Source organism: Calliphora vicina, chromosome 3 (genome assembly GCF_958450345.1).
Source record: "Calliphora vicina chromosome 3, idCalVici1.1, whole genome shotgun sequence".
Classification (NCBI taxonomy): domain Eukaryota; kingdom Metazoa; phylum Arthropoda; class Insecta; order Diptera; family Calliphoridae; genus Calliphora; species Calliphora vicina.
In genome coordinates, this window is record NC_088782.1 from 66,240,069 (window position 1) to 66,312,157 (window position 72,089).

Consider the following 72,089-nt stretch of genomic DNA (forward strand, 5'->3'; position numbering starts at 1 on the left):
TGCTTATCCTTAACTGTAATTTTGAAAAATGAAAAAGTGTTCAAACGTTAAAAATTTCATTGTGATATGTTATCGAACAAATCTAAAACCCTATATTCTAATAGAGTGGTCATAAGTTTAATTTTGAAAGGGATTTGAAAGAATTTAACTGGGGTTTTAGGCCAAACATATGCTAGGAAACTATAGTTGGAGTGTCGTGACGGAGACAAGTGAACATATTTATAAAATATTTAATTTTTATTGTTTGTTCCAATTTGAATGTTATTTTTAGTATTTTTTTCTTATATATCAAACGTCCCTTGTAAAAGTTTTACCCAAAATTACACGGCCTAAAATTACACACCCATATATGTATGTATGTTTCACATCATAAACAAAAGCTTTGTAAACTATGAATCAAGTAATTTTTTTTTCCAAAAAACAAAAAATATTCTAAAACGAAAAAAAGAGTTTATTTTTTTTAAATGTTGACTTTTTATGTATTTTTAATTATTTACCTATTAATAAATACAAATTTGTAATACCTATTACGGTTTCCCAGAATGAATCACCATTTTATCTATGCGCCTGTTAAAATTTAGAAACAACTTTAAAATAAATCAAATATTAATTCTTATTATTAGATTCATTTCTTACAAAAGTCAAAAAATGAGCAGAAGCAAATTCTTTAAATTACAACTAAAATTTTAAATTCTATGGATTTAAAAATTCCCTTTCAACCGTTCAGTTTGTAAAAGTACATATTGTGAGGTCGATTGAAATGTTCATTCGATTCAAAATTAAATGATCTCTTCCTTTAAGTCTTTCGACTCCTGAACATTAGTAGGAGTCAAATGTTTTTAAGTGTTTTTTTTAAGCCTTATTTTTGTTGATTTTGGAAAAATGCATAATTGTTGTGGAAAACAGCATAAAGTTTAAAATAAGTTAAAAAAATGCCTACTTAATTAAGTTCTTTAACTTGCAAACAAAATTGCCAGCCTAAATATTTATTTGTTGTCTTAAATTTGAAAGTAAATAAAATTTTATTTTAGAATAAATAGAAAAACACAAACAAACACACACACACATTGTAACAGTGAATAAAAGAAATCCAATTAAAATTGAAGAATTAAAACAGAGAAAAATCAAATTAAAAACTGCAAGATCATCAAACTGAGTTATTTTTTACCTAGTATTTTACAAAAAAAAAAACAAATTCAAAATTTCATGATACCAAAAACTATGAAATAAAAAAAAACATTTACGAAATAAAACCTATACTAAACATTGAGAAATTACTTTAAAAAAATCCAATAGGAAGGCGTGTTTAAAACAAAAAAGATTACAAAATGAAACCACACCTGAATGTAACAAAAAAAATCTAGTCTTTTTTGCTTCTTTAACACACCAAAAATTTCGTAAAAAAAGAAACAAAAATCAAGGTGCTGTGTTAGTAAAAAAAAAGAAAACAACAAAAACCAGAAACTATTGAGAAGGGGGAAAATGCCAAGACAACAAATTTAACACACCTTATTAAACATTGTATAATGATGGCATGTAAGCTATGAAGCAACAACAAAAACTATGGCAAAAGCCATTAAGAGATTTCCAATGGAATAGTTCAAACCTCAAACCATTCACATACAAACACACTTGTGTTGCTTGTAAAGGGGAAATTATTAAGTGCAATGGGAATGTTAAGGGGTTTATTTGGTTGTTTACTCTCTCAAGAGATGTAACGAGTAGCAAGATTTGCTGCATTGTTTCATTTAGTTTTGTTATGGCAACAACAAAAAACAACCCCCCTTAAAATAAGAAGCAGCATTTAACTAACGAGTGTATTTTTTTTTTTTTTTTTTTTTTCATCATTTATTTATTGTATCTTCATTATTTAATGAACTAACAATAAGTGGTTCAAATCTTATATCTAATATTATTATTTAATCAGTCCAGCCAGTGCCGGACGAAAAAATGTTGTGTTCATGGTTGTTTTGGTTAAATTGGCATTCTTCCTTCTAGATTAGGTCTGCTGTGTCCCTCCTTCTTAATCGAGTGTGGCCACGGTTATCTAATATGTTGCGGGCCAGCGGGTTTGGGTGAACTTCAAGTTTTTTTAAATATTTTTGTACGTTTTTCGAGATTTCAGTTTTTACAATGGGCACGTTTAGATCTTTGTGTATATTCGCGTTTTTGATATACCAGGGGGCAACTGTGATCATTCTAAGAAACTTGTTTTGGCGTCTTTGGATCTTTTCTACATTTGACGCTGAGGCCGTGCCCCATAACTGTATGCCATAACACCATATCGGTTTTATGATCATGTTATAAAGTAGAAGTTTACAATCTAAACTAAGCGTGGAGTTTCTGCCAATAAGCCAATTAATTTGAATTGATTTCAATTTCATTTGAGTCAACTTTGCATCTATATGACTTTTCCATGTAAGGCGACGATCGAGATGTATTCCGAGGTATTTCACTTCCGATTGTTGAATTATTATTTGGTTATTGATATGAATAGGGGGGCATGATTCTCTACGCAATGTAAATGTAATGTGTGTACATTTTTGCTCGTTGACTTTAATTTTCCATTGTTTTAACCATTTTTCTAATTCAAATATGTGGTTTTGTAAGTGACGAGACGCTTCTTGAGGGTTTTCATGAATGCTTAGAATAGCAGTATCATCAGCAAATGTTGATGTATGAGTGCGATTGTTAGTTGGCATATCAGACGAATACATCAAATATAAAAAAGGTCCCAGGATACTGCCTTGGGGGACTCCAGCTTCAATGGGTTGTGCAGTACTTAAAAAGTTTCCCTCTTTAACCTTAAATGTTCGACCAGTTAAATAGCTTTCCAATAGCTTATGTGTGTTTGCCGGTAAATTTTGACTCAATTTGTATATTAATCCAGCATGCCATACCTTATCAAACGCTTGAGAGATGTCGATGAAGAGTGCAGAACAGTATTTCTTTTCTTCAAACGCTTTTCTCACCATATTTACAAGTCTATGGGTTTGTTCGATAGTACTGTGTTTTCTTCTAAATCCAAATTGATGATTCGGAATACAATTGTTTTCAGTTAACATCGGGTACAACTTGTTCATAAGTATCTTCTCAAATAGCTTTGATATATTAGACAATAGGCTGATGGGTCTGTATGATTCTACTTTTGTGTGATCTTTTCCCGGCTTGGGTATCATGGTAACCAGTGAAACCTTCCATTCTGGAGGATAATATTCAAGTCGTAATATAGCATTAAAAATAAAAAGAATTATTTTTATTGCTATCCGGGGTAGCTCCATAAGCATCTTGTTGCTGATCTTATCCATACCAGGCGCTTTCTTGGGATTTAAATCAGCAATAGCATTTTCGATCTCTCGAATCTCAAAACGTAGGGGTACGGCTGCTGCAAAATAGGGTGCAACAGGTGGCAACTCAATTGCTTCGTTTGCTGTGTTCGGTGTAAATACTTTTTTTAAATGATTAACAAACAGATTCCCTTTTTCAGTATCATTTCTTGCCCAACCACCACTTGAATTTCGCAAGGGGGACTTACATATAACGGGTCTTTTAAGATTTTTTGTTGCTCGCCATAATGAGTAATCCGATTGTGGGGTTGCGTCCAGGCTTTCTAAATATTTATTCAATGATTCCATTTTTCGAAATTCCAAAAGCTTTTTAAGTCTTTTTATACAATCTTTAAGCTTCGATTTTAGTTGGGGGGATCTGTGCAATTGCCACTCTCTTCGAAATCTTCTTTTTTCATTTAAGAGCCGTTCGACATCTGCAGAATTAATTCTATTATATCTGAATTTTCGGGGTGTTTGGGTAGCATGTTGAGCAGCCATTCTGAGATTTTTATCGAAATTGATAAGAGAGTGATCGATGTTTTCTGGTGTTCTTAGCGGTATGTTTTCCGAGCAATGTGTACTGAGGTATTTTTTATATTTGAGCCAATTTATTCTTGTGCCTGCCATCGCTAAATTACAAGTCGGGGATACAATTTCTAGGGGGCTCAATAAAGTAATAATAGTGGGTGAGTGATCTGAAGATAGTTCCAGCGAGGATTCAATTTGAATCATTTCTCTAGGGATATTTTTCATCACGCTAAAATCAATAACATCCGGTATTTTTCGTGGGTCAGTAGGCCAGTAAGTAGGTTGGCCGCTCGAAAGCACATGCAAACCCATTTTAGAAATTGAGTCGAACAAAACACGACCTTTAGGGGTAATCAGTCGTGATCCCCAGAATGTGTGCTTAGCATTATAATCGCCAGCAGCCAGGAAACGGGGGCCTAGTGATTTAAAAAATCTATTATATTGACTTTCTGTAATTGAGAATCTTGGGGGTGAGTATATCGATGAAATCACTAAGTTTCGATGAAAATCTTCAAGACAGATTGTAGTAGCTTGAAGATAATCTTCGCAAAAATCACACATTAAGTAGTGTTTTATTCGAGCTTTTATTAAAATTGCCGAGCCTCCGCATGCTCTACCTCTGGGATCTTTGGTGTCATATATTACATATCCATTTATTCGAAAGGAACTTCTGGACGTCAAATGAGTTTCAGAAACCAGCATTACATCGATTTGTTGGTTTCTTAAAAAATATTCGAGTTCGTTTTTGTGTTGGCGTATGCCGTTTGCATTCCAAAAACATATTCTTAGGCAGTTCATGGTCTGTTAAGCACAGCCTGCAATAACATTGATTGCATCTTAAGCATTTCTTGCATCATGTTACTCATTGAGTTTGTAAAGTTATTTACCGATTGCACAAGAGTTTCTATTGTAGATTCTAGTCGGGTAAAATTGAAAATTGGCGTTTGCTCTCTTACCTCTGGGTTCATATTTTCGTTTTGGGGTTGACGGACTTGCGGCTGAGTTTGGTTGTTTCTAAGTACATTTGCATATGTTACTTTGTTGTCATATGTCTGTTGCAACGGGGGGTAGTTCAAATTGATGTTATTTAATGGCTGAGCGGGGAAAATCTTTGGTTTCTGGTTTTGTGATTTTTTAACAATTGAGTAGACAGGACAACCCCTGTAGTTTGCTGTGTGGTTACCTCCGCAATTGCTGCATTTTTTTATTTTAGGATCATCTTTAGATTTGTAACATTGGGATGTGTTATGCAACTCCCCGCAAATGACACATACTGGTGGCAATTTGCAATATGCCTTGGTGTGTCCATATTCTTGGCAATTCATACATTGAACGGGGCCAAATCGTTTGTGTGGTTCTTCTACCGTAATTTTACGATGCAATAAGTACTTCAAGTTATATATGGGATGTGTTTCATTTTTTTTCAGGTTTATGTCACCGGGTTCAAGTTCAACACGGAAGAGTGGTTGGGGTATTTTTTCGCGATTTCTAATATTTATCACATTTTTTGTCTTATAGCCTTTATCTTCTAAGCTTTGCTTTATTTCGAGTGGTTCAACATTACAGTCAATACCCTTTATTACAACTTGTAGACCCTTGCTTCCTTTCAGCTGATAAGTGTAAAAACTTTTCTTTTGAGTTTCAAAATATGTTACAACCTTTCTATAATCGTTTTCACTATTGACCTGTATTTTAGTTTCATGAATCGTGCCTTTCTTGATTGGGATTACGTAAAAAGAGTTCTCTCCTATTAATGAGATCAGGCTCTGAACCAGTGGATTCGAATTATTTTCTCTCAAGTAAATGGGGGGTGGTTTTGTAGAATGGATTTTATTTACTGGTTCATTAGTTTCACATTCCAGAATAGAAAAACGATTTTCATTGTTTAGTCTATGAGGTTCACTATCCTTATATAATTTGGCCAAGGGTGCCGCTTTCGAGGACTTGGGACTTCGTGCCCGTTTTAAAACTGTAATATACCGGTCCATTCCAACCTGTATTTGGGATTTATTTTCATTATTTAATGGTTGACTAATCTTGGGTACAGCGCCGCTTAATGGGTTAATTTTATTTGTAGTTAGTGTGGTGGATTTCGTATCTGAAGCTGATATAGCTAGCATACTTTCAGGCATAGATAAAATATTTTTATTTTCTGATTGAGTTGAATTTTCTTTTGTTTGACAATCATTAGTTGTTGTCAATGCGGGGGAACAAGAACGAGCGCGGTTAACAGGTTTGGCTGTTAAAAACAAGTTGTCATCTATTCTTCTGTTTGTTTTGTTTATATTTTTTTCGTCTACATTAACTGTAACGTATGCATTTCTGCCGTTTACACTTAACCTTCGCTCACTGTTTTCGTTGAAGAGACTCATTTAAGAGTATTTGTAATTACTTTGATCTTTATTTACTCTTGATCTTTATTTAATAGTCAATGCACAAAAAAGGTTCAAAAAAAGAAAAAAAAAATACCTATAAAGAATTTTTTTTTTTACTTATTTGTCTTTTAGTTGTTGTTTTGATTTTTTTATTTAATAATATTATTTAAAAAAAAGCGTCCTTTCGCGTAAATAATAAACAGGTGATATTTATATTTATTTTCCGATAGATACATTAAAATAACGAGTTAACTCGGAGTAAAAATAAACACGTCCGAACTGAACTAGAACTGAACTAACGAGTGTATGAATTTTGTTTAGAATTTCCAAACAAACCAGCGAGTTGAGAGCATTTATGCGCTCTTGTGTTGTGAGTCTCTTTTATTTGAAGTATTTATTTTTGTTTGTTTATATTTTACTCCTGCTCCTCCTTTTTCCATTAAAAATTGTTGTTATTTTTAAGCAAGATAATGTTGTTTCACTCTAACTTGTGTTTTTTAAATGAAGAATATATTTTGTGTTTTTTTTAAGTGGTTGTTGTTGATTTTGGGTTCTTTTGCTGGCGAGTTGTATGAAACTAAAACAATAACAACAACAATTATGAAACATTTTTATTCAAACAACAAATTTTTGGGTAAAATCAGCCGTCTGCAACTAGTTTGTGTTCGAACGTGAATAAGTACGCATCGGTGTGTTACACAATTGTATTCTAAATAAAAAAAATATATAATTGTGTAGAATTTGAATAAGAAAAACGGGTATTTTTCGAAAATATATTTAACGTACTTTGAGAACAAACAAAAAAATAAATAAAACACCGGTGTTTAATAAAAGAAAACTAAACAATTATTTAATCAAGAATTACAAAAATTCTAAAAATCGTTAAAAAAAAGAATTGCAAATTATACCAAAACATTTATTAAAAAAGAACAAAATAGAAAAACAAATTCTAATTTCCCGCTGTCTTGTTTTATGTAACAACTTTGTATAAAACAATTGTTATTATTGTCTTAAAAGATTTGTTGTGACAATTTGTTATCATTATCGTTTGTTTTTTTGAAACCAACATTACACTTTGTTGGAGTGTCATCATCACCACCAGCCAGCATTATTGTTAACATCATCAAACACACAAACTCCAAAGCTCCACAGATCCCTACAAAATACGGAAACGTTAACAATTGTCGTTAACTTGATTTTTTGCTATTCTACAGTTTCCTTTTTTCAAGCTCTTTTTTTTTTCCTGATTGTAGTAGACATTGTTCCTTGCGTTTTATAACAACACATTGTGCTAAGCTCTCTATATGCTGCTGTGTTAAATTTCCGTTACCAGAAGAGCAACTGACAAAACAAACAAATAAAAAAAAGCGCAAACAAAAAAATAACAATCACATCCAGCTTCGAACAAACAGTAGCAAAAAAGAAAAAAGAAAAAAATTAAAAGGATACTTTTTCCACATAGTATTTGTGTTGAGTGTGTGTGTTTCTGTTACAGTGTGTCACTGAATGACAAAAAAAAAGACAAAACGCCACAAAGAACCCGAGAAAAAAAGAAAGGAAACAAAAAGTAAATCATAAATCCTAAAAGCTTTTGTTGACAATTATCACACATCTCTTTTTTTTGAGCAAAAAAGAAAAAACTTTTTTCCATTTGTTTGTGTGTGTGTGTGTAAGTGTATACGTTCAAGTATATGGCGTTGTGTGTGTAGTGGTAAATCGCACATAAAGGATTTAATTATTTTGGCTGTTGGTTTATTGTAACTGGTTTTATTTACAACCGATTCATCAAATATGGCTGCTTATACACAATTTGGATATGGCTCTTATCCGTCGGCTAATCAGGTAAGTTTCTGCTGTTAAGCAACTTGTTTTTAATTATTTATGGGTTTATAAATGAAGGAAATAATGTTCATATTTGAAAAATTTGGAATTATATATTTTTTTAAAGCGAAGCGTTTTGCTTGTCTGCAGATACACCCAGAGTCTGTGGTGGGAATCGAACCCGCAATTCTCAGAGTAATAGTTCAGCACACTATCGACTGGTCTATCTTAGAATTGCTATAATTAAAAGATATTAGATTTAAGAATTACTTAATGATTGAACGGTTTCATGGCCTGGTGTTCCTAGTAATTCTTATCTTTGAAGTGAAATTTAAAATAAAACTTTTATTTTTGTTGCCAATAGACTTCTCCCTAATACAAATTAAAAGAACACAATTTAAAATTACCTAGGTATAATATGTTATGCATATAAATTCAATTATTTTAATTTTTTTTATTGAATTACGAAGTAACCCCCCAATCTATCTGGAAGGGACAGGCCCACAGTAACACTTAACTGTCACCAGGTTATCTATTGTGGTGTAAATTGTATACTTTGGACTAGTGAAATGACTGTCACTATTGTCTCCTTATATTGTTTTATAAATTAGAATCATCTGCCGTTCTCACATCAGGCGCGGATATAGCTCAATAGTTTGGGAGGGGAAAATAGAATAATTTCTTCGATATTTGTTCTGTTTTGTATAAAAAATTGTATATTTTGTTTTAAAAATATTAGTTTTGGGAAGGGAAATTTCATGTTTTCCCTCTCCATGTATCCGCTCCTGTCTCCCATAGATGCACATGTTAGGGTATTGTAAATAACTTTATAACACCTAAACGGCTCAACTGTTTTTATTGAAATTTTGTATCATAAATAGATTTTTGTTTGGAAACATTATTTATTATTTCCAAACTTAAGTGACACGATAGACTAAATAATAGTGTGGAGGATTATCAATCTTGTTAATCCAAAAAAGTATTTTTTAATAAAAATTTGCAATGTAACCAAGTTGGAAGAAAATAATAAACTATTGGTCTTGCTTCATTCATTGATATAGTTTTGTACAAATTTATTCGATTATTCGATTAATCGACAATTATGGGTCGAATACTTTTTTATTCTAAATTAAAATTTTTTTTAATTTGAATAAAAAATATATTTTTTCTTCGACTATTAGAATAATTTTTATTCAAATCACAACTCTAACTTCGTGTGGTAACACAAATATGTATTTGAAAGTAAATATTTTTTTCGTAAAATGTTGACTTGAGTGCAAATATGTATAATTATGTTCTAAACTTGAAAAATATTTGAAAAAATTAAAAAAGAAAGAATCATATGGCTTGATTTTTTTTCTTTTTACTGGAAAATGCTAATACAACTATAATTCAATTGCTTGACTATAATTCAAGGCTTGAATTGCACTTGCTTTCAACTTGAATTCTAGTAAAAATACTTATTGGGAAATGATAAATTTATGTTTCTTCAGAATAATCAAACCACATATTAAATTAATTGGCCAATAATTTAAAAGGAACCATTAAAAAGGTTCCTTAAATAAAAAATTGTTAGGAATTAGTCAGTTACTTTTAAAAAAATATTTAATTGGTTGAAACAGATTTTGTCAAAAAAAAAACTCTACAAATTCTTTCGAAATTGTTCTCTGACATTTCTTAATTTTAGTTTATTATGGGAAAATAACAGAACTTTTATTAAATAAAACGCAAAAACTTTCGATATTTTTTTCCAATTAAGGCTGAAACCATAGAGACGAGACACTCCAATTTGTCAAACAAAAATACAAATAATCATATATCTCATACAGCAACAAAATACATTGACTAGCATATATTTTATTGTTGCAAGAGTTAGGTATTTGACAATGACGTCTCGTCTCTATGTTACCCTAGGGCCTAGGCTTAAACGTTTTGTCCAAAATTTTTTTTTTTGTTCAAAATGTTGTATATAATTTTTTCTATTTTATATAGAAAGAAATTGCGAATGAAATTTACAAATATTTCTTTCATAACAAGAATAATCTTATTCAGTTTTCTGAGATCAACTTGGATAAATAATTTTTATATTTTTTTTTTTATGAAAAACACTTAAAAAATCAATGATTAGGAATATTTGGAAATTGTTTACATTTTTCTGAATCAGGATCTTAAACTTAACATTGAAATATTTTAAAATAACCCTACAAGAACCTTTAAAAATCCTCAGCTTTCGAGTCAAATTCCCAAGTCTGACAAGCTTAACACAAAGTCACTAAACTTAAGAGTTGAAATCGATATAAGAAATTTCTAATTTCTTAAACATTTTAAAATTATGAAATAGCCATGGAGAGAATAGAATCGATAAATAGTGTTTAGGAATAATACTTCAGATTTCAATAGAACCTTATTGTTTAAACAATAACTTGGATTACTAATGACCAGGGAAACCGGAAATATGCTCTAAAAAAAGCGTTTTAAGCGCTTTAAATATGCAGTAAAAACTTTAAAATATGCTCTTAAAATTTAAAGAATATGCTCTTAAAAAACAAATTTTACATAATTTTTAACCAACAAATATACTTTTGTTTAAAAAACATCAATACAATTCATTTTTAAAAATGTAAAGTAACATAAAATAAAAAAAATTACATTAACTAAAACAAATATAACAAAATATAAATACAACATAAAAACAGTATGAACTTAAGCTATGAAAAGGCCTCGAGAGGTATTTTTTGATGATATTTTATATAAATATAAAGTCACTTCTTCAATTAATGTTAATATTGCAATAATTTACAAAATATTGGGTTAAATTTTCAAATAAAAATCGTTGTCTAATGGATCCGAAAACATTTTTATACTTTGAAAATGTGCTTTCGACATCAACTGATGTTATAGGAGCAAATTTAAAAGACAATATTTCTTTAACACTTAGAACGATTAAGTTTGAATTAGAACTAAAATTTGATATTTAGATGGCGCTATTATTAAAATAGTGCTTATTTTATTTTAAAAAAGCCATCTATTTTTCAATTTTGAATTTCAAACAAAGGAATAATTTCAAACAACAGCGAAAAAAAAGTAAGACAAAATTTGTTTTTGAAAAGTCAAAATATGCTATTAAACAGTAAAATATGCTCTAAAAACGCAAAAATATGACATAAATATGCTCTTAAAACAAATATATGCAAAAATATGCATTTAAGGGTAAAATATGCACTAACAAATCAATGCCAAAATTCTTAAATAGTTCTAAAACGTGTAAATATGTTATCCATGTGCTCATTAGACTCACCAGAAAAAACATGCATTTGCATATTTTGGTTTCCCTGCTAATGACAGTTAACTGGAAGATAATGAAAATAACAGCACACAGAAATGTTTGAAAAACGTGGTTTTAAATTACAACTAAGTATTTAATTAATAAACATTATTTTAATTTCAACATAATCCCCATATTTATAAACAATGTTTATCAAAGTTTTATTAAACTAATTTTGTTTGAAAACCTTATTTAGATACAAAAATTGTTTATGAATATAACTAATGTTGTGTGAAACCTTTAATAAACTAAAAATTTCAGTATGAATAACAAACTTTATTATATCAATTTCTTATTACATATTTAGCAAAAAAAATATTAAGTTTTCGGCAAAAACAAGGAAATATTAAAATCATCATAAACTATAAGTAAAATGTAATAAAGTTACAAAAAAAAATATTAACAAAATTGTTTGTAATATTTAGCTATTTATGACTTTCAAAATGTCTAAAAATTTTTGTAATTTTCATAATAAATTTAACTTTAAACAGCTTTAAGTTATAACTGCTAACAGCTCTATTATAATTGTGTGTATATGCATGTATAGCAAATGAAAGGCCCTGCAGGTCTCTTAGTAAAATTATATTTCCTTTAAGCAGTTGGAAACACAGAAACACTTGCACAGACAACAGAAACAGTGGTAACTAACAATAAAGGACAGCTATAAAGATATGTAGGTATATCTTTATAGCTGTTATTTTAAATTAATACAAAATTTCTTTGGTAAAACAAGAACATTTAAAGCAAAGTCCTTGGAGCAAGAATTCACTGTTGTAATGAGCATTATGTCTATGGATTTGTGTATGTGTAAATGTATTAGTTTATGCATTTTATATGTATGTATGAACTTATAAATTGCAATATTAGACATTAAATTTTGCGACGTTCTAAAGGGGAGATATAGCCTACTAAACATCTAAATTATAATTTAACAAAAAGGCTACTTAGAAATTTTGATAAATGCTTTTGTAAATATTCATACACATGCATACATTGTATACACATACATTTGTGTATATGTAAACATGTATCTATGTAAATACACTTATACATATATGTATGTGTAATAAATATAAATGTTATACTGTTTAAAACGTCTTTTGTTGCTAAAATAATAGTTTTGAACGTTTGCCTAGCCATACAACGTTGCCTTAAAGGAGTATGAATGAATTGTGAAAACAGAGTTTAAAAGTATGTAATATTGAAGATATTCAATTCCAATAAAAATTACTTGAAATCACATTTTTAACTTGATTAACCATTTAAAAAAAGTTTGACAGAAAACCTGTCATAACCAACTAATTAGTTAAAATGCTAACATTCTGACACTTCAGATGATATTTTTCCTCGAATTCCCAGGAATATTTTTTTGTAATTTAGAAAATTAGTTGACATAGAAAAATTATTATTTAACTAACAAAATTTTTTTTTGCTTCGAAAATGTCGAATATTGTGCCAACAAAGGGTCATATGCCGGAAGTTTTGCTTTACTCCTTCAATAAGAAAAAAGGGCTGCTGAAGCATACCGATTGCTCAGCAAAGCTTGTCGGTGTCAATGTGAGAGAGTTGGTTTGTTCGGTTCAGAAGTGGTGATTTTGACATGGAATACAAAGATATTTTGGAGACCATGAATTGGAGGCATTACTTCATGAAGATTATTGTCAAAATCAACTTGCTAATTCATTGGGAGCTACTCAAGCAGCAATTTAAAAACATCCAAAAGTAGGGAAATTGGAAACCATACGAATTGAAGCCGAGAGACCTCGAAAGACGATTTAGCATGTCCAAAATGATGCTTGAACTCTATAAAAGAAAATCATTTTTGGAGCGAATCATTACTTGCGATGAAAAATGGATCCATGACGATAACCCGAAGTGAAAGAGATCGTCTATGAAGCACGGTCAACCAACCGAATCGACACCAAAGCCAAATAGCCATGGCGCTAAGGCAATGCTTTGTATTTGGTGAGAGCAAAAGGTTTTACAGAGAATTTGTACAGAAGGCAACTGATTTGTTAAAAAGCTATGATTGGCTGAAAACGCCCAGAATATGCGGCCAGACATGAAACCGTAACATTCCATCATGACAACGCTCGGCCATATGTTGTAATTCCTGTTAAAAACTATTTAGAATGAAGTGGTTGGAAAGTTTTGCCTCACCCGCCTTATAGTCCAGACCTTATTCCGTCCGACTACTATTTGTTTTGATTGATGCATAACGTTTCACTTTGGAGTATCCGATATTGAGTTGATTCGTTCTTGGTCTCAAAAGATGAGCAATTCTTTTGATTTGCGAGAGAGATGGGAATAATAAAAGCTAAAAATTTTAACAAATCCCTCATTTTTTGAGAATTGTTGAATTTGCAATCAAAAATCTCAAACCTTTTTCCAATACAACATTTTCAACTGAAAAATTTCATTAAGAAATCATGAAAGAAAGTATGGACGGTCAAGCCCGACCATATAATACCCTACACTAAGTAAAAGAGAAAAAACATTTTGCTTTTAAAATTTCAATAATTTATATTTGTAAGTGATTTTCGGAAGTGGGTCTTATATGGGAGCTATGACCAATTATGGACCGATCACCATGAAGTTAGGTCGTGTAATTTATATCTAAATTAAAGTTAACTGTGTTTAATTTTGTGTGTATACCAACATTTCTAAGCGATTTATGCACGTTAAAGTGATTTTCGGAAGCGGGTCTATTGGGAGCTATGACTAATTATGGACCGATCGTAACAAAATTTGGTGACATGAATTTTGTATATATAAAACTTATTTGGAGCGGAATTTGTGGAGATACATATATAAATTAAACATTTAAGACCGATAAAGTCAAATTTCGGAAGGACATTTGTATGGGGGCTAGGTGAAATAATGGACCGATTTCAGCCAGTTTCAATAGGCATGGTCTTTGGGCCGAAAAAATAATATATACCAAATTTGATCGAAATATCTTCAAAATTGCGACCTGTACTCTGCGCACAAAGTTTACATGGACAGCCAGCTAGCCAGCTAGACGGACGGATGGACATCCTTCAATCGACTCAGAAAGTGATTCCAAGTCGATCGGTATACTTTAAGGTGGGTGTTAGACTAATATTTTTGGGCGTTACAAACATCTGCACAAACGAGTTATACCCTCCCCACTATGGTGGTGTAGGGTATAAATATATAAAGTTTTCATTTGCACAAAATTTCAACTGAAAACATTTTTGCTTTGTTTTTGCAAAATATATTCCATGATTTTTTTAAGTTATTAAAAATGTTATGAATTCTTGAAAAGAGGACACAATTTCCAGTACATTATCTTTTCTATTAGTTAAATTAATCTATCAACATCATGCAATAATGTAAAAATGTACTGGAAAATTCTCCATCCTCGTCCATCAAATTCTCTATGAATGTCTAATTTTATGAGGAATCAAGAATAAAACTCTGTTCTTCTCGGCTCTACTCGTATTTATGTTCGTATTTTACTATCTATCACGCTAACTAACCAGCTACTCTTATTTTCAAATCTAGTTTGACTAAATCAAATTTGGTACATTATTAGACTCTATTTGGACTCTTCTAAAACAGAAAGCTTATAAAAATATTCTCAGAGCAGTTGAATATTCACCACCATGTGATTCGAGCATCCTTATGATTCCTAAATTTCTTATAGAGGATCTAAAGCAGTGATCGTCACTCATAGCCACCACATGATTTAAATGTAAACAACATGAATGCCAACGAAGTTCATGAAAATTAACAAATAATTTAACTAACAAAACTATATTAAAATCATCATATAAAGTACATAAAATGTTATTACAATCGATATTCCATGTTCTCTTTATGCCAACCACTGATTTTAAAAAAAACTCAGCCTAATATTTAGTATTTGGTAGTTGATATAATACCTTAAAAACTCTGCATTTGCTTGGTCTTACCATAAGTTTTCTGGCTGGGTTATACCCAAGTGTAATTATACTTAAAATCAGTTTAAAACGCAGACATTTTAGAAAACATGGTCACCAAAGGATATTGTTAGAATAAACTTAAACTAAACACACAAAGACTTACTCATACAAATAGGAAATGCATATGGCTAAACATTCATATGTTTGTATATTATAATAGGAACCATAATAAAATACATTTTGTATTGTTTAAGTCTACGAAACATTCCCTTCTTTTCATTACCTTATTGGCAAAATTAAGTTTTTTTTTTTTCTTTATTTTGTTCCTTTATACATACTTAATAACCTAAATTAAGCAACATTTCCTTTTATATGCATAATTTATAGATTAAAATGTTTTCTGAAGTTTGTTATAGATTTTTATATAAAATATTGAATATTCAAGCCTAAGGCTTGCAAGTTATTATAGAAGCCACTTGTTTTTATGGAACAACATTATAATAATATACAGGCTTATTATAAAATTCTTAAATTACAAATAAATTGTGATTGTATTTTTTAAGTTAAGCTAACTTTCAAGTTATTCTAGATCGGTGATCGTTATTCTTAACATCCCGGGGGTGATCGACTATTCAGATGTATAAAACACAAACGAGATACAATTCGTTATGTGAACCTTTGCAGTACTGCTTACACTACTATTGTGTCATGTTCTGTTTGAGCCGACCACTGTTTTAGTTTCTAAATTTCTGCACTTTTGGCTGTTTATCTAATTAATGAGAGAGCAGAATGAAAGTGTAACATACTGGATTTGTGCATCGAAAACACAGTTGGAAAATTCCTTAAGTGAATCTTTACAATACAGCTACTATTGTGGCATGTTCTGTTTGAGGCGACCACTTTTCTAGGTTCTAAATTTCAGCACTTTTAGCTGTTTATCTAATTAAAGAGAGAACCGGCTTGGTTTTTCATATTTTATTGATCTGGCATTTGATCACGAGTTGCCATAAAATAACCAGAAGAGATTAAGTTTTCTAAACCTGGTTCAGTTATATTGTTACAGACTTTCCTCGTAACTTTATTATGTAGTTTGGCTAATGATGCCTAACAATATCTAAATGTAGTCAATCGTACTGACATCACAGTACGATATTATTGTCGTTCAGCATTAAGCATTGACGATCTGCTGATTTTGTATTGATGACATTTATGCAAAATATGTGAAAGTCAGTTAATGTCAATTGTGAGGAAATTTGTGCTCAATTTAAAACTCTGTCAGTTTTCTTAAATTTCCTTTAAAATTTTACCCATTTTTTCAAACAATTTATTTCACTTTCCCTTTCCAAAAGATCAAATAAATCTAAATTAGCATTTCATAGTTTAATGTATCTAATTTTGGTTCCTTAACTGGCAAACAAGTTTTCCAGCTAAATAAATGAAACCAATCAACTAATTCTAGGAATTTTTGGCGTAAATCTATGTTTAAATATTGCCATTAAGTAAGGCATTTATTGGACACAGCATGTATGTATTTATTTATTGTATTTTCACTAGGAATATTGTTTAAGCGCTAAAAGATCAAAAGCCAATTAGTACAAAACACTTTGCAAATTATAACATTAACGGAAATTGCCCCACTATAAGTAAATATTTATGAAGCAAAACAAAATTTAATGGGAAAACGATCTTAACTACAACTAAATGTTATTGTATGTCTAAAAAACTATTACTAAATTTATTAAACAAAAGTAAGTACAACAAACAATGAGAATACCCCCAACTAAAATGATATTTACACAAATTAAAGCCCTGCCCAGGTTTTTTTGTCTTGTATATGAAGTGAAATATACAAACCCAGTTGGAAAATTCTTGTAGAATTCTAAGCAGACTACTAGTACTAGACAGCTATTCAGCAGACCAAATAATATGTGTGATAATTAATGCAAATATTATGATAACAATATTTTATTGTCAATAAAACTGATCTTGTAACTACATATACAACCTTTCATATTCTCATAAGTTTGATCACATTTGATGACATTTCAGCAAGACATAAACAGCAGATTGTCAATAATACTTCATAATAAGTCATAAGTTTGTCAAAGCAGTTGTCTGATAATGTCAGGGTGTTTCTATTTCTGCTGTTTAAAATGCAGCTTATGCACACAAATCGCTGAAATGTCATTAAAACTTGCTTAAAATAGCTCATAATGTCATTAATTCCATCTAAAAGCATTTAATATAAAATTCCTCAGTCCAGCAAATTTCCAGCTGGGCAAGCATATGTTTATCTGTGTATTTGTTGGCAGGTTATGAAAACCAATTATTGTTTAACAATTCTTAAGATGTTTATCAAACTGCTCTGCAGAAATTATCATCGCTGATGATCATCAGTGATTTTCTGTTTCTGTTGGTGCAGTGAAATCTTTTCTTCTTCTTTATTTTTTGCCCCTTTTATCAGATTATCAAAACATTATGATTTCTGCGCTCGCCCGCTCTCTGAAGAATTGCAATTGCTAAGAGTTCTTTTTTGCGCTGCATATATAAAAATGCACAATTGTGTGTGTTTGTGTTGCTGTTAACTTTAAGCAACTGCTGCCGCAACAACAATAATAACAACAACAACACGTAAGCAACAAAAACTCCTGAAGCTGTCACTTTACGGTTATTAATTTTATGATTTATGTTGCAGAGCACGAAATCGCGCGCACAAAAACCCAGCACCAAAAATAAAAAACATTTTATTAAAGTATTGTTGCTTGGCTTTTTATAGTTGTTGTTGTTGTTGTTTTTGTTTTTTTTATTGTTCCCGCAACAACAATGAGATCTAAAGAAAGCAAATAAAGGTGACCAGTTTGCAAAATATTCGCTAGCTCAGAACTATAATTGACAAGGTCTCGAAACTGGTTTACTTGGAAAATTTATTTAAAACAGTGACCGACAAATCTCATGGTCGTTGGCGTTTGTCTTACGTAAGCTCATACATTGAACTAAACCAGTGATCAGCCCACATTACCACTAGTTTCCGAACACGAATGTCAATGAAGAAATTAGATGAGTCCTGCAGTCCCTTTCAAGGATCCCTTTAGGGGTTTATAGACTATTTTACCAGTAGATCTTCAAATTATACCATGTAAGGAGGGTATATTGCGTTTGTGTTGATGTTTGTATCGCACAAAAATATTAGTCTAACACCCACCTTAAAGTACAATACATCGATCGATGGACACGAGATTCATAACACAGTGCAAAAAACACGCGGTCATGACAGTATAGATTTGACTCTATTACCAAAGGGTAGTAAAACCCTATACTTAGTTTGGCGATTTTGCTGACCAATTTTCATTTATGAACCTCCAAAAATTCTCAAAATCATTGGGCCTTCAAAAAAAGATGTCATCAGTTTTTGGCCAACAGTTAATTCAGACTTAATGATACAGCTTAACTTTATATGGCAATAATATAGCTAAGAGTCTGCCAAACAAATTTTGTTTTAATTATTTTTCCAAAAAATAGCTTTTTCGTGTACTTTTTTTGAAAAAAATATTGTAAGAACATTTTTTTTCACTTTTTTTAGAATAACTTACAGGGACAGGGACTTACAGGGAATTTTTCACTATCAATATTTAGCAAAGTTGTAGTTTCGCTAAAGCCGAACAACTCTTGTGAACATATCAATGCAATATGAACTCGAAATAGCTCAAAGATATCACTCTGTACCTTAAAATTTTTCGTTTTTTACGCCAAACTGAATTTTCATTTGTTGCACAAACAACCGATCAAATTTATCCCCTGGGGACTAAGAGTGCCGACCACTACTTTAGACAGACATATAAAGGTTCAATCTCGGTTTCCTCTAAAATATTTTGTGAAAATCAGGTCACCTTTTCACTTGGCAAAACAATAGCAGAAGCCTATAATGTAAAGTTAGCGAGTTATTGGTAAAACACCGGCGTAGTAAAATGTGTTGGCTGAACTTTTTACTTCTTACTTTTCTGCTGCAACGACAGACCATCCTTGCACTGAATCAAAAATTTAATGACATAAATATTAAACGACTTTAAGGGGAGTCTGGGTAATGACAAACAAACAAGAAAAAAGCAACAAAAACCAAAACAGTGCAGCAATAATAATAAAAATTCAATAAAAACCTAACAAAAATTGTCAAATTTTCTGTTAGTTTTTGTTTGCATGCGTAAAAATTCTTGCCGAAATCCCCACCAAAAATATAATAATAAAAAAAGAAAGAACAGTAGTATGGAAGTGGCATTATTATTATGAATAACACACATATTCTCACATTGATAACTGAACTCCAGTGCACCATAAGAATGCAGAACAATACCAACATCAAAGTCTTTGAATGGTAGACAAGACTGGAGAGTTGGTGGTGTATAGCTAGTGCTGCTGCTACATACAGCTACAGCAGCAGGAGCATTTTAGGCAGCATTAACAGAAGTTGCAAGTTGGTTTTTTTTTTGCCATACATGTCATTGTTTATAATTGTTGTATGGGGCATTGTTTTTGCTCAAATAATGTACTGCACGTTCAAAATGTTTGTATGATGCGTTCTGGTGCAGACTGCCAGACATTTAACCAGCCATCCAGCCAGCCAACTTACTCAATAATAATAATAATAATGGTGGAACAAAAAATTTTACCAAGTTTTGCATTAAAAATTCATAAATCAATTATGGAATGTGTGCATGAAAATATTATTAGTTTTGTTTGGTATGTTTTAATATTTTTTTCTTCCATTTTTGTTGCATTTCTTGGCTTTTTTTGCTGACATTTCTCTGTGAGAGTGTGTCTGTCCATTTGTTGGCTTGATCCTACTTATATGGCATTTTGTGTTTTATTGTCTAGATGAGAGTGTGTGTTCTTAGGCTTGCCTCAACTAAATTGTGTTGGAGCTTTTTATAGAGTTGGCGTCATTTTTACACAGCAAAAGGATTTTTAATAAGGAAAATGTTGCAACAACTAAACCAACTTGCCTCATTTATTGGTGGCTCTGGCGTCTGGCCTTGTTAAAATTGCAAAAAATACTCATCGAGCATCTTTTTTTTTTTGCTTTTTATTTTATTGTTGTCATAATGTCTGTTTGTTTTTCAGGCGGGGATGGAAAATTGTGTAAAATGGTACTTTTCACATTATCTCTTTGTCACTACAGCACATATCTAGTACTTTTTCTTTAATAACACATGAATAAGGTACATTAATGCTACTTTTAGTTTAAATATGTAATATTTGCTAAACTAGTACTTTTGGGAAAAATAGAACCTCTTTATGTACTTTTTAAATTTCTGAAATGGTAAATTTTCTGCAATATTTTATAAAATATTCGTTGTTTTTATCATATTATTTTCATTTTGATACTTTAACTTCTCTATTTCTTTAGAAACACAGATTTGTTACTTTAGTAATACGAAAATTGTAGCTTTTGGCTATTTTAAGTACAGAGATGTAATGCTGGGTAAACTGGTACTTTTGAGATAAATAGAACCTCCACATTCTTATTAAAATCCTATTGATTTTAAACTTTTATTGTTACTTTTTCAATTTACAAAATTACAACCTGTGAAATGGTACTTTTTCTGGAACTTTTAAACTGTTTGATAAATAGTCGAGTTTTTTAACATATCTCAGCCATTTGATTGAAGCTTGGGCCACTCAGATATTTAAGTCCTTCCAAAAGTTGATTTCAACAGACATAGGACAAACTTTTTACGTTTAGTTCATATTTAGTACAAGAAAATGGTACTTCCTCATTTCATTTGAAACCTATTCAAAATTTTCATGATACTTTTTCAATTTCCAAAATGACAGTTTGAGAAATAGTAATTTTTTTAACTTTTTAAAAAGTAGTCATGGTTTTTCTGAGTCATTTGTGGAACGTTTTGCTTGATTTTCAATACCAAAATTCTCTAACATATACCGGATATATTGATGCAAGTATTGGGCCCCTTAGCTATTTAAGTCCTTCGGAAAGTTGATTTCAACAGACATACACTCTTTTTATACCCTTCACCACCATAGTGGGGAGGGTATAATGCGTTTGTGCAGATGTGTGTAACGCCCAAAAATATTGGTCTAACACCCACCTTAAATCGACTTTCTGAGTCGATTAAACGATGTCCGTCCGTCCGTCTGGCTGTCCATGTAAACCTTGTGCGCAGAGTACAGGTCGCAATTTTGAAGATATTTCCATAAAATTTGGTGCATATAATTTTTTCGGCGCAAGGACGAAGCCTATTGAAACTGGCTGAAATCGGTCCATTATTTCACATAGCCCCCATACAAATGTCCTCTCGAAATTGGACTTTATCGGTCATAAATGTTTAATTTATATATGTATCTCCACACATTCCGCTCCAAATAAGTTTTATATAAACAAAATTCTTGTCAGTAAATTTTGTTACGATCGGTCCATAATTAGTCATAGCTCCCATATAGACCCGCTTCCGAAAATCACTTTAACGTCCTTAAATCACTTAAAAATTTTGGTATATACACAAAATTCAACATAAATAACTTTCATATAGACATAAATCACACAACCTAATTTCATGGTGATCGGTCCATAATTGGTCATAGCTCCCATATAAGGCCCACTTCCGAAAATCACTCACGAATATAAATTATTGATATTTTAAAAGAAAAATATTTCTACTCATTTACTTGGTGTAGGGTTATTTTCTTACTTGTTATTTTTAGAAAATATTTGATAAATTGGTACTTTTACGAAAAATAGTACCTCCCGATTATATTTAGAACCCTGTTGATTTCAAACTTTTCCTAATATATTTTCAATTTATAAAATTACACATTTTAAAATGGAACTTTTAAAATTAGTCGTTTTTTATCGTATCTCAGCCATTTGTGGATCAATTTTATTGATTTTAATATCAACATTTTCTAACAACTCTATCTGATATATTGATGTTAGGCTTGACATACGGACAAACCTTATACATATGTCTAGTACATATTTGGTAAATTGGAACTTTTGCGGAAAAATGGTACCTTCTCATTTTATTTGAAACTCAATTTCTTGTTACATTTTCAATTTAGAAAATGACACCTTGTGAAAGCTACTTTTTTTTTAAGAAATAGTCATGTTTTTTGGACCATTTGTGGACAGATTTTTTGTCCCTATATCCTGAATATTGTAGAACTTGCAAACGGAATGACAAATAAGGAGTGAGATCGAAAAATTCTTAACACACGTTTTTCATTACATTTTTTAACCCAAGTATTATTTGAATTTTTTTTTGATCAAGTTACCTTTGAAAAACATGTCAGTTATTATGTGTAATGTCAATTATATTAATTTTTTTGTTAATCTGATTAAAATGAGTGACCAGAAAAAAGTGCGTACTGAAATTATTAAATATTTTCAACAAAACCCAACTTGGTCTTACAAAAAGTTGGCCAAGCATACAAAGGTCTGCCGTCAAACTGTTTCCAATGTTATTAAACAGTACCGGGAGAACTTGTCAGTTGATAGAAAACCTGGTTCAGGTAGAAGGAATGGTCCACATGATGTTTCTAAAGCCAAAAAAATAGAACGCATTTTCAAAAGAGCTCCCAACACATCCGGTAGGAAAGCAGCCCGGTTAGCTCAGTGCTCGGACTATTTGGTACGAAAAGTTAAAGCTAATGCAGGTTTAAAAACATACAAGGCTCAAAAAGTTCCTGACAGGAACGCTACTAAAAATTTAGAGGCCAAAAACAGAGCACGGAAATTGAAGTCAAGTTTTATAAAAAAATATTCTTGCTGCATAATGGATGACGAAACGTATGTTCTGGCAGATTTTTCGCAACTTCCAGGTCAAAAATTTTATGTTGCTGATGCTCGAGGGAATGTTGAAGAAAAGTTTAGGACCCAAAAGCAGACAAAATTTCCCAGAAAGTTCTTGGTATGGCAAGCAATATGCAGTTGCGGCAAAAGAAGCCACTCATTTGTTACAACGGGCTCTATAAATACCGAAATTTACATCAAGGAATGTTTACAAAAAAGGCTGCTTCCATTCATAAGACTTCATAATGTGTCCACTTATTTTTGGCCTGACTTGGCATCCTGTCACTATGGCAAACAAGCCCTTGAGTGGTACAAGAACAATAATGTGGTATTTGTACCAAGAGAGGCAAATCCTCCAAACTGCCCGGAGCTAAGGCCAGTGGAGAGATATTGGGCTCTTGTTAAAAGAGAATTGAAGAGTACAAAAAAGGTGTCCAAAAGTGTGGTAGATTTTAAACGGAGATGGACTACATGTTCGAGCAAAGTGACAGAAAGCACTATAAAAACGTTAATGGAAGGGTTTCCGAAAAAGGTTCAAAATTTCATCACTAGTGATTAAAACTATAAAAATAATTTTTTTTGTAAATTGTAATAATAATTTCAATCAAATAAAAAAAAAATTAAAGCTGTAAGTTTAGTGGTTTCTTTTTTATAAACATATATGTATGTTAAGAATTTTTCGATCTCACTCCTTATTTAGTTATATTATGTTCTTAGGTACTTTTACCTTAATACCCTTAGTACCCACGAAAAAGTACCCTTTTGAATTTCAAATTTTCCTTCTCTGATTTTAATGCCTATAAGTATGAGAGTGTGTTATCCCATAACTTGGTGTTTGAGATGTTTGAGAACCTCTTGCAATTTTTGAGTTGTATGCGAGAATCTTAAATATTTCGTTTACTATGCAATGCGTGAAATATACGCTTGGGATGTTGAAATATGCTTTTTATTTCAAATACATACTTTTTTCTTTTCTGTACTAACACTGAAAAATTGATATTCACTACGGTTGTTTGGGTGTTTATTGAATTTGCACAAATATTTATAATTAATAATTTTCACATTATGAATCAGCAAACAGCTGAAGCTGAGAAAGGATGGTGTGTATGAATTGTACAATACAGTTTTAAAATCTGTCAAGTTAAGCGATTTTCTGGAGAAAATTAGTTCCTTTGAAAGAGTATGACAATGCATACAAATGTGAGAACAAGAAAATGTAAAACATAAAGGAAAGATGCTGTTTAAATAAAGAGACTCATAAGAAAAATAAATTCAAAGCTCAAGACTTAAATTTTTTGCAAATGATCTCTTATGATCCTAATTCAATGACTAATATGAATCAAATGAATCTATATTATTAAGTTGCTTGATATTCGTTTTTGAATTAGGATCATAAGAGATCATTTGCAAAGAATTGAAGTCTTAAACTTGGAATTTATCTTCTTATAGAACATTTGTGGGACTTTGAAGAATTATTTCTATTATTCAAACTGTTCTATGCTGCTTTAGGTTCAAATCTAAATTGCTCCACACCTTAAAATAAAGTACTTATTTTCATTTAAAAACCAACTTTATTATTTCAAATCCATCATTATTTGGTAGCACACTAACAAGACACGCACATTTAAAGCTCCCTGCTTGAATAATGTTTCAAATCCAAAAAAAAAACATGACAACCGTAGTAATTTATACCAAATCTGAATACAATTATTAAAATTTCATGCAATAAATACCCACAATTTCCAATAATATTACAAAGCAACAATTTACCTATAAACATATATAATCAAAATTAAATACATTTAATAATAATATTGGTTATATTGTGTTGTTTAGCTCCCTCCGATAAAGGAGTGGTAATATCAACACCTCTAAATAACAGGAATTATAAAAAATAAAAGGAACAAAAACAAATATTTTATGATTTGTATCTGTGTGTTGTTTTTTTTGTTTGTTTTTTAAATCCCACAAAAGGAATAAAACGAGTAAAATTATTTTTAAAATAAAATAAAGGGAGACAGACAATTATCAATGATAGCAGCGGAACAAATATTGGTAAATTGAATCAGTGAATGACTGAATGAATGAATACGAAACTCAACAAGTGGCATTATAAATATTTTATTTTTTTATTGTACCAACAAGACAACAGCAATTTAGATAGAATGGTTGTTACAATAAAAAACAATAAAAACAAAAACAAAGAACAACAATGAAAGTATATCTACCAAATTATATGCATACATAAAAAAGTTGACCAAAAAAATGAAATAGAAAGAGGAAAACTTGTTCAAATACACCATTTCCATAGTTTTCACTAGAACCTGAAAATTATTTTGGAGTCACTGAATAAACGTTTAGGTTTTAAATCAATTTCAGATCCAGCGCTGCGGATCCAGGCCAACCATTTGGAGGCGGGGGGGATTAAAATTTGTTCTACGTTAGCTATGACCTTTTCCCATTTTTCTGGCAAGAATGAATCAAATCTATTTCGGATCCCAAGAGAGCGTTCGACATCGATCGAAACAGATAGTAGTCGGAAGGGGCACGGTCTGGAATATAAGTAGATTTTAACAGGTATTGCATAATGTGGCCGAGCGTTATCATTATGGAATATTACGGTTTTATGTCTCGTTACAGGTTCCCTGTGTATATCAAATAAAAAACTAAAATTTTGTGAAAATGAGCGAATTCACTTAATTGTGAATAAATTCGAAAAGCATCCATACATTTTTATGATCGATATCACATTTTGTTTCTATTACATGTGGCTATGCGATAAAGCAATAAATCTGAACAATTTCAGACGTTTTCCATTTTTCATGATTTTTTAAAACAAAAAAACTTGCTATTTCCACGTAAAAAATATATTTTTTCTGCAATTTTTTATTATAACTCCGAAACTACTGAGCCGATTGAAACGAAATATATATGTGAAATTTTGTACATATCATTGGGAAAATGTTTTCAAATTTCAATCATGCAAAAGAAGAACCCTAACTACTCAATTTTATGTATATGAAACAAAAAACTAAAATTTTGTGAAAATGAGCGAATTCACTTAATTGTGAATAAATTCGAAAATAATCAATCGATTTTTATGATCGATATCACATTTTGTTGCTATTATATGTGGCTTTGTGATAAAGGAATAAATAAGAACAATTTCAGATGATTTAAATTTTTCATGATTTTTTTAAAACAAAAAAATTTGCTATTTTCACGTAATTTTTTTTTGCTTCAATTTGTTATTATAGCTCCGAAACTACTGGGCCGATTGAAACGCAATATATGCGTGAAAATTTGTATAAAGCATGGGGAATATGTTTTCAAATTTCAATCATTCAAAAGAAGAACTCTAACTACTCAATTTTATGTATATGAAACAAAAAACTAAAATTTTGTGAAAATGAGCGAATTCACTTAATTGTGAATAAATGCGAAAATAATCAATCGATTTTTATGATCGATATCACATTTTGTTGCTATTATATGTGGCTTTGTGATAAAGGAATAAATAAGAACAATTTCAGATGATTTAAATTTTTCATGATTTTTTTAAAACAAAAAAATTTGTTATTTTCACGTAAAAAATATATTTTTTTTATGTTTCAATTTGTTATTATAACTCCGAAACTACTGAACTGATTGAAACGTAATATATAAACGAATAAAAGGCTATGTAAATCTCAACTTTTCTAAGTCTATTTTAATAACATCGGACTAACGCGTTTTGAGTTATCAATAATTTTGTGGAGAAACGTCTAAAAAATTTATAATTTTACTTAAAAAATTTGGACCATATTTGTACTACTGGAACCACAATGCATTACTATTGTGTAGGGGCCAGATTGATATGGTTGTCAAAAATCAAATGAATCCACAACATGTCACAGTTTGTTCCGAATTTTGGGCATCATTGGATCATACTTGGTCCAATGATATCGATATCGCGACATGCTAATAGAGTTCATTCGATTGTAAGTGATTTCTATTGTAAGTGATTTCAACAAAACGCGCCACATGCCATACAGCTCGAGAAACAATTCAACTACAGCTCGAGACATTTCCTGATCGCGTACTCTCTCGTTTTGGAGATCGAAATTGGATCTCAAGATTGTGTGATAAAAGATTAAAATTCTTTTATGGAGTTGTTTGAAATCAAAGGGTTATGACACGAAACCCTCAACCAATCAAGCTTTAAAGGAGGAAATTCAGCAATATGTTTATGGAAAGCCATGGTGTACCTTACTCTGTGTACTTTATGATTCAATAAAAAAATAAAATAGACTTTCTACTAGTACCTTCCACTTGGACCTGGTGTAGCAGTGAATACAAAACAAAAAACTTCAAACTCATAATTTCCCAACAGTTTAACAGCTTTGAGGCCACAGCTACGACGACAACAGCTGTATAAAACTCGTCCAAAAAAAAGCTTCTTGTTGATATGGGCATAAAGGCTACTTTTCACTGCTCAGCCACAAACTCGTAGTATGAGTACAACTACTACTGCTGGTTATTATCAGCACGCAACTTAAATTTAAGTATTCAACATTTTAACGTTGCACACTTTCAATATATAAATAAAATACTCAAAAATATATGCTCTATACTAAAGGATACAGACGTACGTAAATATTTCTTGGCGGTTTTTAAATGGTACTTGGTATCAAGACCACATTTATATTTTAACGTTTTCAAGCACACATTTGTTTTCCCTGCTTGCCAGGTTATTTTTAAAGGTCCTCGAGTGATGGTGACTCGTGCCTTTTAATGCTGTGTTTTTTTTATTGTTTATAATTTTATGTTATTGAAAAAATAAGCTGTTGCAGATATAAGGCTAAAGCTAAAATTATGGCAGTTACGATTATGAGGCTAAGGCTAAGAAAACAAAACTACCAAGAATGGTGAGATTTTCAAACAGTCATAAACACTTTTGTGCGCTAAATCTTTGTTAGTGTCTCCAAAAGGGAGGGGTTTGTTAAATACCATTTGAAATCTTGGTTTTATACCCTGTTTGTGCACTCAATAATGATATGAAAAATTATTGTTATGGCCTGCTTAACTAAACAGGCTAAATGAATAGAATTGGCCAAACAACAGAAAGGACTCAATTGTTATTTAAGATAATTTTATGCTGGAAATCATTAAGCTTTTTATGACTACACCCAGGCTAATTAAAGATTAGATTTATATTGTATAAAACGCAACAAGTGGCCAAGAAAGCTGAGAACATGGAACTTTTAAACCAGTAAATATGAGTACAAATATGTATGAAAGAATCCAAAAAAAGAATGAAAAACAAAAAACAACAAACATTGACTTCCTGTCTTAAGTAAAACTCTGGAACAGAAAAGATATTGACCATGGCTGGTCATAAACTTCAGTTGTTTGTTTTTATTTTTATTATTATTTGCAGCTTGTTGTTGGCTAAATCTGTTTAAGCCATCATTTAAGAGTGTGTAATTTGATATGTGTATTATTATTATTGTTGTTGTTTTTGTGTGTTTATTTTTTGCTTCTTTTTTTGTTGTTGTTAAATGTAAGAAAAAATCTTATGGTTTTTAAATGTCATCACCATATAATTTGCATATTTGCGTATTCTCTGTTTTTGGTACGTTTAATCGTGGCTTTAAGATCTTCTTTAAATGGCACGACTTTGTCAGTTAGTGCACACACAAATACATACGTTTAAGAGGGACTCACTACTGCCTCAGTCTGCGTTTATTTCTGCGTTCTGCTTAATGATCAATGAAAAGCAAGAAAAATGATCTTAAAGTGCGTTTTAGTTATTTATGTTTAAATGGTCTTCATATTCTGTTTTAATGGGATTTTAATTTGAAATTTAAGTTGTTTTATTTGAATGGAGGTTTTTGTTTTTTTGGCAATTTGTTTAGAATTTGTTTGAAACGGTTTCAAATAAATTAGTTTAGAATTTTTTGTTAGATATGGAGCAGATTTAAGAAATTGTTGTTTAAAACCTTCACCAAGAGTTGTAAGGGCATATATTAGTTTGTCATTACGTTTTTACATTACATTTGCGATTCATAAAGTAGATATATATAGCAGAGTCTCTCTGTTGCAATCAACTCCTCATAGCTTCCAAATAACTTACATACATGACTACTACATCAGTAAATCGGGTATAGTCCTAGTTCGGTTGCTATTTAAATTCGGGAAAATCGATCCACAAATGGCTGAATTATAAGCAAACAAACTTTAATTATTTTTAAAATGAATAACGTTGTCGGTAATAACGTTGTCGTAGATCGCCCAGGCCAGACAAACAAGTTTGAAGACCAAGAATTACTTTATGAAGATTATTGTCAAACTCAACAGGATCTTGCAAAATCAATGGGAGCTACTCAATCAGCAATTTCAAAACGTAGCAGGATTCATCTAAAAGCAGCGAAATTGGGTACCATATGAATTGTAATCGAGACACCTTGAAAGACGATTTTTCATGTTCGAAATGATGTTTGAACGCTATAAAAGAAAATAATTTTTGTACCAATTCATTGCTTGTGATGAAAAATGAATCCATTATGATAACTCGAAGCGTAAGAGATCGTATGTGAAGCCCGGCCCAACAGGCGAATCGACACCAAAGCCAAATATCCATAACTGATAACGTATGAAACGCTGAAACTGAACAACGTTCAGAATATCCCTCCAGACATGAAACCATAATATTCCATCAAGACAATGTTCTACCACATTATGCAATACCTTTAAAAAACTATTTAGAATTAAGTGGTTTGAAAGTTTTGCCTCACCCGCCTTATACTCCAGACCTTGTCCCGACCGAATACTATTTGTTTTGATCGATGGAGGACACTCCCTTTATCATACGCTTCACCTTAGAACAGAGTATTCGAAATTGACTTGATTCGTTCTTGACCTCAAAAAAATAGTAGTTCTTTTGACTCGGAATCCATAATTGTAAACTTTGTTTATTAAAATCTAAATTTTCATAAAAAAGTGGACATAGCACGTTTAATCACTAAGCTAACGATATGCATCATAATATTCAATTGTAATAAGCTTATTGGATATGTTTGGCAAATATGACTGAACTGTAAAGTATTGTACCCTGATATAGTTAAAACAATGACCCATTTAAATAAGCGCGAAAATATGTTAACAGAGATATTTTACTAACATAATTACATTCAAATACCTGTATATTTCCGTTTCAAAACCAAAAGTTGGTGGTAACATAATTTTCTGTTTCTAAGCTAGCTAACAAGAATAAAACAACAAAACTTAAAAGATTCGTTGCGGTTGTCGGTTTAGAAGCGCATGCGTAGCTTATACAAACATAGATATATACAACATGACCTTTTTTCTGTGGTCTTTGGCTTTTTGAGTGTGTGTATTTTTGTTTTTCTGTTTTTTTTCTTAAAAACTATACCCTTTTTCCAAGTAAAAAATATCAGATATTTAAACTCAAAAAACACACAAACAAAAAAATTTTCGAACCAAAAGCAGAAAACCTTTACCCGTTTAAATGTGCTCTCGTACGTACATATACTTTGTCAGTCTGTCCATTTAAAGCAAAAACAAAACCAACCAAAAAAAAAAAAACTTCACAATCTGAAATCTGTACGAGTGATAAATTGAAAATTAATGAAGTGAAAATAGATGGAACGGATCGCAAATTGCGCCAAGCCAATAAAATATTTTGACATTTGGAGTTATCGTCTTAATCTGCTTCGATGACTTTTTGAAAATATATACGAGAGAGTATATACTACACTTAAATGCAAGCATACACTTGCAAACATACTCACATTCACATTAAAAAGAGAGGGTTGGTTGATTTAGGTAACCAAAAGACCAAAAACTGAAATTTGCTTTAAAGAAACGGTTTCTTTTTAAACAGAGAACTTTACACTGTTGCCAGTGGGTCAAGAAGAGATCTTTACTTTCGTTTTCAAGTAAACAGGAACCATAACAGAATAATTGTATAGAAAAGCTGTTATATACAAAATTTTCTATAAAAAAACTGTTATACACAAAATTTTCTATGGAAAATATTGTTACACAAAAAGTTTCTATAGAAAATGTATTTTCTATAGAAAATACTGTTATACACAAAATTTTCTATAGAAAAAAAACTGTTGTACACAAAATTTTCTATAGAAAAAAACAGTTATAGACAACATTTCTTATAGAAAATACTGTTATACACAACATTTTCTATAGAAAATACAGTTATGCACAACATTTTATATTGAAAATACTGTTATACACAACATTTTCTATAGAAAATACTGTTATACCCAACATTTTCCACAAAAAATACTGTTATACACAACATTTTCTATAGAAAAAAAACTGTTATACACAAAATTTTCTATAGAAAAACTGTTATACACAACATTTTCTATAGAAAAAAAACTGTTATACACAACATTTTCCACAGAAAATACTGTTATACACAACATTTTCCACAGAAAATACTGTTATACACAACATTTTCTATAGAAAAACTGTTATACACAACATTTTCTATAGAAAATCTGTTATACACAACATTTTCTATAGAAAAAACTGTTATATACAAAATTTTCCATATAAAAACTGTTATACACAACATTTTCTATAGAAAAAAACTGTTATACACAACATTTTCCACAGAAAATACTGTTATACACAACATTTTCCACAGAAAATACTGTTATACACAACATTTTCTATAGAAAATCTGTTATACACAACATTTTCTATAGAAAAAAAAATGTTATACACAAAATTTTCTATAGAAAATACTGTTATACACAACATTTTCCACAGAAAATACTGTTATACACAACATTTTCTATAGAAAATCTGTTATACACAACATTTTCTATAGAAAAACTGTTATACACAACATTTTCTATAGAAAAAAACTGTTATACACAACATTTCCTATAGAAAATACTTGTACTGAAAATTTGCTATATAAAGTACTCTTATACACAATAACATTTATGTTATACACAAACTTGTATATTTTGTGTCATTCATGTTTGTATGTTATTTGTTAGGAAATAGTGTAGTACCCTGTTTAAATGATCCATATACGATCCATATGTACGTCATGAATTGTTATTTTAAAGTTAAAATACAAACACAAACAACCAAGTACAAACTCGTACTTGACCAAGTTAAGTCTAAAAAACCCTGCCACAACAATAACAAAAAATTAAGACAAAAAAATACCTGTTTGAAAAATTCCGACATATATTCAATTTCGTTTTTTTTTTCTACAGTTTTATACACGTATTCTCTCAACCTTATTTATTATTTTATTTATACTGTATTTTAGGCTGCTTCTTTCTTACTTGGCCTCAAAAACTGATCCACATTATTTTTGTGTGTTTTTTTTGTTTCTGTATATTTTTAGTTACTTGGCGGTAATGTAAGTCAAACATCAGCCGCAGCATTGCTGTCGTCACACAATGCCCCATCTCCCTTATCGGGTACACATGAAAATTCTCTCAGTCCATCTGGCAACTCATCGGCGTCGTCCTCATCATCCGTCTCATCAAGCGGTGGCGGCACAACAAATGGTCCCCTAAGTCCAGGTGCAATGTCACAGACATCAACCAATCATGCTGGTAGTGTACTAACATCAAATACAACAAATGCAACGCTTGCCCATGCATTGGTTAATGGGCCGGAAGGTACAACAGCAGCAGCAGCAACAGCATCTTCGGTGTTGGCTGCAGCCGCTGTGGCAGCAGCAGCTGGCGGCTCCTCAGCAAATCATTCGCCGAGTGGTGGCGGCGGCGTTGGCAGCGGTTCGGGGGGTGGTTGTTGTGAAAATGGTCGTCCCATTATGACAGATCCAGTGTCTGGTCAGACGGTGTGCTCTTGCCAATACGATTCGGCACGTTTAGCTTTAACCAATTACTCACGTATGCCGACCGGTGGTGTAGGTGTTTATGGCACCGCATATCCATCAACCGAACAAAATCCCTATCCCAGTATTGGTGTGGATAGTTCGGCATTCTATACACCTTTGGTAAGTTGTTTTTTTTTGTTTTTGTTTTAAATCGTTTAACCTCCATAACAAAAAAAAAAAATTACAGGATGCTGTTTACCATTTTATGTAAATTTAGTTTTTAACTTTACGCACATATAGATTTTAATTACCTTGTAACTGTCAAATTGTTAATTGGATTAGTTTTGTTTTCAGTCTCTGTGTGTATCTATGTGTGTGTTTAAGTCACATGCATTTTGGCTCATGCTTGATTATGTTGTTGTTATTATTGCTATTGATTTGGCTGCTGTTGCTGCTGGTTGTGGCCATTTCAATGTTTATCATTGTTAGTGTTGAGTCATTAAGATAGTTGGTTTTTTTTTTGCTGTTTTGAAAACTATATTTTTTTTAAATCCTTTTAATAAATTCATATTGACAGCATGCTTAGATAGGAAATCATGTTTAAAAAGGAAAATTTAATTATTCCTTTAACGTAACAATTAAGTTTACATATCGTTGGCTTAAGTGTGCAAACGTTCTAAGTTCATTTTCACAAATTTTATATGAGACATAAAAAACATTCCAAAAACCTTTGCTTTACTAATTTTTGAAATCAATCAGTTTTATTACTAATTTGGTATAATTTACAATGATATATTAAATCAAAAAAGTGCATTGGCTACTTATATTACTTATTTTGTAGTTTTTAGTAACCTTGCACATAATTGTATATGTTTTTCTTTCTAAGAAATCATTGTATTTTAACTAATTCTAACATTTTGTATTAAACTATAAATTTCCAAAAAAAGTGGACTTAGCACATTTGTACTCTAAACTAACGATATATTCCAATTTCCCATATTTAAAAGGGAAATGATTAAAATTTGTAAACTCTTTAAAAATTTTTTAAATTTTTCTCATCTTTGAAAAAAAATTTAGTTATGAGGTGTCAACATATAACCTCTGAATCGTTTTTAATTATTTTTCCATTAAGCAATTTCTTTTGAAATGCAATTTCTCAATAAATATATTCCATTTTCGCCATATTCGTATACATAAAACACATTGTCCCTCCGTTAAATCCTCTTAATATTATTGTCAATGTTAAACACATGTACAAACATGTCAATAAAAAGTAATAATACCATCTTTATTTTTCATAAAACTACTTCAACATACAAACAATAACAACAACAACACACAGACACAACAATAACAATAAGTAAACTATTGTCATTGACGATTACATAAAAATAACAACAACAACAACAGCAAGCAATATTATTACTAGCAACATCATCAATGAACCCCTAACAACAAATACACACACACAACCCCAAACCAATAATATTTGTTTAACAGCAAATAACAATAACAACATCCCCACCCACTACTCTCATTCTCACACGTACAACTACGTTCATACATACTCTTGTTCATACATATGGGGGAATCCATGTTGAAATGCTCTCTTTAGTTGTTTGCGCCATGTTTGATTTTAATGAAAACCGTTATAAATACATTTTCTATTGGAGATGTTTAATTTTAATGAACTCTAGGGGTGTAGGAGCAGAAATGAAAAAGGCTTTGAGTTTTTAAGTACGAAAACTCTAAAATTGTGTTGAAGTTTTATTGGAATTCAAACGAATTGAAGCACACTAATATTGTGAATGTATTTGGGCTCCTTTCTCTTAATTTTTTTAATCTGGCTTGTCTTCTTCATTAAAATGAGAATTTTTAAAAAATTCGTTTATGATGCAATAAAATCTTGCAAATTGATTCTATACTAAATTTCATTGAAATTGCACATAATAAATATGATAATCGAGATTTGTTATCCTATTTACAAAATGTAAATAAAGTAAACAATTGCAATTTTAAATATTTCATATAAAGAACATCAATTTAATGTAAATTCTGTAGCAGTTTAGATATTGGTTAATTTTAGTTATTATTTAAATTGTCTTTATTTTGAAAACAAAGTAAATAAGTAGAGTTTTTTCTGTCATATTGTCTTTAGTTAATCGAAATTGTTCTTTTGCTATATTTTCAATGGTTTACATGATGTAAACAATTGATATTAAAGTAAATTCTGTTGAATCATAACTTCAATTGTTTGCATCATGTAATTATTTTATGTTTTATTTATTTGGCTTTAAAAATTATTAAACTTATTGACTTTTGCTACAAAATCAATTCTTTACATTATGTAAATAATGTAAACAATGGAAATATAACCTTGGTTTACTTTAGAAGTGCAAATTTTTATTTAAATTATCTTTAATATGTACATATGAGATTTAAGTTCTGTCAATTTTTGATTATTGCTCCAGTAGTCTTTATCTTGAAAACAATGTAAATTGTCATAATGTCTTTATATTATCAAAATTGCTTTACATTTTCATTTTTTGCTTAAATACTCTTACTTTACATGATGTAAACATGATGATAATTGAATATTTGGTTTATTTTGCCATATTGCTTTTAAACATTATTAAAATGACTAACCTTTGCAACAAAATCTATTCTTTACATGATGTAAATAATGTAATCAATGCCAATTTAAGCATGGTTTTCTTAAAAAGTGTTTGAAAACATTATTTTTTATATGTTACCGTAATTTGAGATAAAAAAAAACTAAAATTAAACTGAAACAGTCACCATTTGAAACTAACATTATGTGTATACAAATATCGTAAACAATAGAAATTTCCATTTGTCCGATTAAATTTTAGTTAATTTTAATACATTATTTCAATTGTCTACATCATGTAAACAATGTAAATAAGTAAAGTTTTTATTTATTTTGTCATATTTGTTGTATTTTTTTACTTATTACTTATTACTTATACTATTATATCTATTGTTTACATCATGTAAACATGATGATAATTGGATATTTGGTTTATTTTGCCATATTGTCTTTAAACATTATTAAAATGACTAACATTTGCAACAAAATGAATTCTTTACATGATGGAAATAATATGAACAATAGCTATTTAAGCATGGTTTTCTTTAAAAGTGTTTGAAATTATTTTTTTAATATTACTTTAATTATTTATCTAATGTTAGCAGTTGACATGTTACTGTAATTTGAGAAGAAAAAAAATATCTAAAATTAAACTGAAACTGTTACCATTTGAAAAGTCAATTTTATTGGAATCCAACATTGTTTACATGATGTAAATATCGTAAACAATAGGAATTTCCGTTTGAATTCTCATAAATATGTATCCGATTAAATTTTAGTTAATTTTAATACATTATTTCAATTGTCTACATCATGTAAACAATGTAAATAATTAAAGTTTTTTTTTAGTTTGCCATATTGTCTTAAAAATTCCCAAAATTATTGTTCTTTTGCAATATTTTCAATTGTTTACATAATGTAAATAATGTAAACATAATGAAATCTGGTGTAAACTAAATGTAATGTATTAAATAACAGAATCCGTAAGAAATCTAAGACAAATTTGATTCAAATCAAAGATAGAAAATCCGAAAATATTTCTTTTCTGTGGATTTTTTTTATGTACTCCCCCATATGTTTGTATTTATAACTGTATTATATTGAAAACAACCATTATGATTTTTTTTATAATATTTTTTGTGTGTAGTTTTATTATATTATGTGTATATAAGGTGGTATGTGTGTGCGAACATTTTATAAATAATTTATTTAGAATTTTATTTTAAAATATTCATTTCATTGTTTGGTTTGTCGCTGAAAATTTTCTCCCAACCCATCATCATCATTCTAAAACACAAACATATGATCAACGTCACTAAACACAAACAAATAGGTGAAATATTTACACATACACATGCATATGCCACAAATATAGTTAGTGTTTTGTGTTGTCACGTCAACACACTCTACTAATACATATATACATTAGGATGGTACCCTGAAAAGGATACAAATACTTTATTGAGATATTCTGATTTTCAAGAAACAATAGCAAACTTTAGTATTCAGAGTCATTACATTACATATCAGAATCTTTCAGATTTTCTCCATAAATGGGGGATTTTTAATGTTTTTAACGGGATTAGATTAAACATTCAATTCAGTTCAAATTTTCAATAATATCGAAATCATTTTTTGCTTGGCCCTAAATACAGCCTTATACCTATATAAACCTAACAATAGCTAACAACTTGAATTATTTTATAAATTTTATTTTTTTTTCATTTATTTTCAATTTAAACTTTTACTTGTCAAAAAAAAAAAGCCCAGCCTCTAAATACTCAGACTATACAACATGTATTTTATTTATTTATAAATGCCTGAGTGTAAATGTGTTTGAGTTTTTCAAAAAAAAAAAAAAAAAAAAAACTATTGTTGTGGGTGTTGTTGGCAGAAAAAAACAACTATGAAAATTCTTTTTGTTATTTAATAAATATGGTTTTTGTGCTAGGTTCTTTAAAATAATACAATAATAAAAACTATAGAACAACAAAATAAAGCAAAACTTTTTCATTTATTAAAAAAATGTTTTTAGTAATAATGAAAAATATTTTATTGATTTTTAAGAGTATTTTGCTGTTGTTGTTGTTTTTGCTTTACCTTTTCTATTATTAAATATTAATGGTGTTTGGTTTTGAATAGAGAGGAGTCAGTGTTGTCTAAAAATTGATAAGAAATTCAATAAAAACTAAAGTATGTTCATGTTTCTATTAAGGTTATTATTGTGCAATAAAAGGTTAGATAGTTATTTTATTATTAGTTTAAAATAAAGTAATTAAAATTTTAACAATATGAATTTATCAAAATTGCTGCTGTTCTGTGAGTTTTTCAATTGTTTACACGATGGAATTAATGTATGCTATTGGAATTTTTGCTTAAATCCTGCAAAGTACATCCTGCTAGATTTTTTCAATTGTTTACATTATGTAAATAATGTTAATAATACAAAATTTTGATTACTTCACCATATTATCTTCTAAAGTTTTGAAATGTTTGTGCTTTTGCAAAATTTTCAATTGTTTACTTGATGTAAATAATGTAAACAATTGTACTTTTTGCTTAAATCCTCCAAAAACTGTAGAAAGCCAAGTTTTGTTACATTATTTCAATTGTTTACATCATGTAGACAATGTAAAAATTACAAAAATTTGGTTTGCTTCCCATATTGTCTGCTAAAATTATTGGTTCTTCTGCAAGAATTTAAATTGTTTAAATGTGAATAATGTAAACAATTGATATTTTGCCTAAAATCCATTAAAAAAGCAACAAAGGGAATACTTTTTACATCAAGTAAATAATATAACTTATTTAAGATAATTTTTATTTGACCAAAAAATTATGAAAATATTTGTTCTTGTGCAAGATTTTCAATTGTTTACATGATGTAAATAATGCAAACAATTTCGATTTTTTCTTAAATATTCCTAAAAATGTAAAAAGCCAAATTTTGTTACATTATTTTAATTGTTTACATTTAGAAATTTTGTTTATTTCACCATATTATCTTCTAAAATTATAAATTTTGTTGTTCTTTTGCAAGATTTTCAATTGTTTACGTGATGTAAATAATGCAAACAATTGCAATTTTTGCTTCACTCTTCCTAAAAATGTAAAAAGCCAAATTTTGTTACATTATTTTAATTGTTTACATCATGTAAACAATGTAAATGATTAGAAATTAAGTTTGCTTCACCATATTATCTTCTAAAATTATGAAATTTGTTGTTCTTCTGCAGGATTTTCAATGTTTAGATGATGTAAATAATGTAAACAATTGTAAATTTTGCTTAAATTCTCCCAAAAATGTAGAATGTTTGATTTGTTACATTATTTCAATTGTTTACATCATGTAAACAATGTAAATGATTAGAAATTTTGTTTGCTTCACCATAATATCTTCTAAAATTATGAAAATGTTTGTTTTTTCTGAAAGATTTTCAATGTTTACATGATATAAATAATGTAAACAATTGCGAATTTTTGCTTAAATCCTCCTAAAAAGTAAAAATACTTAATTTTGTTACATTATTTCAATTGTTTGCATCATGTAGACAATGTAAATTATTAAACATTATGTTTACTTCAGCAAATTTTCAATTGTTTACATGATGTAAATAATGTAAACAATTGCAATTTTTGCTTAAATCTTCATAAAAATTTAGAAAGCTAAATTTTGTTACATTGTTTCAATTGTTTACATCATGTAAACAATGTAAATAATTAAAGATTTTGCTTTTTTAACCATAGTATATTTGAAAACCTAAATTATTATTCGTTTGCAACATTAACAATTGTTTACATGATGTAAATAATGTAAACATTTAGAATTTTTGCTCAAATTATTGTCAAACTAGATCAAAATAAATTCTGTTACATTATTTTAATTGTTTACGACATGTAAACAATGTGAATAAATGTATTTTTGGCAAATTTTGCCCCATTGTGTTGATAATTTATTAAAATTGCTGTTATTTTACAAATTTTACCATTGTTTACATAATGTAAATAATGTAAACAAAGGAAATTTTAGCTTATTTTACATTAAAACTAACTTTTTTTATATTATTTCATCAGTTATTCTTATTTCCCAATGTTTCTTCTTTCTTTCCAGAGCAATCCCTACAGTCTTAAAGAATCCACAACTGGCTCCGATATGTCCGCTTGGTCAACAGCCGGTTTACAACCAACAACCGGTTATTATTCATACGATCCAACATTTGCTTATGGGTAAGTTTAAATATCAAACACACATACAATGTTAACTTACAACAAATATGGCTTGATTTATGCACCAGTATTTAAAATTCCAGTCATAAAGTAATTAAACAAACATACAAACAAACTGACTTAAGTGATTTATGACATTTGAAATACAAAAAAAAACTACATTCAAATTATCTTAATTTAGAATTAAATTGAAAGAAGAAAAAACAAACAAACATTTAAATAAAGTCTTATCATAAGAAATATAAAATTCAACAAATCTTTCAACACTTAATAAATTATAAAAAATGAATATCAATGAATCTGTTGTTGTGTGTTTGTGATTTTAAAATATTATCAGTAAAATGCATACTGTCGGAAAGAAATGTATTTAGCTACAAAAGCCATCGTGTGGTAACTAAAAATAAATATAATTTATTTAAGAATTTCAAACTTAGAAAATCGTTTGAATAATTCTATATGTATTTTTATAAGTGTAAATATTGGACGATGGATGATGGTTAAGAAAAAATATTTATAGATTTAAAATTAATAACCTTGGGCCCCTAACAGTTTGTATATAAAACCAAGTACAAAAATAAGCTAGCTATAGAATCTTTAGTGATTTTATAAGTTTTACTTACTTTTACCCCTGAAAAATCTTAAGTTTAAGATTCTTTGCAAAATATTAAAAAAAATGTTGGTGTTCTATTGAATATTTTATTTGTACAGAAGGTGGCCGTATTTATAGGGATTTAAATTAGTTCATTGGGTCGAATTAAAGCTTCACTTGCAACATTAACAAATTAAGGCATCTGAAGTTTGATGTCTGTGAAATATTTCTATAAAATCCTTGCTTTATTTGCTTTAAATTTCCCTTAAAGTCCCCTTTAATTTGGCCATGCCCTGTACAAGTGTATAGTGTATTGCTTTTCACACTATGTTTTTCCTCTTTTGTTTTTAACATTCAACAAGTGCCTTTCAGAAATATCTTAGATAAAGAAAAAACTTGTGGAAAAAAAGTTTAGCATATGCTGGGGTTTTCACCAATAAAATACAAAATTATAAGTTTTCTTTACACCATAAGACTTACTTACATACAGATGTACATACAAATAAAAAGAAAAAATATTTAATCCACTTAACGTTAAAAGCATTTTCAATTCAACTTTCTATTTTTATAAAAAAAAAAAATACAAAAATATATAAAATTCTCTAAATATATTTATACTTATTTTTCTATTACAGTTATGGTGCTTCTTACGATTTAGCATCGAGACGCAAAAATGCCACCCGAGAATCTACGGCCACTTTAAAAGCCTGGCTAAATGAACACAAAAAGAATCCATATCCCACCAAAGGTGAAAAAATCATGCTGGCAATTATCACCAAAATGACTTTAACTCAGGTATCAACATGGTTTGCAAATGCACGTCGCCGCTTGAAGAAGGAGAACAAAATGACCTGGGAACCAAAGAATCGCACCGAAGATGATGACGACGATGCCATGCTGTCGGATGACGAAAAAGAGTTGGAGAAAACTGATAAAGCAGGAGCAGGGGGCAATATGTATGGCCAGCAAATGCTTAAAGGTAGGCATTACAAATTTTAAACAATTACTTTAGACAGCTGGTTGTTGCTTAATATTTTTGTTCAACTTTTCTTTTAAAATCCCTGTAAAAAATTAAGTTTTATTTATTCAATCCCCTTTAAGAAATCTCCCTGAAATTAGTTATTTAATCTTAAATGTATTAGAACAAAAAGCCTCCCTTAGCCTTTCAAAAAAAGAAAAAGGAAAAGTCACATCGTTGACACCCCACCATCAACTTCTTTAACATTGTATTAAAGTGGCCCACAAGTATACTTAACGTTACGTTCAAATAAATATAAACCGGAAGTTGACAGCACTTGACTTAAGGATAAGAAAAAACAAGAGAAAACAAGTGCTTTCAAAGAAAGCAAAAACAGAAGCAAAAAGGTCCATTAAGTGTTTGAATTTATTTAGAATTAAAGGGGGTTATTTACAAGATTAGCCATTTAAACATTTAAAGATTTAATATTTCATTTAAATCCCTTCTACAGTTCAAATTAAATTTTGTTTAAACTTTTCCATTTATTGTTACAATTTTAGAACATGACCAACTTAAAAATAATCACCACAATGTTAAACATGATTTAAAGGATGACGAAGAGGATCGTAAACCAGAAAATTTAACAGCCAGCAGACAACTGGAAAATTACAATACAGCTTCATTATATGGCACAACAACTGGCCATCATACGAATGCCTATCATCCCTATCAAAGTCAACAGCAGTCACAGTCGCAGTCCCAGTCACAGCAACTACAACAGCATCATAGCCAAAGTCTTTACTATCAACAGCAGCAGCAACAGCAACAGCAGCAACAAGGTTATTTAGCCAACCCTGCCTCAACTATTAGAGATGAGTGTGGCATACCTATACCAGCCACAAAACCAAAAATTTGGAGTGTGGCCGATACAGCGGCTAATAAAACACCACCACCCAATCAGGCGGCCTACATGAGCAATAGCCAGCAACAACAATTGGCTGCCCAATCGTACTATGCCAATAATTTACAAATAAATAACCATTTGGCCAACACCTCACCCCTGTCCATGATGAGCAGTTATGTTAATGCGGCCGCCTCCTCACCCTACTCACGCCTCAACACAGCCTATCCGGCGGCCAGCAACTATGCAGCCACAGCTGGACAAATGAATAACAACTCAAATACCTCGGCAAATATGATGCATTTGACGCAACAATATGCTGCCCAAAATTTACACAGTCAACAACAACAACAGCAGCAGCAGCAATTGCAGCAACAGGGTCGCTTGGGGTTTCCTGAAATCCAACCTGATACACCACCCCAAACACCGCCCAATATGAAACATGCCAACTCCGCCATGCACAGTTTAATGGCCAACTCATCCAGCTCCAACAATTCATTGGCGTATGCGGCAAATTCGAATGGTTTGAATACTTCCTATGGCAGTGATGTTTCATCGCATACCTCCTCCCGTTCAGGCTTAGAAATGCAATAATTGAAAAATCTTTTATGGGTTTCTCACTCTCACTCTCTCACCACAACACAACAATTCCTAAAGGGTTAAGTGCAACTAACTAGTTATATATTGTATTTATAACTATTGTTTATTAATTTAGGTTTCATTTTGTGTGTAGTACCTAGATTTTCTCTAAGGCAAAGCTGTAAATTAATGAAATCTTTATAATTTCAAAGTAAGTTTTTTTGGGTTTTCTATTAAAAAGAAATTATGTGGGTTAAGAGTTGTAAATTGGTTTAGTAATAGTTATTCCAAGGGACTTGTTTCGGATCCTAATGTACAATATATCACAGATAGTAGTGAGAATTTTTTATTAAAAAACCACCAAAATCGGCACATAAACGGCTGACATATAAGCAAAAACCCTCCTGATGGTTTGTTGACCCAACTTTAGGAAGCTCCTAGATAACTTAAACAGTTATACACAAAATTTTCTATAGAAAAACTGTTATACAAAAAATTTTCTATAGAAAAAGTTCTGCACAAACATTTCTATAGAAAAAACTGTTATAAACAACATTTTCTATTGAAAAAAAACTGTTATACACAACATTTTCTAAAAAAAATACAGTTATACGAAAAATGTTCAATACAAAAAATTGTTATTCGCAAAATGTTCTATAGAGAATTTGTTATACAAACATTTTTGGTAGAAAGAACTGTACACAAAATATTCTATAGAAAAAGTTGTTATGCACAAAAATTTCTATAGATAAAATTGTTATACAGAAAATTTTCTATTGAAAAAAACTGTAATACAGAAAATTCTCTATTGAAAAAACTGTTATACACAAAATTTTGTATAGAAAAATTATTATACAAAAATTGTTCTATAGAAAAAACTGTTATACACAAAAATTTCTATTGAAAAAAACTGTTATACAAAAAATATTCTATAGAAAAAACTGTCATACACAAAATTTTCTATAGAAAAAACAGTTATACACGAAATTTTCTATAGAAAAATTGTCATACACAACATTTTATATAGAAAAAAAGCTGTTATACAAACAAATTTCTATTGAAAAAATTGTTACATACAAAATATTCTATAGAAGAAGTTGTTGTGCACTAAAATTTCTATAGAAAAAACTGTTATACACAACATTTTTAATAAAAAAATCTTTTATACACAATATTTTCTATGGAAAAAACTGTTATATACAAAGTTTTTATTAAAAAAAACTGTTATATTCAAAATTTTCTATTGAAAAAATTGTTATACACAAAATTTTCTATAGAAAAAACTGTTATACACAAAATTTTCTATAGGAAACATTTTTGTACAAAAAATGTTTAATAGAAAAAATTGTTTACACAAAAATTTCTATAGAAAAACTGTTATACACAACATTTTCTGTAGAAAAGAACTGTTATACACAAATTTTTCTATAGGAAACATTTTTGTACAAACAACTTTTAATAGAAAAAAACTGTTATACATAAAATTTTCTATAGATAAAACCGTTATACACAAAATTTATAGACAACATTTTCGATAGAAAAAATGTTTATACACAAAATTTTCTAAGAAAATGCTTTTACAAAAAATTTTCTATATAAAATACTGTTATACACAAGGCGAATTTATAGAATGAAAAAGAAGTGGCGAAATCATAAATTGTTTATATATGGAGTTCTCAAGAGTAAGATAATTATTTGTGAATGTAAAACTTCATCCATATTCGCCACTGCTTTCACCTTGTACAAATTCGGTTTGCTCAGTTTCAGTTAAGCAGTAAATTAAATATAAATTCGTATCGGCTCAAACCAATAGTTAAGGAGAATCTGTACAAGAAGCAAGAAAGTAAGTAAAATTGAGACAAATTGCAGCCAAATCACTAAAATTTCATATATTTTGGAAGAAAATGTCTTTAATGTATTTCAAAACAATTTATTCAAAATGCCACAACTATTAAAAGCCCATAACCAAAGCTCTTTAAAAACCATCTTAAGTACTTACTTAAAACTAGTTTTTATTATTTTCTTAATGCCGCTTTTAAGATGGATTAGCGCGAGAAAAACAAAAAATAAAAACAAAACTTCCCATATAAATACCTGCTACATGTTGTGGCAAAATCCATTTTTCATTGCAAATAAACTTTGAGTTTGTGACTATTAATAATTTTTTTTTTAAATGCTTAATAAAAAGAAATACGTTTAAGTTTAAATGTTCTGCTGTTTTGAGGAAGTGGAACAAATAGAAGCGCGGAGCAAAGTAACACTCTTGCCAACACATGTTTAAACATGTTTTATTTTTCTTCACTTATTTCAATGTTTGTTTTTATTATTATTTTCGTAAGCGATACATATTTAATTAATTGCTTGACTCGTTGTAACAAATAATTTTTATACGACGAGTACTTAAGTAATACAACTGCAGCTGATTATTTAAAATACAGTTAAATAAGTTTAATGACTTAATTTTAACACTTATTCACAGACATTTAGTCATTTCGGGCGGTCAGCCAGACTGGTTTATATGCCGGCACTTTAGAGTGGATTTATGAAAAATAAAAAATAAACAGATGCTACGAATTGTTAATACCCTAAATTTATTTGCTTAAACGAAATTGTTTTATTTGCACGATCACGATCACATATCTTAAATTTCCGTCTATAGAATGAGTTTTCAAAGTTCAATTTTAGGGGCTTAACAATATGCTAACATACCACACCTAATATAGAGTGCATTATAGCCAAAATGTTGTTAAAAACCGAAAAATTTATTTCTTAAATTAATGGCAGAATTTTATAACCCCTCATATGTTAAACTAGCAAATTATATTCACACATAAATACAACTCTTGGCTAATATATCTTTTAGTTTTTTTTTTGTAAATATAATTTATTATTATTGTCGTAAAAAATCTACTTAAAAACCTCAAAAAAAGATAAAAAAAACTTTTTGCTTTAAAACTATATATAAATTTAAGTTTTTCATCTTGTTCACTTTACAACTTAATTCGTCTTACACTCTATAGATTTTAACGGTTTTTTAGTAACGTAAGTTCACCTAAGAAATTAAAAAATTATGCACTTTGCAAAAAATAAATATAAATTAAACTAAAGTACATGAATAAATTAATTTAATTACTATAAAAAAACAGCAACAACAGCATTAACAACCGCAATAACAAATAAGTCATTAAAGAACACTTATGAAATTCTTTTTTCTTTTTTTTGTTTGTTTTATAATAATTCACTTACTCGTAATTTAAGCTTAGCATTTAAGTTAATATCCCCATTAAAAATTTATAAAAAATTAAAACTGTGATAATAAAATAAACTTATACTTTTATACATGTATTTAGTAATATTTTTACATATAAGTACGAGTATCTCTCTCTATAGATAAAGTTTAACATTTCTGTTTGTATGTAATTGTTAGTTTATACATAATTAATCATTTAATTTAAACAAAACAAAATAAAAAAATACAAAAATAAATAAAAACACAAATTGAACATTTACTATATAAATCATTTAGTTAATCTATGTATGTATGCAATATGTAAAGAATTACTACTATTAATCATAAACATTTCACATTTCAAAACCAACAACAAAAAGAATTAAAAATTTAAATAAAATTGTATATAAAATTATTACATAAAAAAAAACAAATCTGAGTTTTATTTGAAAATGGTGATAAAAGGGTTAAATAAAAATAAATGTCTAAGTGGCCGAATGATCTTTTGAGTTCGCAAAAAATTACGTTCGGCAAAATTTTAGCAGAACTTTTACTGAAAATAATGAACAAATTAATCAAAATAGATAAATTATAAAAATGTTTTGGAAGTTATATATCTGAGGCATTCACGGATCCAGGCCAACCATTGCGGAGGTGAGGGGTTTGTGGTTTAATAAAGTAAAATTTATTTTACATTTTTCTTCTTTTCCTTTTTTTATATTAACATTTTTCGGTTTTCACCCCCCTGGTGTTCTATTATGAGACCTCACCTCACACCGACGCTGCTGGTGTGTCCGTTGGGACTGTTAAACAAAAATAGTCCTATACATGTGAAAGTTCATGTCAACCAGACCAGCCAGTTAGAAATGACAGACATGTGACGACCAGTCAGGTCGATTTTTACGAATTCCTGGGCGCTACGAACAATGTCCCAAACCGAAAATGAATAAAAGCCCCACAATTTTTTACAGAAAAAACCAACAACGAAATTCAGGGTCTTGGTTAATTTTTTGGGTTTAGATTTAATCGGTTAATAACACTATGCACGAAATTTAAACTTATTTTTCTGTCAAGCGGGCCACCCGGCGGTTTAAACTAATTCGAGTACGCTGAATCCAGTGGTGCTAACCGATTTTTTTAGGTTAGCTCTTGTTTGATTTTGAATACTTTTAATAATTTCTGAGAAAATACTTGTTACAGTAACCGCGTTCAGAAGATATTTTGAATGTCTATATAGATTATTAATGGCTATTCAGAATTTTTTTTTTTTTATACGTTTATTATAATATTATTCCTGCCTTTAATTTCTAGGCCTTATAATATGTAATTAAATCTTAAAACTAAACAATTATTGTTCTCTCAATTGAGAATCATATGTGGAAAATTTCCAAATATGATTCAGAAAATCGAACACATTTTTTTAAGTTCAAATCTCAGTACCAAATATTTGTACATAGTGCTTTCCATAGACGTTTCCACAAATTGTAGTATTTCAACTCCACTCGCCAGCATTTGCCATCGCAGCCGAATAAATTATATTTACTCTCGTCGTTAAATTTAAAAAAAAACGTTAGTGTACAACGTCAAAAAGCATCGTACGTACAATTTTCTATGTTACAAATCAACTCTGAATGAGCATCATTAGGATTGCAAAACTATTCAATTTTAATTCAATTGATACTTAGATCACAATCGGAATACAGCAAAAATTTAATTCTTGGTCTCCAAATCATTGCTAGGCGTTCATATTGTTCAGATTACGAAGATTTTCGTAAATTTTACACGTACTCAACCCGAATGTAAACAATAGAGAGTAAAAATATAAATATTTCGATCAGTTGCTTTTGGCGGATATTTTATTTTTTTCCCTTACATGCACACAAATTAAAATCGCCTACCCATGCTCCAAATCCTGATCGATCTACGAAGAGTAGTTGATGCATACGGATCTTTAATATTTGTGTGGCTCTCAGTATTTATATCATCAATTTCGCTATAAACTCCATTTTGCTTAGGTTGGTACGACCTTGAACTATCGGTTGTCGATTGGCAAATAGAGACGTTTCTGAAGATTAGTCTTATTAGTTTTTAATGATTTGGCTCTGTGCGAGAAGTAATATTCTTCAACCTATTCTTAACCATTTGTACGTGTATGTTGCTATTGATGTTGTCACATTGCACTATAGGTTAAATGACTACTTTTTCTGTGCAAAATTAATAACTACTACAAAATCATGGTATTCAAACCAAAACCTTAAAGATTTTCATAAGTAAGAATAATTCTATTAAAAAAAAATGGAATTTAACCCACTAACGACCAAAAATTAACCCTTTTGCAATCATTAATGCAAACTTAATACATTAATTTATTTTAATTATACTAAAACTTTTAGTAATTGCTTAAATCTAATTCATTTTGTAAATTTAAATCAAAAAGGTCCTCTTAACTTTCATTAATTTCATCGTCTTGGTGGGTATAGTGAATAACTTCAGGTGGAAGTGTGGAACTTTTCCGATTTTGTAAGCGCCTATATAAAAATGATGTGTAAATTAATAAATCTGAGGCACAGCTTAATATTAATATTAATTCGGAGCTTAAAAAATCTGTCTTCTCCGCTTCAATTACAGCGTCTTTTTGCATCTCAAAAAATTTGTCAGCAATATGCAGTAAAATAGATTGCAAAGAAACTTTGGTAAGAGTCTCATTTGCTTTTATAATTTTTCTTTTAAAATTTCAATAATTTATATTCGTGAGTGATTTTCGGAAATGGGTTATATGGGAGTTATGACCAATTATGGGCCGATCGTCATGAAATTAGGTCGTGTGATTAATTTCTTTATGAGAGTTGAATTTTATGTGTATACCAACAATTTTAAGTGATTTATGCACGTTAAAGTGATTTTCGGAAGCGGGAGCTATGAATAATTTAGGACCGATCATCATAAAATTAGGTGACCTGAATTCCGAATATATAAAACTTATTTGGAGCTAAATTTGTGTAGATACCTATATAAATTAAACATTTATGACCGATAAAGTCCAATTACGGGAGGACATTTGTATGGGGGGTAGGTGAAATAATGGACCGATTTCAGCCAGTTTCAATAGGCTTCCTCCTTGGGCAGAAAAAATTATATGTACCATATTAACGTGGGTCTTAGACTAATATTCTTGGACATTACAAACATCTGCACAAACGCATAATACCCTCCCCACTATGGTGGTGTAGGATATAAAAAATGCATTGTTTGGGTTATATGCTTCTCCACTTCATCTGAAAATATGTTAACTTCAATTTTGTCCACTATATGTTTGAAAACGACATAAATTTTTTCTTTTTTTGAATTTTCGTTAAGCCAAATTTCAAACAATAATCTAAAAAAATATAGTATTATTCGAAAACGGCTAAAAAAGGCTATTGAATGTAAATGAAAATCGGTTTATAACATTTCAATATATTCATTTCTGTTTGAATTTAATCTGCCGAACTTTGCCGACATTTTAAGAGCTTCAACGAAGTTACATTTTGAAAACAGTCGCAGCACTTTTAAGGTTATGTTAAAAAAGTGGCTTTATTTCAAGCAAGCTAAACATTTTTATCACATTTTTTAACAAAAAACCTTACTTACTTACTTACTTAAATTATTGTTCCCCATTTTCACTTTCTTCTTTATAAATCGCGAAATTATTTAAACAAGCAATTGAAACTTTGAAAGCAATACAGGCTTTTCAACAAAATTTATTAAGTGATTATAATGCAATGTCTTTGACTGCGTGTTGTCAAACGGAATTTAATATTTATCAAAAACAAAAAGCTGACTTAGTTAATTTGGAGTATTGGTACAAAATGGCATTAAAAAAAGTGCAATATTTGCATTTGAAAAATTGGACTTTAGCACAGTTTTGGTAGCCGTTTAACCTATAGTGCATTGGTATATCTCCAAAAATTTATAATTATTAGTTTGAAAATCTTTGAATTCTAATCATTTGTTATTATCTGAAACTACTGTGACCAGGACTTCTTAGACACAAGAATTTCATCAAGGATATTAGATGTGCTTATATTGCAATACTAAAAATTCACTACCGAAACCCAAAATGTTACATTTAATGCAAAATTTGCCAGTTTTTTGGATATAACAACATAAAAAACTGACAGTTAATTCGACAGATGTAGCTTCAACAATATGGCCGCTCAACTGCCAAAGTTCTGAAGTCCATATTGAAAGAGCCTTTATACTTTTTAAGGACCATACGAACATATTTATAGTGTCCTGGATAGTTGATAAACAAATTTATTTTGCGTAGAAGCTATAATGATCCATTATAATCTCCTATTCAAAACTAACATTTGCTTAAATAATATTCAATTATGTTTTAAATTGTGACTTGAACTTTTATTTACATGATGGACTTTTTTTAAGTTTTTTTTTACACAAAACAAACACTAACATCTGCTTGTCTGCGAAAGTCTCAGGTGGAAATCGAACCCGCAACCAGATTGATAGTCCAACACACAATCGTCTAGTCTATCGGTCACCCAGACATTGTTAAATTCATTTTGAAAGTTTTGAGTCGATTTCTATATTTTAAGGAGAGCGCTGGATCATTATTTTTGGAAGTTACAAACATCAGCAGAAATATATAATACAATCCCCACATATGAAAATATTGGATATAGAAGGTACTTTTGGTTCCTGTATAAAATTTGATGTATGGAAGATTTGATCTTATTAAGTATTAATTGAGCATAATAAGATAAAGTCTATTAAAAATGTTTTTATAGGCCTGCTACTTTTCAAAATACAGATTCAACAAAAAGGTTCTGACAGTGATACTTTAAGCTAAGTTTGTCAATGATCAGGTTTTCCTAATGATTAATACAGTCACAAAAATATGTATTTCTATACCGCACTTTGCCAGAAGTGTACATACAACACATTCTTAACTCACATAAAGGGCCTTGAAGGATTTAATCGATTTAAATCTGTTTTCTTTTCATTGCCTTTTTTTCTGTGGACAATATATCATTTGAAGATAAATTACATTTAATAGTTTCTGAGAATTTGAAGTAGTAATTTGACAAATTTTCCAACTCTTTTTCATTAATGATAATCCTTTTTAGAGGGGTGTGTGTGAGTATTTGTGTTTGCCTCTTATGTCACAACACATTGTCAGGTACAATGTTGACATTTTCAATGAATCATGGTACGGACAGTTTTAAAACATTTTGTGACAGTTTTTCCTTTTTTTTCTTCATCTTCTTGGTTTAAATTAATTGAAAATCATTAATATGCTCTTGAATAAAGACGAAGAGAAAAAAAGGGATGAATAGGAATATGTGAACACACGTTTAAGGAATAAAAGAAATAAACACAAATAAAAAATAAACCACATGAGTGGTTTAAAACCACCGTAGGATGTCTGGCCCAAACTCGCTGGCTCACTGAATGCCTGTGTTATTAATGATAGTCATTTTTTCAATGATCATCAGGTGGACTTCTTGCATTAAAACCCGAAAAGGAAAAAAAAACATAAAAAATTATACTTTATAAAATTGATTTTGTTGTTGTTGGCCTTTAAGAATAATTATGTAAGATCTTATATAAAGAGGATTGTTTCTTTTTTTTTATTTAAAGATTTCTTTTTGATTTTGCTTTACAAAAAAGCAGTTAAGGACATGTTATGTGATCTTAAACATTTAAGATTTGATTTTATTTGTAGTTTTTAAGAGTTGCATCAAAATCACTCGTATGTGTTGTTTTTAGAGATTCCGACAATGTGATAACTTCGTCTTATTCTTATTTTTTGGTTGGTAATATCTACAAGTTTGTTTTTTAGTATTTCGAACATTCATACGTGCAGTGTATGCGCAGATGTACCCCAGAAATTTCCTTTAAATAAATTTGATGAGAAACGAGAGGTTTATACTCTTGAACTTATATCTAGTTACGAGGGTTTATTAAAAAGCAACTTAATAAGAGGAAATTCGAGTGTTATGAGGAAGCTTTTGAAAACCTATTCACAATCTACGAAATCTAATACTGCCGATGCTTGCTCCTGTGCAGGAATAAATTGTGGATATAGAAGTAATTTGATTACGCAAAAATTGGGATAAAGGTATATTCTTAACTACTCATCTAATTACGAAAACTATTCACATAAAAGTTAAAAGGGACCTCTACAGAAGTTCACATTACATTGCGAATTGGAACGAAAGCGAATTACATAGTTCTTGATCATATACATACTTTTCTACTGAATTCACTGACAGAGTTGTAGTCCGATATAGGGGAGTACTACATATCAATGACATACTCCTTCCAAAATTCAAATAAAAAACTCTAGAGAAGGCTGCAAAATAATACTTTAGAAGAACTATAGCACTGTGAACGATCTTGAGAGCGAGCTCACAACTGTTTCCATTGACCCTTTCTACAGGAGTAAACACTGTCACTTTCTTCCTTCATGCTCAATTTAATTTTTAGAATGATTTCTTAAATATTTTGAACTGTCGATAATATTGATCTGGGTGTTGTCCAAAACAATGTATGCATTTATTCGTAAAAAGGAAGATACTACCCCTGCGGTGTTTATTTGTTAACAATGCGGGTAACACTAGAAGAATGAAAACTTGAGTTGATCCGTCTGTGTACAATCATATATAAAATTCAATAACATACTTGAATCCGCGTAAATCAGTTTTAGTTGTTCTCTGATAATGTAGTGAAAAGAGATTTGGATAAATAGTCCTTGGAATAAAGTCATTGTTGTAACATGTCTGCTGTAGTCGAATGGCGAAAGACTTAGCTGCAGACCCAATTCATCTCTACTGATTTGTTGGCAATGGAGCTCGAATTTGATAAATTAAAAATATCATTCTAAAATGACGATCCACATAGAAATTTTCGTTGTCTGGAAATCGAATGGTGAAAAGAGAAGATATTTAATGTTCTATTCAGTGTTGCCATTTTGACGCTTTTCGGGTATTTTATGACGCTTTTTTGGTCTCGTTACCCTATTATTTTTTCCAAATACCCTTTCTTAAAAAGGGTATTATTGACGCTTTTTCCATATTTTGTGGCGCCTTTGGTGCTTTTTGTTAAAACCATGTGATTTTGTAACAAATCAAACTTATAAAAGATCTATGGGCTCATTACCGCAGTCGAACATGATCGGATACTTATTCGAACGTACATTTTTTTTTAATTTTTGGTATTCTCTTATTTGATATTGAATAAAATGTATAGAAAATTATAATGATTGCGTTCGAAATTTATTTCGATTACAAGTGGGAAAATTTGCCCCCTGAGTATTTCATTAAAATCGTTTTGTGGCCCGGTGATGATGATGATTATTAAAAATATGTATTTGAAATGTATTATTTCGTTTTGTATTGAATTGTTATTTTATTTTAAGGTTTTGTTTACTCCTAACCCCCATTAACACGAAGTCTGGTTATGCCTTAACTAATAGATATATTGTCGGTTAAAATTATTTTTGTATGAAAACTGTCAGTATAACTATTAGTTAACATATAACTAGACTTCGTGTTACTGCGGGTAAGTCAATAATAAAATAAATAATTTAATTAAAAACTTAAACCTGTTTTTCATTGTTTTGAGTGCCAATTTTACCCTTTTTACCCGTTATGAATGTGGTATTTGCAAGTGAAAAAATAAATTTTAAAATTTTTTTTACCCGTTATGAATATGTTATTTGCAAGTGAAAAAATAAATTTTAAAATTTGTTTGTTAAAATTTTACTTTTTTCTCTTGCTTTTTACTCTTTTTTTTTCATAATTTTTTACCCTTTTTACCTGTTTTTACTATACACTTGACGCTTTTCTTCATTTCTAAAATGGCAACACTGGTTCTATTCATTAATCATCTTCTTTAAAAACAGGACGCTCTTTAGATCTTTCATCTTTCTTAAACGTAAAAACGGTTAAAGGCCTAGTTAGTTTGTACGTTCCGTTCCGAATCAGCTGTTTTGTTTTTGAATTGAATTGAGTTGAATCGAGCCATTAAACACTTTTTAAAGAATTAAAACCGAAAGCTTATAACTGAGACTTTGTTAACTCAGACGTAACATTGATCTTCCAAATTAACGTTCTAAACATTCGCGAAGCATAACTCATTTCTGATGGTTGAGTACTTTTTGCACCAGCAACTGCATTCCAAAATGCTGTTATGCCAGGATTAACTCCCAGTTGAACCTGGTACTAGTAGGTTGGTAAAGAAGGACATATCAAAAACTATGATTGGATAATTTGAAAATCAGAAGTTCTACATATCTCTTTAAACCAACGAAATTGTCGGAATAGAACGCATCCGTTCAGCCAGAATTATAGTGATTGTAGGTCTATAACAAAACGCATAATCAACATATTTAAGACTGCACAAAAAATATGCCGGGTGACATATCACACACCCAGTTCAAAAGTGACACAACTCAAAATTAATTTGTCGGACCCGAAAAATTAATATTACTCTTAAACTATTCTGTATTCTGTTATTGTTAACTGTGGCTAAAAAAACACTAATGTCTTTCATTATGTTTCAATTGGTATAAATTTATTTTCGATTTCTGAAAAATTTAAATTTTGAGTTGTGTTGCCAATTGTCCCGATTTTAGTCATGAAAACAATTCAACAAAACAAGTAAGTGGAACTGATATGTATGTATATCCCGCGTGTAAATATTTATTCAGAAAACAGTTCGTATACTTAACCAGTTATTTTTCAATCTATATTAAATTCTAGAACAACATTTCTACATACATATGTTTGTAATTATTTCAATTAATAGAAGTAAAGCAAAACTTCCCATACACAAAGGTTTTTTGCTTTGAAATGTCGAATTTTGTGCCAACAAAGCGTCATATGAGAGAAGTTTTGCTTTACTTGTTTAATTTTAAAAAAGTTCCGCTGAAGCACACCGATTGCTCAGCAAAGGTGAATATGTTCCATCGGTTTCAACGTTGCGAAGTGGAGATTTTGACACGGAAGACAAAGATGGCCCAGTCTAGAGAAAAAAGTTTGAAACCAAAGAAGTGGATGCATTACTCCATGAAAATTATTGTCAAACTCAACAAGAACTTGCAAAATCATTGGGACCTACTCAATCAGCAATTTCAAAACGTTTGCAGGCAGCAGGATTCATCCAAAAGCAGGGAAATTCGGTACCATACGAATTGAAGTTAAGAGACCTTATAAGACGATATTTTATGTCTGAATTGCTGCTTCAACGCTATAAAAAAAATATATTTTTACACCGAATCATTACTTGCGATGAAAAATGGATCCATTGAGATAACCCGAAGTGTAAGGGATCGTATGTGACGCCCGGCCAATCATCCGAATCGATACCAAAGCCAAATATCCATGGCAATAAGGTAAGGCTCTGTATTTGGTAGGACCAAAAGGATCCTATCTAATATGAACTGCTGACATCTGAACAGACCACCACAGGGAACCTGTACCGAATACAACTGATTCGTTTGAAGCGAACATTGGTCAAAAAACTCCCAGAATATGCGGCCGGACATGAAGCTGTTATATTCCATTATGACAACACTCGGGCACATGTTGCAGTACCTGTTAAAAACTACTTAATATAAAGTGGTTCGGAAGCTATGCCTCACCCGTTTTATAGTCCAGACCTTGCCCCGTCAGACTACTATTTGTTTCGATCGAAGCTGAACGCTCTCTCTGAAATACGCTTCACTTTAGAAGAGAGTATCCGATATTGGATTGATTCGTTCTTGCCTCAAAAGATGAGTAGTTCTTTTGCCTCGGAATCCATATGTTGCCAGAAAGATTTGTAAATGTCATAGCTGACAATGGTCATTTCTTTGAATAAATTGATATTGTACAAATGTTTCAAAATAAAAGCTAAAAATTTTAAAAAATTCCGCATTTTTTAGCCATACACCCAATATTTTCCAATATATTTTTTTATTTTTTGTATGGAAAATTTCCAAATCTAGTTAAAGTAGCAAACAAAACATGTTACGTTTTTTTATACAGGACGAACCTTTATTCAACTCTATTATAAGATTTGGAGATTTATTGCATATATTTACAATTTGGGGAAAAATCCGTATTAAGATAGTTGAGGTATAATTTATTATATTTTGTCCCGCGTAAGTTTTGAAAATCCCGCCATATTTCACCTATTTTTAAAATTGTCACGCTTTTTGCAAAAATAAAACTGGCAACCCTAGTTGTGTCACTTTTGAACTGGGTGTGCGATATGTAATACACCGACATTACCGTTTTGAATACCAAACAACAGAGAGTATTTGTGGAGAATTTAAGCTTTTTAATTAAGCACTTCCCATCTTTAAATTAAATAAAACAAAGTGTGTGTGAGATATCAACATTTTTTATTCGTTGAAAGGACTATCGATGCCAATAGGTATGAGATATAACATTGTGCAAATGTCCATCGCGTCTTCGCTGACAAATTTTTTTCATGACTCTTGCACATAAATCAGGCTGAATTTTATCGATGGCATGGGTTATGTTGGATTTGAGGGCACTTTGGTTTGTAGCTTATTCGCTCTAGACCTGTGGCTCAAGGAAACCACACAAGTCTAACGGGGTCAAATCGCACGATCTCGGTGGCCAGTTCACTTCACGTCAGATCACCATATCTTTGAATCGCTCGTGCAGAATGACCAATTTGGCACGTAGCCATGTCCTGTTGTCCCATATCTTCCAAATCAGGCCAAAAGAAGTTGGTAATCTTCGACCTATAGCGCTAGCCGCTGACGGTCGTTCTCAAAGAAATATGGACCGGTGAAGCCGTCATACCAAAACAGTGACTTTTTGGGGATGCATTGAACACTTTTGGATCTCATGTGGATTAATATCGATCAAATTCCTCAAACTATCAAGAAATGGGCCTTTCCGTAAAATGGGTGAAGCGCTGACGGTCGTTCTCAAAGAAATATGGACCGGTGAAGCCGTCATTCCAAAACAGTGACTTTTTGGGGATGCATTGAACACTTTTGGATCTCATGTGGATTAATATCGATCAAATTCGTCAAACTATCAAGAAATGGGCCTCTCCGTAAAGCTTTAACTGAACAGAATACCCATTTTGATAAAATATTTTTATAATTTGTACGTGTTGTTGAAAGCTATATCCCTCCATGGTGATTTGACAAAACAAACTAAATGACAGCGAATTTGACAGATGTAGCTTCAACAATATATATGGCCGCTATCAACTGTCAAATTAATTATTTTTCAAACAAAAAACATATGAGATTGTTATTGATATAAAATGTAATACAACTAAAATTAAATTGCCTGTCTACAATTCAAGGATTGAATTACACTTGCTTTCAACTTGAATTCCATTAAAAATGCTTATTAGATTCTCATAAACTTTTGAATTATAAAACAACAAATTTGAGTAATTTCCAATCACTCTACTCATATAAACGTTTAAAGTACATGTCCTCATACTCCTGATTGTGGCGTTTACTTCAAATATTAAACCAGTGAGTATGAGTAGTTTCCCTCTACTGCCTTAAAAGGCCAGAAAATTATAAGTTGTCATTTTTAACTGTCATATGTGCTGGCTACTGGTTTTTTTTTGTGTGAGTTTGTCTGTCGTTCTTTTGGTCGGTCCGTTTGCCTCTATGTTGGTTGGTTTCTTAGGAATTACAATTTCCTATAATACGAATTACGGACAACAACAAACACTCCTCCTTTTTTGTGTTAATAAAATAATAAAAAAAAATGAACGTGTGTATTTTTCGTAGTTTTTTGTGATCTCGTTTATTTCATTATATGAGGTTTTTTGTTACTGGATTTATCTTAAATTATTATTTCTTGGTATTAATAACCGCAACAGCAGCAATAACAAAACTGAGTAGAGCTCTAACAGCAGCTACATCAAAAACTAAGTCAATATAGTTTTTATTTTTTGATAGTTTATTATGTGTGGCATTTTTTGTTATAATTTATCATTTTTATTTTATTTCTTATCAATTCTTAAATAAAAAAAGGGTTAATAGTTATATTATCACAAACTCTTACACAGTTACATACATACACTCACTTAAACACTTGTATCCATGATGTCCCAAATTGAAGACACAACTTTTTCATTTTTATTTTCTCAGAGCCATCGTATACCTCACACACAGAACCAGGCACGAACAAAAACACTCCCATTCACTCTTCTTGTTTAAAATACTTAGTTGTGATATCTATTAACTGGTCTAATAATGTTATGATTTCTATAGAATTTCGATTTATAAATTGCCTGTGTTGTGTTGTGTTTTATTTTTTTGTTTTTGGTAACAGCTACTCACACACAGTTTGTCTTTATTTTTCAAATAGAAAAAAAACTGCTGTGAAGATGTAAATTTCATATTTCGTCTGTTGGTTTTCAAAAGAAATAGTTTTATCAGAAATTCCCAAAAAAATAAAAAAAAGAAAATAGTTCATAAGTAAAAGATGTCATGCTTTATTAATTACTTTATAATGGAGATCATTATGGGCCAGCTACTGCTGTGATTTTAATTGTAAGATAAACTCTATTTCAATGGAAGTATGTTGTAGTAGTAGAGTCGTAGACGCTGTTTTGTGGTTAAGAGAAGACACAATAATACAATTTTTATGAGATCATTAATAACCGAATTTAGATTGTTCGATTTAAAAAAAATAGTTTATTGTGTATTTTAACTAAAAGTGATTTGTCTTATGAAGTCATTATTCTGATAACAGGGTTAATAAATGGACTATTATACTTCTAGCCAGCAACAAGAACAGTTTTAATAACGACAATAATTTAAATGTTTCAAAATCTTTCGAGTTGTACTGGAATATCTATAAGTCCCCACACCAACATAGTGGGGAGGGTATATTGGGTTTGTGCAAATGTTTGTAATGTGCAAAATATTGTCCAAACATCCACATTAAAGTATACCATCGACACAGAATCACTTTCTGCACAAGGTCCGTCCGACTGGTTGGTTGTCCATGTAAACCTTGCGCGCAAAGTACAGTTCGCAATTTGGCACATACATTTTTTTCGGCCCAAGAACGAAGCCTATTGAAACTGCCCGAAATCGGTCCAATATTTCACCTAGCCTCCGTTCAAATGTCCTATCGAAATTGGATTTTATAGGTCATAAATGTTAAATTTATGTAGGTATCTGTACAAATTTCACCAAAAATAAGTTCTACATATAGGGAATTCATTTCACCTAATTGTATGATTATCGGTCCAAAATTAGTCATAGCTACTATATAAGGCCTGCTTCCGATAATTACTTTAACGAGCATAAATCTCTTAAAAATCTTGGTATACACATAAAATTCAACAGAAATAACTTTTATATAGACATAAATCACACGACCTAATTTCATGGCGATCGATCCATAATTAGTCCTAGTTCCCATATAAGGCCTCCTTCCAAAAATCATTACTGAAATTTTAAAAGAAAAATATTTTTACTCATTTACTTAGTGTAGGGTATTACATGGTCGGGTTTGACGGACTATATTTTCTTACTTGTTATAATTAATTTTATGAAAGTAAAGTCCGATCATATGATACTATGCTCCATATAGGATTAACGGGAACATATACATTAGAGCATTGGTAGGCAAAAAGAGGCATTTAATTTGTGTGCTTTTTTGGGTAAAAAATAAAATATCTACAACAACATCAAGCAACTGAATGAAATGTGTATATTTTTATGCTCTATTACGCTCTTTTGTTCACATTCGGGTTGTTTGACGAAAATCATCGTAACCTGAACAATATGAACGCCTACCATGGCATTAGAGTGACAATCAGTTGTATTGAAAAAAATTTTTATTAAAATTTTGAAGAGTGCCGGGTGGAATATTGTGACACTAGGCTTAAGTTAAGTGCTGAAAATTTGGCCCAAATCGGACAACGATTTCTGGAAGCGCATCGAGGTCAAAGTTCAGACATATAGAATAAATAGGTGAAACTCGTTAACTTTCTGCATTGTTTTCTAGAAATATGTAGATTTATTTATATTAATGTATATGTATTACATTAAAAAAATTTTTGGAAATTGACCCTGTATCTCCTTTGGGTCAAAATGACCCAAAAACTATATTATCGCCAAAATTCGGGAAAAATGCAAATTTTTCAGTTTTTGTAAAAATTTTGCTACTAAATAAATACTTTTGCAATTGAATGCAAAAGAATCGAAATGTGTACATAATTATCGTTGTAATGAGATATAAATGACAAGATTTGGTTTAAAAATGGTAGAGTTATTACAAATTCGCCGGACCATTAACGTGTTTCAGGCCACTTTAACAAAAAATTTATGAAAAAAATTAACATATTTCGAGAAAAATTAAAATAAAAGCTAATTTTTATTTAAAATATATCCATATTTACTTGTGTATGAGTTTTTGTCTTCGTAAGATATCGTGGCCCTTAATAAACGAAAGTTGGATTTTGGCCATTCTCACCCCCCCAGTTTGGTGAAAATTATTAAAAAAAGCATCCTGAAAAAATTTTAGGTAAATCGGTTGGGGTTAAGACGTGCCGCAAGTCCTCTGAAGTTTTAAGATGCATTTACAAGGGGAAAAAAGGAATTTTTTTCAGTTTTTGTAAAAATTTTCCCATTAAAAAATTACTTTTGTAATTTAATTTAAAATAATCGAAATGTGTACTTAATTGTCGTTCTAATGAGACATAAAAAACTGAAATTGGTCAAAAAATTTTAAAGTTATTAAAAATTCGCTAGGTCATTGACATGTCTCAGGCAACTAGAACAAGAAATGTAGGAACAAAATTAACATATTTTGATAAATATTAACCGATTACCTAAATTTTTTTCAGGATGATTTTTTTACTAATGTTCACCAAACTGGAGGGTGAGAATGGCAAAAATCCAACTTTCGTTTATTAAGGGCCACCCTAATATACATATGTACGATATTTTGTGCGGGTAAGTTAAAAATGCAGTTAACCTCAATGCACTTATCTGCTCATTGATGCTGGTAAGTGCATTTACAGTTTACTGCCCAAAAAAGCAGCTAACGGCAAATAATTTACACGAAGCTTTGTGATTTTTCCGTCTAAAAATAACATCAAATTGATATTTTAGCTACTTTTAAAATTATTAAGAAGTGTACAACATATTTTTCATTCAAAATCGTATTTTTCTTATTTGTTTTGATTTAATTTTGTATTAGGCAGCTAAACGAAATTTTTTTCATGAAAACCAGTTATAGCTTCCAAAAGTATTATGCACTTATCTTAAATGTGCAGGTATGAACAATGCACTTAAATTAACGAATTTATATGGAGTTTGGTAAATAAATATACAAAGCACAAGTTTTGTGCATTTATATGCAAAATGCTCTTAAGTGAAAGTCAAAACTACTGTATTAGAGGGTCCCTTAGAATTAATTTTTTTTAAATATTGAAACGGTACCCCCTGAAAACTTTCGTAATGACCTGAAATATCACCAACGAAATTTTTAGCTTGTTCTAAGAAGGACAACCCGTGCCGACTTTCGATTTAGTTTTGAGGTGCATTTACAAGGGAAAAAATGCATTTTTTCGGTTTTTTAAAAAATTTTGCTATTTAGTAATTACTTTTGCAATTTAATTTAAAAGAATCGAAATGTGTACGTAATTGTCGTTCTAATGAGATATAAAGAACAAAAATTGGTTAAAAAAATTTTAAAGTTATTAAAAATCGCCAGGCCATTAACGTGTCTCCGGCCACTAAACAAGAAATGTAGGAACAAAATTAAAATATTTTGAGAAATATTAAAACAAAAGTTTATTCTTACTTAAAATATATCCATATTTACTTGTATATGAGTTTTTATCTTTATAGGATACAGATAACCTATTCGCATTTATAACCAAAAAAAAATATTTTTTTTAACGGCGGTTTTAAAACTCCAATTCAAGTTATTAAAAATTTCAGAATTTATTGATCATCACATGGGGATTTATTTACAACATAATAGCAAATAAAAATGTGAAAAACATATATCAATACCTCCTATAGTTTTTCTGTACCTGCGATATAAATTTTGTGATTTTCGATAAAAACTAATTTTTTGGATATATTTTGGCTAATGAGCAGAATTTCCTTACTGTTATCAAATTTAAGTAAAATCTGTTCAGGTAATTTTAAATATAGTCTGAAAGTTTTCCTAAAATCGGAAAACGTTAACCCTTAAATCGTGAAGGTCAAATGTCAAATTTTTCAATGTTTGGAATTTCTAATGGAAAGATAACGATATTTTTCTTAAGTTTCATCAAAATCGGCCTAAAAATATATAATATTTCGCTATCTCTCCACGAAAAATTCCAAATATTGAAAAATTTGACATTTGACCCTCAAGATTTAAGGCTTAGCGTTTTCCGATTTTAGTAAAACATTCTGACTATATTTAAATTAACCTGGACTATAATATTCTGAATTGGTTTTACTTAAGAATCATAACAGCAAGGAAATTCGTCTCATTCGCCAAAATATGGCCAAAAAATTAATTTTTCTCTAAAATCGTAAAATTTAAATCGCAGGTACGGAAAAACTATACGGGGGTATTGACATACTTTTTTCACATTTTTATTCCCTACTAGCTGAACCCGGCCCGCGTTGCTGGCCATTAGAAAACATCTGTTTTATATTGCATCTCGATCTCGATTTTAATATACAGTGTCGGAAAAAGTCGGTAATTCAACCTTCAATGTTAGTACACGTGGTGGCATTTCGGCTGGTTCCAATGAATTCAAAAATTTTTTCAATTGACGACTTGTTCTTTGTAGGATGGTACCAACCAAAAGGGTTTCTTACAGACATAAATATTGATTACGTTACGTTAAAACTAACTAAAATAAATTTTTTATTAATTTTTGTTGGAAACATTTGAGAAAATTATTTTTTTACGGTTTCGTAGATTTCAACTATAAAACCATATTCTGTCAATGTTTGGCTTCTGCTGTGTGTTAGCATGTACTTCCTACATCCCATGCTTAAAAAAGCTGTCAAGAATGAATATCAGACACATCTATTAATTCAACGATTTGGGGACCTGTTGTTTGCTCCTCGGGTAACACAATGTCATCAGTTTGGGTTGGACCCAAGTGAGATGCCCAACATTTTTTTCAGTACAAAATTTCTAAAGCAAGTGTAACAAATATAGAACTTCTAATATCTTTGAATAGCGGGCATGAAGATTTTCCACGAATGCAAATACATATGGCTCTTCAATATCATGTGGGAAGTAGCTTTCAGATGATACGTAATGTAATTTTTGGATTCATAAGATAATAATCATACTCAGCTTTATTACTGAATAACTTCTTTGATTTAACAAATAAATAGTACTTTTATGTAAGTTCATAAACAAATAACAGCGAACCTTGAACAAACATTTAGTAATTCATAAAGTGTTTGAAATAACTAAAATCAAATTTAATACCATCGTATGCAATTGCTACTAATTATATTTAAAAATGTTTCTATATTTGCATAGAAGCTGTATTCACAAGTGAATACATTTTATAAATTCATACATATCTACATATTAACATCTACATACAAGTATATATGTACAAAAACATATGGGTAAATCTATGATCCAATTTTGGTGACATTTATTACGATGAAAGCTAAATACATCAAAAATATAAATTGGTACTCTAACCATAAAATGTTCCTTAACAAGTAAGAGTGCTATATTCGGCTGTGCCGAATCTTATATACCCTTCACCAAATTATACTTCAAAATTTTAAATATTTTTAGGTAAACAAAATTTAATTTTTTTTCCAGTTTTTTTTTTAATTTTTTGGAAAAAAAATTTTTTCGATTATTTTAATTTTTTTTTTTAAATTTAAATTTTTTTTTTTTTAAATTCTAAAATTTTTTTTTTTAAATTTTAAAAAATTTTTTTTTTCTAAATTTAAAATTTTTTTTTTTTGTTTTTTCAATTTTTTTTTTTTTTTTAAAAAATTCGGGTTCAAAATTTTTTCCCGATTTTGACCCATTGTAGGTCCAACTTACTATGGTCTTATATACGTCGTTGCAAATGTCTTTGAAATATCTATCATTAGATATCCATATTGTCTATATTAATGTCTTAGTAATCCAGATATAGGTAAAAAATAGGTCAAAAATCGAGGTTGTCTTGGTTTTTTCCTCATATCTCAGCCATTTGTGGACCGATTTTGCTGATTTTAAATAGCAAAATTCTCGAAAGCATGTCTGACAGAATTATTGAAGATTTGGATCCCGAAGATATCTGGGGTCTTCAGAAAACTGATTTCAACAGACAGACAGACAGACAGACAGACAGACAGACAGACAGACAGACAGACAGACAGACAGACAGACAGACAGACAGACAGACAGACAGACAGACAGACAGACAGACAGACAGACAGACAGACAGACAGACAGACAGACAGACAGACAGACAGACAGACAGACAGACAGACAGACAGACAGACAGACAGACAGACAGACAGACAGACAGACAGACAGACAGACAGACAGACAGACAGACAGACAGACAGACAGACAGACAGACAGACAGACGGACAGACAGACAGACAGACGGACATGGCTTAATCGACTCCGCTATCTATAAGGATCCAGAATATATATACTTTATAGGGTCGGAAATGAAAAATGTAGAAATTACAAACGGAATGACAAACTTATATATACCCTTCTCACGAAGGTGAAGGGTATAAAAATACCATATTTTTTGAATGTCTGTATTGATTTTTACTTATATTTTCTATAAAATGGAAATATTCTGCAGCTTCAATTGTTATCCATGGTTTATAATTGAGGAAAACCTTTGAATGATGGCTTTTTTGAAATATTCTTTGTTTAAGGACAATTATTTAAAGGATTTTAGGAAAATATATAGAAACTAGGTTGCATAGGCATTACTGTGAGATCAATACTTTTAATATTGGATATGCCGTTTTAACTCTTTGTCGACCGACGGTACTTATAAGTACCATAACAATAATAAGCTTTCAAAATGAAAACAAAACATATTATGACCATTTTTGCCCAAAATTACTTTGAAGCACACTATCATCTTTGGAATAATATATATTTTTTTTGCAAACTCGCTTACCCAGAATAACGGTGAATTATTTCATGTTCTCATCGTGGAGTTTATTTATGTTGTAATGGTAAAAAATACTGTTTCGTAAAATACCATAAATTAGACTTGTAATAGTAAATGTTATAAAAGATACAAAACTAATCAATATCAATCTATCTATCTCTATCTCTTCTCTATATATATAAAATACAAAAAATGTTTCTACCTATGTCCGTTATAGAATCTGAGACCATCCAACCGATTAGCTCCAAACTGGTATAATTGGAAAGGAATTTTTTTTAAAATGGTAAAATGGTTAAGTCCATTCGGTGCATTCGTAAAGAAGATTTTCGAATGTTCTCATACAAACATTTTTCATCTATATATATAAAAATGGATGTATGTTCCGAATGAAATTTTCAGGGAATCTTCAGAATAGCCCAGTGGCTAACACTGTATAGTCAGGTTTTTAATATTCGGTCTGTGGGTGGAGGGGCGTGGCAAAATCAAATTTTTACATTATACCGCTAATGCCATATATTTCATAAAAATGGATGTGTGTGTATGTATGTATGTTCAGTATGGACTCAAAAATGGCGGGACCAATTTTGATAAAATTTTCACGGAATCTTCAGAAAAGCCTTTTGGGTAACAGTGTAAAGTCAGATTTTTGATTTTCGGTCTGTGATAAACAATTTTGTTTACTCTTGCATATTAGATGCATGAATAAGAAATTTCCATATGAATTCTACTTTTAATCAAAAAATTATGATTTTAACAAGCTCTATGACCAAATACAATTGAAAGTGTCTTGCGAAACAATAAAATACAAATCGATTGACACAGTAATGAACAAAGAACAAGTCGTCAATTGTCCTACTGAATTTATGAATTTATTGGAACCAGCCGAAATGCCACCACATGTATTAAGATTGAAGGTTGGATTTCCAACTTTTTCCGACACTGTATATTAAAATCGAGATCGAGATGCAATATAAAACAGATGTTTTCTAAAGGCCAGCAACGCGGACCGGATGCGGATGCTGACCCAACGGTACCAGGTCCCTTTCGGATCCTTGCAGGTTCCTTTCGGTACCTTGCCGGTCCTCCACAAAGTTAAAATATTGTAAATAACTTCCTGAAGTCCTTATTTTCAATATTTCATAAAAAAATAAAACTTTTTCAACGATTTAATGTCTTGGTCTACAAGGGGTTAAACTTATTTAAAATTGGAGCTGCACAATTTTACACTATTCTTTTATAAAATTTGAACTTTGAACCTTGATAGAATTCAAACCATAATAAATTTTAAAATTTTAAGGATTTTTAAATTTTGTATAACCACACAGAACTCGTGTTCCAAATTTTAGCTTTTAATTTTAATAACTTTTAATAATAACCAAGCTCGAGGTCATTTTTGTTTTTAAATATAACTAGCTGAACCCGGTCCGCGTTGCTGGCCTTTAGAAAACATCTGTTTTATATTGCATATCGATCTCGATTTTAATATACAGTGTCGGTGAATCAACCTTCAATGTTAATACATGTAGTCGCATTTCGGCTGGTTCTAATGAATTCAAAAATTCAGTATGGAAATATCTTATTCATGACCCTATAAGCAAACCAAATTGTTTATTACAGACAGAAAATTAAAATCTGACTTTACACTGTTACCTAATAGGCTTTTCTGAAGACACCGTGAAAATATCATCAAAATAGGTCCAGCCATTTTTGAGTCCATACGGAACATATATACACACATCCATTTTTATGAAATATAGGGCATTAGCGGTATAATGTAAAAATTAGATTTTTACACACCCCTCCGCCCACAGACCGAATATCAAAAATCTGACTATACAGTGTTACCCGCTGGGATATTCTGAAGATTCCCTGAAAATTTCATCAAAATCGGTGGAGCCGTTTTTTATATATATAGATGGCATTAGCGGTATAATGTAAAAATTTGATAATGCCACGCCCCTCCGCCCACAGACAGAAAATCAAAAATCTGACCTTACAGTGTTACCCGCTAGACTATTCTGAAGATTCCCTGAAAATTTCATCAAAATCGGTCCAGCCGTTTTTGAGTTCATTCGGAACATACATACATACATACATACATACATACACACATACAAACATCCATTTTTATATATATAGAAAAGATAGATTATCTAATTCATTATTTTCGCTATCCACTGCATCATAGGATCTTCAGAAATAATGAGTAACAATAAACAAACAATAAAAATTTTTGTTAATTGTTAAGATATTACTTATATTTTTGGAAACCAGAAAAAATTATGCAGTCAGAATGTCAATGACTTTTTTTTATCTACAAATTCGAAACTAATGTTTTCTATGCAGTTTGACATGGAGTTACCCATATGCTGATATGAACATAAGTGTTTGTAGTATGTGTGTGTGGAAAAATACAAGTGTTGAAGTAATTTTCGTACATGACGATACATGTAAATTTAATGACTTTTGCGAAAAAGTAGCAAAAACTTGACACAGATGACAAAAAATTCTGTGCTGGAAATTTACGTGAGTATGAAAAAATTGCATATACAAGTTGAAAAAAAAGATAAAACAGTAGAATGTCGATTAACTGCATGAATTTGATAGCTTATTCGGAAATAGCTAAGATCCTGATAATAAATTTCCCAGCAGTAAAGCAAGTAGACACTAAGGTCTTATCACTTTGCTGACTCCAATTTATAAATTATGGGTCAATTGACATGTATATGCTCTTTGTAGTGCAGAGAGAAGTTAATTGGTTACTATATACATCCAAGGTAATCTAGCGTGACATCAATTGTCACTTAAGAGTCTCTAAGTAATCCAGAGTGTAGTCACTTTAAACGTTTATTTTGTACTGCACTTTTATTGAGTAATTCGTAAAAACTGGTTTTATACAAATTATGTTGATATAATATTCATATAGTTTATTTTCTTTTTGCTTAATTATACTGCCATTCCATATAATCTAGCGTGAAGTGAATTGTCACTTTAGTGTCTCTAAGTAATCTAGAGCGTAGTCACTTAGAAAGTTTATTTTGTACAGCACTTTTGAAAGTAGTTATTTTACCCAATAGAAGTAACCTATTGGAGATTGGACGGAGGAAGATTGGTTTAAACTTTAAAGCAATCGGGTATTTGACTGTCTAAAATAACTAGTTTTGTAGCTAATCAAGTAACCAGTTTGATAATTAATAACCGGTATGTGAATCCAATATGTTGACTAACTACATTGGACCAGCTGTCAGACAATCTCATTTAATCAAAAAGTGTCAATTGACCTCCTGCTTAGTACTTGCACGTTTTAAAATAACTAATCACATAGCTAGTTATTTAACTAGTTGTCATCCTAAATGACAGGTATAACAACTAGTTCGGCACTGTCCCCTAGAACTGTTGGGTTCTGACAAAAGTCTACTGTGATATCATTAAAAATAGCATAACTGAGATTCTTATGTAAAGAGGTTTTGAAAATTTCCCAAAAAACAGCAAACAAAACTGCATTCATTCATGTACAAATCTTCATTCATAATCGTTATTACTTTTTGAAACTCCAAAAAACACAGCAGTCTTTAAAACAGAGTAAAATTATGTACAAGTATAATTAACAACTCATAAACACTCATGGCATAAAAGGAGCTTTTTATTGCCAGTAAAACATAAATTTTGGCAATAAAAAACATAAAAACTGCAACTACAAATTGCTTCTTACTGCTAAATTGTTAATTGTTTGCTCTTTTATGTTTCTGCACAGGAAACAGTGTCAAAAAGAGCAATCTCTATTAAAAAAAAGCCAAAAAGTTAAAAGGAAAATCACAAAATGAATGCAGAAATCTGCATTTTAATTATAACTATTTTATTTTATGATGATGCAAAACTTATGAAAAAAATTATGAAATTATGTGCACATATGTATGTAGTATGTTAATTAAGTAGTTAAAAAAATCATTGACATTTGGCTAGAAAGTAAAATAAACATTTGTTGATGATGACATAGATATGTTTCGGTTTAATAAAGCTTTTACTCTTTGCAAAAAGAAGATATTTGGATGACTCATATTTGGATTGAGAATTTAGCACATAAAAACTAAATTTTACAAAAAATGAATTTTGTATTCCCAAAATAACTTTTTGATTAACCGACGTGTTATTATTTAGTTTGTGTTAGACAGTAGACTACCTCGTGACTTGAGGAACATTTTTAAAAACGTGAATTTCGTCTGCTCATTAAGCATTACTTTTTTGAGGTAAAACCCCATCAATAAAATCAAGGACTTTAAATAACTGTTATCAAATTTTAGGAATCGAAAAAATTGCCCGCTTTTAAGAAATATTTTAAAAAGTTGCACAGTAACTGTTATAGGCAACATAAAGAAATAAAAGTTGGTCACAACTGTTATTATTCAATTTATATTTTTTTCATTGTTTTGAAACACTTATATTTGAGAAATATTGTTTTCTTGTCAATAAAAATTAAGTAGTAACAAATATTTTTTTATATCATTTAAAAACGTTGCACAGTGGCATGAGAAAAAAAAGATGGAAATAAATCTGTTACTTCAAAACCCTTAGTCCAATTTGAGTTGTTAAGTTTTCCCTAATTAATTTGCCACGTAAAAAACATAACGTAGACATGTTATATATCAATGGATAGAGGATTTTGTCTACTTTCCAATAATGTATATAACTTTTGACAATTAAAAAATTCATGGAATACTTTTTTGAAAAATATGACAAAAAATGCATTTTAATGAGTTTTGGCATAGATATAAATTTTTCAAATTGAAATAAAATTTTTATTTATGAATATTATGTAATGAAATTTTACACTTATATAGATTTTTTTATTGAAAATGGAAAAATGAAAACAAATTTTGAAATTTGTAATCAGGAATCCCGCAATTCCCAAAAAAGTATTGAAAAGTTCCAAAAATGGGATTTTTTCGTTTTTTGGCTATAATATCCATACCAGAGGCGGGGTTATCGGAACCCTTTACAAAATAATTAAGAACATATTGGGCCATCGAAAATAGATTATTATAATTTGATATCGACAATGCAATTTGAGAATTTTTGCTCTAAAATTGAATTTTACATAAAAAATAGGCATTTTTTGAATGGACCTGGTCCCCTCGGTATCAAAAATTATATTTTTTTTTCATTTAAAATATTTGCTGTAAAGTTAGAAATTTTTTAGATAACTTAAAAAGAATAAAAGTAGTTTTTTCCCCAAAAAATAGCGAAAAATCGCCTATTTTTATTTTTTTAAATTCAAATGCAGTTAACTTTGGACTCAGCCTTGATTTTTAACCAGTTCTTTCTTTATTTGATGTACACATCTATTGTTAATCCTATAAAAAAAGTGGAGAAAATTGGGAAATATTTGGAACCGCGGTCATCAAAAAACTGGAGTAGGGTGGGTAAAAATATTGAAAATTTAATTTTCAAATGCGAATATCTCATAAGCTATAAAAAATAATTGATAATTGATGCTCGATGAGAAGATTCTATATATGTAAGTTTTTTGAAATCGGGAAACAAACGAAGAAATATGATCATTTTTAAAATTGAACAAACCCGAGGTGTCCTAATTTAGGGTCCTCTGGTCCGCTCGTGGTGGGGTCATGAGGTCCGTGTTCAAAACTTAAACTCGACAATACTTCCTCTTTGCGCATGTGAAATTTTGTTTAAATTGGACTAAGGGTTTAGAAGTTACAGATTTATTTCCCTCTTTTTTTCTCATACCACTGTGGGTTGTCGAACAATTTTAATAAAGAATTATTAAAATTTTTTAATTTTAAGTAAAATTCATGGGTGCAAATATTACATAGTCGTATAGACAAATTTACTGAATTACTGGCATGCACAAAAGTACAATACTCATTTTCAAAAACAATTTGCGTATATTATCCACCCTTTACCTGTAGAGAGGGCATTTTCTGCTCTGCGACTTATTTTGGATAACCAAAGATGTAACTTATCCGATGAAAAATTATGATCAATAATGTTTGTGAAGTTAAACCACAGTTCATTTATTTAGTGTTTATATTTGTTGATTCTTTTAAAGTTGTTATTAATTATAAATATCAAATTTATATCTTTTATTGTTTCATTCAGTTAAATTAATGAATCTTATGGCATACAATTTTTATATTATAACAAATAAAAATATTTCTTAAATGATAACTGTTATGACCTAACTTTTTTTTATTTATTGAAATGTTATAATTATCTATAAGAAATATTTTTTTTCGTTGTCTATAACTGTTATTAAACAAGGAAAAAAATATTAATTGGTATCAAATAGGTTAAGAAAAAAAATAAAAGTTGAAATGTAATAGTTATTTTTAAGAAATATCGCATAAAACTTATAACTCTTATGTCCTTGACTAAAATAAAGGATAAGCTTGATGAATACTATGGGAACTAATAAATACTATGGCAACTATTTCTTGTTTCCAAACCTAAATAAATGGCTCGGCGGAAGGAGATTTGACTCCAACGCTATTTTGATGACGTCGACAAATCTTATTTTTTGGAAGGGTTAAACAAATTGTAGAAATGTTGGACAATGTGTATAGAGCTCAAAGGAGACTATGTTGAAAAATAAAATTATTTTTTATCTAAAAAACTGTGTTTCATTCGAAAATCCAAGAATTTATTGTTTCTAAAATATAAAATATATCAAAAAAAATACAACATTTGTAGGTTTTTGGAAACTCAAATTTAAGTGTATAGATTACAAAAGTAGGTATTGATTTGTTTTAAATTTGTTCAAATTAAAAATAGCTAATAATAATTCCTATTTTTGGAAACAAAAGTTAATTCATACACAGAGAAAACATATAGCAACCGAATTTGTTGCCAATCGAATGATTATACCTTAGTGACCGAATTTTACAGTTATGGCTACAAAATTGTAAAAAGGGGTAACAACAG

General features: G+C 30.1%; 1 protein-coding gene across 1 annotated transcript; it reads left to right on the forward strand.

Moving 5' to 3' along the window:
- Positions 1-7,896: 7,896 nt before the first annotated feature.
- On the forward strand, positions 7,897-42,871 carry caup (caupolican). The gene is made up of 5 exons (XM_065503915.1): positions 7,897-8,074; positions 32,485-33,105; positions 39,648-39,763; positions 40,988-41,331; positions 41,871-42,871. Exons 1-5 carry the CDS (start codon positions 8,024-8,026, stop codon positions 42,803-42,805), a joined length of 2,067 nt encoding a protein of 688 aa, XP_065359987.1. The 5' UTR covers positions 7,897-8,023; the 3' UTR covers positions 42,806-42,871.
- The last annotated feature ends 29,218 nt before the right edge of the window (positions 42,872-72,089 follow it).

What these genes read in the sequence shown, in the direction of transcription:
- caup (XM_065503915.1), top strand. Translation starts at nt 8,024, where the DNA reads ATGGCTGCTTATACACAATTTGGATATGGCTCTTATCCGTCGGCTAAT. An exon ending in CTTATCCGTCGGCTAATCAG is followed by an intron (nt 8,075 to 32,484) that starts GTAAGTTTCTGC and finishes GTATATTTTTAG; the next exon opens with TTACTTGGCGGTAATGTAAG. An exon ending in TGGCCAGCAAATGCTTAAAG is followed by an intron (nt 41,332 to 41,870) that starts GTAGGCATTACA and finishes TTACAATTTTAG; the next exon opens with AACATGACCAACTTAAAAAT.